Consider the following 69,536-nt stretch of genomic DNA (forward strand, 5'->3'; position numbering starts at 1 on the left):
TGATAGCCAATAAATAATGAAAACTCCAAATTGCTTTAGAGCAAAAAATAACATTCAATTATGCCAATATTTACATTTACAAACGATCCAAACAAAAAGGATGTGAATAACCTGAAAGAAGCGGAATTTGTTAAGTGCAATTTTATTAATATTATGCCTTGACTTACCATTTATACATATGCATTACAAATCAGATCTACAAAGGCACAAAACATTTAGTAACAGGCAGAATATTGTTAAAATTCCACTTAATTTTCTTTAGACATTTCAGGTTGTTCATATTTGTTCAGGTTATTCACATTTTATTGTTAAGGATAGTTTGTTAATATAAACGTTTTCATAATTTAATGTTTTTTGCACTAAATCAAAGAGAAAAAATTGGTGTTGTCATTATTTATAGGTTATTATGATATTATTTTTGGGTTTGATGCCCTAACTTGCACTTTGCAAATTCATCCTGTGGGCCGGATTGGAACCTTTGGCAGGCCAGTTTTGGCCTCTGGGCCGCATGTTTGACACCTGTGTCATAGGGGAATGTTTCAACCAATAACCCTTGCAGCTTCGTTTCAAGGGGTAGTGCCAAGTGCAAACGCCAAGGGGTGGGGGTAAGGGGTGAATTGGGATTGGGCCTAAGACTCTTTTTGTATTTGACTTTATTCTCATAAAATGACGGGTTTTATCTCAATATTTTACGACTTTATTCTCTTAGTGACAAATGTTTTTATTTTCTTACGTGGCCTTAATAAGCCGTTGTACAACAGTGATCAAGTCAAAGGATGTGAGACTATAAACCGGAACTACTATATGATAATTATCTTTTATAACTGCTTATTTGTGTGAACCTCTTACTACTGCTTTTGTGCTAACATGAATAATTCTCCATGTTAGAAGATTTATTAGCTTGATATACTTTCATTAGTGGTGCATAACAGTACGAGTGGCAAAATAGAAACTGCTTGGAACAAACAGGTTATATGTGACGCATGTTGGTAAAATCTGTGATGTTGACTTGGGCGTAAACACCTTCTACCCTTGTCTTTGGCTTATAAATAAAAATCATACTGACAATCAGCGAAGTCAGGCTGTGTAGTGAATTAGTATTGTTCTAAATGAAAGCTAAAAAATGTGTCTGTTTATTCAGTTTAACAATTGTGATCTTACCATAATGTTTGGTGATTTTAGAGACAATGGAGATCAGAAACACTTGAATAGCTGTCATTAGAAACAGCAATTAGAGCATTATAAAATGTTTGTGATCTCCAAGGGGTTCATATTAAATATTAGATTAAATTTAGTGTTTGAACGTGTTGATTGGAGGTGAAGGTTGGACTGAGATTTGATACTGGAAACTAATGTGGTCAAAGTAACTGAGAGGTGTAAGTATTATCTTACTTGCATACATGTACAGACTAAATACACAGTTATTTGTCACTGCATGTACAGTTATATATCTGCGTGTATGCATATGGTAATTATTTAATATTTCTATTTTTAAATAGAATAATATTAATTAACCAATTCCTTCCCTCTTATGTTGTGTTCATTTTCACTTATTTACTATATTAAGATCAAAAGCTTAAAACTTAAGAATAAGGCCACATCTGTCAATCACACCTCTTTTGAAAGGTAATTAACTCTAGTTTTATGAAATTATAAAAAGTAAAATATAACCTGACCTACATGTACTAAGCTCATTAGCTTTGATCGCTATACCCACTGCAAGTGAAAATATGATGCAAAGTTGTTATTTGAAAAGATTTTTGTGGTTAACAATTAAATCAAATATAGCTGTAATTTTTACAGGGAGAGTATGTTAACAAAACCAGATTTTTCTTTTGTTTTGAGAAAATAAAACTGTAAATTGAAAAAATAATGTGATGCCATTTAAATTGCAAGACCATAATGTTGAAATAACAGTCTATTCTCATACTTATTTTAAAATAAAAAAGGAAATGTAACATTTTAAACATGTAAATATCACTGAAATCCAATGTTAAATCTACATGTTTAAAATATTAAATCTACATCCTTAAAATGTTAAATCTACATGTTACTCTGTAAATATGTTTACAGTTTGATGTGTTTTTAACAGTATTGTTCTGGTAACCACAGCTGCCAGTTTTTTTCCGTAAAAAAAACAGGATTTTTTTTACAGTGCAGGTATCCTTTCACTAATTATGTTTTGGTGTTTGTGGAGATGTTAAATACACTTATAAACTCAATTGTTGAGAATCTAAGCTTTCTAACAAGGTATTAAGAAAAGTTTCACTACAGAAGCTTTAATATATTTAATACAAAATTGTGACTGGACTTCCAGTAATCTGGAGGAAATGGAAAAGAGTTTAGTGCACATTGTGAAAATGTTGATGTTATAGATTTCACTGTGCTACCCTCATCCTGACCCTCAACAATTTCTACACATGGAGAAGTTTCATGTCCGAACCTGTGATGTTTTAATCTTTTCTGGACTTTAAGGACATATGAACTGCAGTCCTCAAACATCATGGTGATCCATCTGCTATATTCTGGATGCCACTCACTATATAATGCAAAAATAAATAAATAAATAAATTAGGGCTGTCAAAATTAACGCATTAACATGGATCAGATTAATCATCATGATTAATCTGATTAAAATTTCAACATAATTAACCCATCTGCAGTACAGAATGACTCTGAATGTCTCTGGCAACACATTTGTGTCAGTTTGTCCAAGTAGAGTTAGCGCTGCACATGAACAAATGGGAAGTTGATCCAGTAGTGACAGGCAGCAGAACCAACCCATAAAGATGGAAGACACTAAACAGCATGTTGGCCCTCTGGATGGAAATATGAGGACAAAAAAAAAACAAGACAGAACAGTTGTTTACAGTTGTTTTATTGAAACTGTCGAAGGTGTTTAATAAACACATTAAATGAATATATATTCCTGTCTTTCTTGAGTCTGTTTGCTCATGCAAAATGAAACGCGATTAATATAGATTAGAAATGAATAATATTTAATCATGATTAATCAAAATTAATCTACTGTGATTAATCTGATTAAAATTTTTAATCGTTTGACATCACTAAAATAAATAAATGAATGAATAAATAAATCAATTAATAAATCCCTCTAAATCATACACACTCTAACTTGGAGACAGAATAGAAAAAAACTGGTTTCATTCATTCATTCATTCATTTTCTATATCTGCTGTATATCTCCTGTGGGGGTCTTGTGAGGGGGTCGAGCCTATCCCAGCTACCAATTGGTGAAGGCGGGGTATGCCCAATACGTGTCACCACTTCTGACATATACAAACAAACAACCATTCACTGTTACATTCACACCTATAGGACGTTCACACCTATAGGTGATATAGATTGATTACCAATGACTGATTACTAATTACCCAAATGAGCACATGTTTTTGGATGGAGAGAATCCACGCAGACATGGGTTGGCAAAAAAACAACAAGAAATACTATATAATGCACTCTAAAGATACACCAGACACACAGTATGTTATGAATTCCATCTGCAACTGGACGAGACATAAATATGAATGTAGTTGAAGTGTCTGACTGTTCATGGCTTCAGGCTTGTGTTTCTCTCAGTCCATAATGGAGTCTCTCCTCCTGAACACCTGGATAATTTACAGCTTTGACCCCATGAAGGATCATTCCAAAGAAAAAAGAAATCTTCCTTTCTGATGTGGATAAGAGAAAAATCTCATCACCAAAAAGCTTTCATACCTTCAGGTGTTTTTTCACTGTACAAATGCATATATTTTTTTATATTTTTCCCATTATTCAATGTTGTTTTTGTTTGCGTGTTGAGTAGGCACAGAGGACTTGAGCTTTTCTTCAGATTTATAATTACTCAATAAGAAGAAACGCAGCTTTATTGTTTAATGTAGAATCGGAGATGATAATACTAATGATCATAATGACACCTATTACACTACACCATTAAAACTATTCATTAAACACTCACTGTTTGGACAAACACTTTCACCAGTGCTTTATTCTCACTTGAAATACTTTCACTGTGTCCCCACATGGCTCTGCTCTGATTTATGAGTGATGACACATTCCCATAATAAATGGAAACTGACGGGTTTATTGGAAACTGACTCGAACCAGTTCTACCTGTATTTTATTAATTAGTAATGAAACTACAGATGAGCACAGATCAGGTGGGTGGTGAGTCAGGACAAAACCACAAGTTTTGTTAACATGCAAATGAGAAGGCATGATCGGAGAAGTTTCCCTCAGGGATCGACACACCTCATTCACATGTCCAATATTTAACAGTCTATTTATTTTATATATAGTGATTCACAGTAACTGGAATCAAAGATCACAGTGTTCCTCTGTGTTTATCTGCAGGTTATCTGTTGAAGGTGTGGACTCTTGAATGACATATTGGCTCAAGCATTTAACAGTTTGCTTTCACTGGCATACATGTTGTTGTTTTTTTAGAAAGATCTTTAAAAGAAAATATGTAGACCAGACTCCTTAACAAGCATGTATACTAGACGCAGCAACTTTTAAGGGACTCAAACTAAAATTGGGTTTTTATTTCAGGATAAAATCTTGCCTTTCTTTTGAGGCTAAGAAGAGATGTGTTGCTGCCACTTTTATGTCTGTGCTTGATTATGGGGACATTATTAATATGAATGCGTCGTCTCAGTGTTTAAATGCCCAAGATACTGGTTATCATGGTGCTCTGAGGTTTATTACTGGCCTCAGAGCTCAGACTCATCATTGTCTTTTATACACTCAAGTTGGATGAACATGCAGAGTGAAACACTGGTATTCTTCTATCTCTAAATATATTTTAGGTCTGCTTCCATCATATTTGCTGGTCTACATCTGTTGGAATGACTTAAATAATTACAGTCGCTGGTCCCAGGATCTGTTATCTCTACGAGTTCTAAAAGTCGGAACAGAACTGAGATAGAAAGCTTTTAAAAGTTCTGCCCCCACTGCCTGGAACAGCTTACAGAAGGTGATTAAACTGTAGGAACTGGCCTATTTAAATACATTCAAAGTCATTTTAAATGAATGGGAAAAGGATAAATCTGGATGTAGATTTTTTTTCTAATTGATTGAATCGAGTTCTGCTTTGAGATGCTTTTAAGGAACATTGTTATACTTTTAGTCCATTTTAAATTAATGATGGTGTTTTATATGTATGTTCTTAGTTTAGTTTTTTATGTACGGTTTTAGAAGTGACTTTTATTGTGTTTTATGTATATTTTAGTGTGGATGTATGGCTGTGATTTCTAGTTTGTGTAACTTTGGATGCTGCTGCTGTCTTGGCCAGGACACTCTTGAAGATGAGATTTTTAATCTCAATGAGCTTTTTTTCTGGTTAAATAAAGGTTATAATAATAATAAGAAGAAGAATAAAAATAATAATAATAATAAGAAGAAGAATGTGAGCATTTCTGAGTGTATGAAGTGCTGGGATCAGAAAACATTTTTCTTGCCTGATTTGACTCCAACTGGCATCTATTTTCTAAAGATGAACTGTAGAGTTTTTACACCTTTGATGTTTGACAAGCTATTTTATTGACCTAAATAGGTTACTATGACTCCTTATGACTAACAATAATTATAGTCATGGTAAGGGGTGTGCAACATGACGATATTACATTGTGAAGGATTAGAATGTAATGACGATCCGACAAAGCAGAGAGATCGTGGAATCATCTATAATATGATGTAGTCAGAGCCATAGAGTATTCGACGGCTCTGGATGTAGTTATATGTTGATGCACAGACGCATCATGTCAGTTCATGTGCACGTCCTATGGGTTTCATGTTGCATAGTGGGAGTCATGGCTGACAGCGAAACAGACGAGTTGCTTACTAAAAAGAACTCCACTTCCATCATATGGATGGTTTGGCTTTTCCCCAAACGACAAAACGCAAACAAGAGTAATTTGCTAAACTTGCACAGATATGGTTCACACCTGGCAATGTGATATCATGGCTAAAAATATATAGACTATAAATATATAGACTGCTTTTAATTGGCATGGTATCTGTGTGCATTAAAGCTTTCTGTGTGTATATTCACACCGTTATTAGTCCCCTGTCCAACCTGAATCGATGCATGCCCTAACAGTATGAGAGCCAAACTGCTAGATGACCAGCCACACCGCAGCCAGAGGTAACAGGTAGCGTTACACAAAAGCAAACAACTTTAACGCAAGCATTTAGTAAAGGCACTATATGAGAAAAGTTGCAAACCGTGGAAAGAGGTAACAGAAGCAGTGACTTTTTACCTGGCAAACAATATGCAAATTAGTCTCAAAGATCAATGTAAAAAATTATGATTAAATCAAGATCGCGATTTTATTTTTAACAAATCATGATGTGATATTTTTGCCATATCACCCACCCCTAGTGATGGTGATGCTGAGGACTTTACCTCTGAAACAATCAGTAAATTAAAAGAAATAAATTATTGCTCCAAGAATAAATGTCACTTCTGGAGCAAGAGGAAAAATTAGTTAACATTGTCTGTGGTTACAAAAACAAAGCCAACACAGCAGCAACAAAACCTGCTGATGCTTGGCAACGAAAGTTGATCCTAATTATACTCCAGTGGAAATAAACATGTTTACAGCCTGAAAAAAAGATGTTAGTCTCAGTTTCGCATTTCACAACAGCGGTAAATTCTAACCAAACATGTCACTGGTGTTCCCTTTAAGGGTCAGCGTTGGGGTTTGATCTGAGCCATGATTAAATGGATGTAGTTTAGATTGTCCTTCACTCACATATGGGATACAGATGAGCACTGTGAATAAAGATGTTCCCTTTAAAAGTATGACCAAGGGTGGAGTGGCTAATAGGGCGATTCGGGAGGATTTCCGATGGGCCGGCTCATGAAAAATAATTTTGACAGTTATCAGTCACTTCTCTAATCTTCTTGCATTCATCTGACAGCACAGCTCCTACATCGCAGTAGATTAGATGAGTTCTACCATCTGAGGGAATTCTTCCCACCCAAATATTTCAATTGGTTGGGCCCACGAGTCGTCTTTTCTGGAGTGGAAAAAATTAAATATGGCAACAGAATAGCGCCAGGTGTCAGTGGGTGGTGATGGAGGGCAGGAAGAGGCCAGGTGGAGCCAAAAAGGCCAGGTTCAAGAAAAGTGAAGCTACTGAATAGTTTAGCATTTGAAAATCTGCAGAAAAAAATGTTGCTCTGAGCGGGAATGAAACCCTGGTCTTCTGCGTCACAGTCTGAAGCACCACCTGTTGAACTAAATCTCCATTGGCTGAAGGTTGGCCTATTTTCTATCTGATTGTCATGGTACTTTTTGGGCTGTGCCGTTTACATCTAAGTTTCAGAGTTCATTAAGATTGTAGTGAACATTGTGTTGTGAAATATGACCGCAATGCATAGTATGTTCTATAAAAAAAGCAAGCAGTCCTGTTGAACAGGAATATGACAATTCAGAGAAGGATATTATATATGTATGCGTACATAGCCTCCCCTTTTCATTTTTTCTAGATCAGTTAAGAGTTAGCTCATTGCAAATGTCACTCCTTATTCTGTTGCATCTCTTTGTGTCCACATATGGTCACATGGCTCCAAAAAATTAAGATTACGATGGCCAAATGCCAGAACTGTGGCTTTGTTGTAGTCTATAAACCATGTCACAATGACCATGTTCATTGCTTTCATACTGTTGGTATGAAAAAGCAGCGGTTGTGTTTAGACAAAAAGTGTTTATATCAAACAGTGTCAAGTTCAGTTTGAGGCTCAATTTACCTCAGTTTACACTCAAAACACTTAGACTGATATTATTATTGTGTTTCATTCTAGATTGCTTATGTACATATATATTGGGCAATTTTAAGATGCTTACAGTGTATATTTTACTTTCAACTCTCTTCAGTTTCAGTTTATTATCTTTCTTTCCTCTTTTTCTGATGTTTGGGGTAATATTGAAAACACCAAAAGCCTGATGCAAAACACCTTCTAGAGCCAAACAGGCTGAAACACGCAGAGATTTTAGATGAACCTACATTAATGAAGGTGTTGCACACAATTACAAAATGTTTTTGTAATAAACTACATCAAGAATGACAATAGATGTAGAAAGGGTTTATTCAGTGTTTATATTAAGACTGAGCTCCACAGATAGGTCTGCAATGAAACACATGTTCAGTGGATTCAATGATGAACACAAAGCTGTTACTCTACTAAACATACACAGGATGGTATATTAGAAGTGGCGATTTACTTACTATACGTAATAAAAAACAAGTATAAAAAGATCTGGGCAGAATAATAACTGTAATGTGCTAAAATAAAACTGTGAAGTGCAAAACAAGCTGTAATATTCAGAATGAGAAGGTGCACAATGATGTTTAAGTGCAAACAGAGTTATGACCAGAGACCTCAGACAGAGGTGAGTTATTGTACAGGGTGTATCAGAAAAAAGTGGACTCGCAGAAAAACCAACATAAAACCAAAATGTGAAGACATTTTGAAAATCTGATCATATGTGTTTATTGACCACATAATTCTCCCTTGATTGACACCAGTGTCCTGGGTCAGTTTTCATGCTTACACCATACATACACCTGCAGGTGCTCTAATAATTTTGTCCACCATTATATATCTGCAAACACTCCAAAAGCAAAAAGGACCCCCTCCCACACACACACACACACACACCCCGATTACCACCAAAATTTAATCATTTGTTCCTTGTGCCAGTATCAACATTTCCTGAAATTTTCATCCAAATCCGTCCATAACTTTTTGAGTTATCTTGCACATGGACAGACAGACAGACAAACAGACAGACAAACCAGCGCCGGCAAAAACATAACCTCCTTGGCTGAGGTAACAAAACAGAATAAAACGTACACAAAACAACACAGCTAGTCAGATGTGTGGTAACAGTAGGTTTATTCCATTATGTGCATTTCAGACAATAAGCAAAACATTACAGTATGTTTACATATTTGCATTCTATACAATACACTGAAACAGTGATTTCCCATCACTGAATAAACTTTGACCTTGTAAAATGGTGTCCAGTGTTTTAGTCTTCGTAGTAATGGTGTAGTATGGTCTATACTGTGGATCTAAAATAGCCTCACATGCCATTTGTAATTACAAAAACATGAGGTGTGTTGTCTTTTATTAGGGATGAATGTGTTTTACTGTCTATTAAAGAACATAACAGGAGGATTAGTCAGTGCCTTGCATTAGTATTACTCACTTTTTGAGTCATGTCAGGGAAATGTTTAAAAGCATAATTTCATTTAAAGAAGCAAAATATCACTCCTTTAATATTACCATTTAGGGATATTCTAAATCACGTCAACACAAAGTTTTACTGAAACATACCAAATCTGGCAGGCATGACTAGGATGAACTTCTTTGTCCATTTGACTGAATTTGGTAGTTACATCAGTTACATTGATTGTAATTACACCTAAAAAAAAAATAATTAAATATATATATGTGTGTGTGTGTGTGTGCGTGTGTGTATGCCTCTTGTCTCCATTTATTCTGTCTTGCAGGAATACTTTTTTTTTTTTTCTCCTTTTCATTTTTTCATTCCCACTGATTGTGCTTTTGACCTTGTGAATAATCTTTAACCTGAGGACATCAACATACATGAAATAAAGCCCTATGGCTGTGTCCTCTGATATGCATTGGGTTGTAATTGGTTAATAATAGTTACAACTCATGTCTTAAAAGTCTTCTTTAAAATTAAGTGCAACCCAGTTTAGCTTTGTATACTTCAGTTTAATTTGTGTATTTATCTGTTAGGGACCATACACAAAAACATGAATGTCATAGGAAAAGACACACTTTATTCCAGATTTAGCTACAAGAAAAATTTGCCATCACTGGATAGGTAGGAGCAACAGGAAATACAAAGTCTCCTAAAACCACAAACAAACATGATGATATGATCATACCTAACAATAAAATCCCCACCCACACCAAAGTATACAAATACATATGAATCTGATGTGTTTTAGCCACACATTAAATACAGAAACTAGAACATGTTCCCTCACAAATGAAGTCTAATACATGCATTTTGGCCTTTTTCTGTTACAGTTGTAACCCTGATGCTAACCCTAACCCAAAAGCAACAATTGAGTTTTTGAAGAGAGTTAGATTCAGGGTTTATGAAAAGAGTGGATCTAAGATTAAAGTCAGTCTTATAAAAAGAAACTGTCATCTCTGTACTGTTACCGTTGTCTAAAGTGACCTATAGGGAGTAACAGTAACATAGTCTGGAAATGTTGCAAGCGTTGATCAATGGTAGATGCCGACCTCCACCAAATAAAAATGTCCATAACTACAGCATTAAAATGTGCTAAAGAAAGATAAAGTAACAAAATATTTCATAAAACACTTGCATTTAATATTGCAGCTTTGCCAAATTACACCCGTACAGTTAATTAATGCAGTGCAAGTTTTACTTCAAATGTTTAGCTTCTAGCAAACCGCATAAAGCCAAGCCCCTTAAAGCACAAATAAAATGCCATAGGTGTTTATATGATAGATCTATATCATATAGAATGTCCACAGTGCACCTAACTGTATGACTCTTTTACAGACCATGCATAAATGTGGGTTTGGAGCTCTAAAGTCAACTGAGCAAGCATTATACATGTCAATAAGTTGAAGCTATTGCAGAATGTTAATGAACCATTTAACAAGACTTTGGAGTATATTTCTACAGCAGAGCACTTTTACATAAACCACTGTGCAAATATATAAAACTGCAAAAGCATGGACACATCTAAGTAAATAAAAGCTTGGGAGCCCTTTCTTAAAAAAATCAAAAGAAATAATAAAAAAAAGCACTTCTAAGAATTAATGTCAGTGTTCCAGCATGTCTGTATTTATCTGAGTATGATTTGGAACACTGCGTGAGACCTGGTGATTTCAAGGGTTTAAAAGAGGGAAATTAAACTGAGGGAAGGATGTCACTCTGCTGACATCTAGTGTGATGTACATGACATCTGTGTGATGCTGACTTTGGCACTGCTCACAAAAATGTTACTCAGTACATTAGACACTTAATCTCCAGAGGTTATGGTTGATCATTGTGCCACATTTGTGCTAATGTACCCTGTAGATTTAGAGACATTCCTTGGCTGCACAGCCTTGCATTATACTTAAAAAAAAAAAAATTGGCCCAACAATATTTGTTTTTCTACCATGTATTAACTGTGATTCAAATGCAAGAATTTTCAAGAGTTCTATTTAGGAGGAAAGAATCAAAATTCAGTGATCAGAATGATTTTGTAACATCCAAACCATCCTGTCTTTAACACACCATAGTAAACATAAATGTATAACTATATTAATACTACATACATAGTGTATATATACAAACAAGCTAATTGAAGGCTTAGGCTGAATCCCAATTCACCCCTTGGCCCTCCCCCTTACCCCTACCCCTCTGTTTTGCGTGTACACGTGAAGGGGTAGTGTTTCCCGATTCTCAATTAAACGGAGGGGAAGGGCTAAGGTGGAGGGCCGTATAGCCCTCGAAATGGAGATTTTTCAGGACCACACTACAAATGGAGGGGTAGGAGAATTTCCCATAATTCTGTTCAAATCACTGGCAGGATGGAGGTAAACACAGCCAAAAAGTGCAGTAGTGTGAAGAAAGAAACACATAAATGTACGTATTTTCTTCGTAAACAGCTTAATCATTTGATCGGCCGTTTCATGCCGTTTCAATGTGTTATGGATCGCATTTCTGCGGTTTATAGTTGATAGCCGTAAAAGCATGACCAAAGCCCATGCAACAGAGACGGTTACAGCTACTGACAGCATACTGAATACTTTCGAAAACAAAGTTTTCCCATCTGTTAATAGCGGCATCGATGACTGCTGATGATGTAACAGGTTGCGAAGGGTTGTCCCATTTCATATGAGAATGTTTCAACCCTTAACCCTTGCAGCTCCTTTTCATGGGGTAGCACTAAGTGGTAGGGCCAAGGGGGAGGGGTAAGGGTTAGGGCTAAGGGGTGAATTGGGATTGGGCCTAAGACTCACTTTCTGAGGTGGTTTTGGCTGAAAGTTAGGTTTTTTAATATTCTAGATTGATTCACATTGAAGGAAACATTTACAAATGCCTGTTTTTGGTCAATATGAAACTGTATGTAGCCAAAACAGTACTTCCTTTTTGGTGTTTTTCTCCTATTCCTTTTTTTTTTAAGTACTGACTTCTTGACTTTTGACTGTTTATTTGGGATGGCAGTACTAAAATTACACAATGCAGCCCTGTGGCTGTTTCTAGATGAAATTTCAGGGGATCATTAAGACAGGGTAACATTACTGCAAGTCAATCTATTTAATACTGAAAATGAATGTTGGTATGGGTCAAGGTGTGCAGACAGTGGGGTTTGGATCCAGCCCCAGTTAGTGCCCCCCTTGATGCAGTTTGTTTTGGCAGATGTGCACTGAACATTCCCAGACTAAACCTTGTACAATGTCTTGGTCTTGGTTTCAGATGATCTCCAGACGAGTTATGGTGGCAACATGATCCAGCCTTAATCCAAATCATTTGCCAGCTTTTAACTAAATGGCTCCTCTACATACATGTATTGTTCCGATTATAACAGTTCGTGTTGTAGTAGCTGTAGTTACTTTAATTTGCTTGCTCCTGCTCCAGACACATCAGCCAGTAAGTAGAGAGAACGTTCTCAAAGGATTTTAGAGACATTTTGGCTTGCTTGTATTTTTTTTAACCATGTCTAGATACTGACATTGGGAAATACTCCAATGCTCTTAGCTTCTCCTAAAGTTCTATAAAAAGTACATCACTTTTAGAAAATACAAATAATTTTTAACCTTTTTGTGCAAACTTGTATTGTCAATATTGTCATTTCAGATTGAATTCTTAGAAATTAAGTTTGTATTGATTTGCTGTCTTCAACTTAGTTTTTTTGCTCCCCACTTTCCCTGTAAAAACATCTGGGCCTCCATTAGTTATCACATGGATGTTTTTGCCATTTGTCAGTGTTGTTGTATTGGCTTGTGTCAATTCAGTGCTTACACCTCCCTCTGATTTGATCCGTCGTACACTTTTCTTTTTCTTTCCTTTCTCTGTAGACACAAGCCCCCCCTCAGGTGCTGTGGTTGCCATGTCAATCACTGCTATGTTTTGACCATTTGGTAGCATTATTGCATTAGCCTGATACTCCCCAGTGCTTACCCCACTGTCTGACATGATCCGCTCCCTGACTCCTATCACCACTCTTTGGCTGTCAGAGCTTGGCCAGACTTCCAATGGTCCACTATCATTTTGCAGACTCCCAAACCTTGTTCTACCTAAAGCCCTTGCAGGGTTGTCCATGTGCAGGATGTGGTCAGTGTGGTGATAGTTGTCAGGAATCGGCTCCCTGACACCTATCACCACTCTTTGGTTGTCAGACTGTGGCCACACCTCTAATGGTTGGTTGATGTTTTGCAAACTTCCAGACCTTGTTCTACCTAAATTCCCTGAGGTGTTTGGTATTTGGAGGATGTGGTCAGTGTGCCCGAAGCCTCCGTTAACCAGTACCATTCCCGGCAGGTTGGAAGCGGGTGCTTCAGCGAGGAGCATAGTGTTCTGGAGCTGTGGTTGGACCATGTAGTGCATAGGCTGCATCATAGGGGTGGTGATGTAGTAGGAAGGCTGTTGTTGTAATAGAAGTGGTTGGCCAAGAGAGGGCATCATAGCTGTGGGTATAGGGCTGACAGGAGATGACTGGACCAAGCTGCTGCTGGTGTGAGCAAACTTCTCCTGTGTTCTGCTGGTGGCTGTTCCATTACAGACCGTTGTGCTGGTTCTGTTTGCGGCTGGTCCATCTACCACTGTAGCACTGGGTTTGCTCATGGTTGTAGGACTCCTTCTGTTGGTGCCTGCTCCATCATTCACCGTAGCAGTGGTGGATGTTTTTGTAATGCTAACACTCTGATGATGGACTGGGTTCTGGTGCTGGACAGTGGTTTGTTTCATCTCCACTGGGGGCCCAGGAATCTGCTTAACTTTATTTACCTCTGAGATGACGATTCTTTTAGTAGTTGGAGGTGCTGAAGGTCTCGTCGGAGAACAGATGTCTGCCAGAGTTCTAAATTTTGGCTCTAGGTCATCGAGAAACTGCAGGTCGTCTTGAGACTGCAGGTTGCTGCAACAGCCCACTGACCCTGCAGGCGAACCTTGGCCCTCATATGCGTACTCCAACACCCCGTCTGTAGCAGCCTCCTCCTCTGCTGTATAACTTGCTCTCTGCAAATCAGCATTGACAACGACAACTTAAGGCCTGTTATTTTTGTCACAACCAACTCCTCTCATAAAAGGTCAAAAGTAGTTACATCTGGCACATTTTAAAATAACATTGGATCTGCATTCAAGAAGCTGTTTGAAAATTAACTTGAATGATTCTTGAATAATTTTTTTAATCATTTGTATTTCGCTGGTCCATCTCCCAAAGGTATCCATGCTGACCTTGATCTAGTACTGGTCATACACTGATTTATACACTTTCAGGTGTAGGTTCATTACACAAAGCAATAATACACACCATCATTTTCCAATCAGTCTGTTGTTTCATCCCACATGGATAAACACAAACTGGAGTTTTCACAATTTTTCACTTTGGAAAGCATTTATAAATGAGTGTTTACGAGTGGAAAATAGGCCCAAAAAAGTCTCTCTGGCAGAAGACCATACAACTGGGTTTGTATATGTGTGTATATAGCCATAGCTGTGTAATAACCAGGTCCTTGTGTAATTCTGCAATTTGCTTTCTACTGTCATGGGTACAGGTAATAAAAAAAGCTCCTTAATTATCATTAAATATTAAATACGTGTAATTTTCCTTTTGATCAACCAGCTGACAAATTGTTTCAGCTGTACAGAAGTACCAGTTGTTTGACCTTCTGTTTTTTCTCTGTATCAGACTTTCCTCAGTGTTTCCTAGATGTAATTTGCTAACAATGGAAAATCACCAGGAATAAAAGCTGTAAGATTTGAAAACACTTGAAAAACTACTTAGTGTAATCAGACATTTGTTGTACATTTCACACCAGCAAACAATCAATAAATTATGGATATGTAGCAGACATTTGATCAGTGTCAGGTTATCGGGTTCTCACCTGTGAGTAGTACTCATGCAGAAACAAAGCCGGCAACGCTAAACCATCAAATCTTTCATACTGTAGTTCTTGTTCCTCTCTTGCAGAGTACAGCTCTCTGTGACTTGCCCTCAAGTCGTAATTGCTTTCCTTAAATCCATGGTTGCCTCTGACGGAGGAATGGTACATGTCGTACGTAGCGCCCATAGATGTCTCATAAGTGTTTATATTTGCTCGTACAGGAGACATCACAGCACGTGACATGAGAACAGGAGAGCTGAGCAGAGGAACCTCCTAAAATAAGAACAAAGGAAATTTTTTAGCAGTTTTCCAATCATACTAGTAATATAGGCTAGCTGTATGGATGGAAAGGTCAGTGATGTTGTTCATGAAATTAAACGAAAACCCTGAAGACATATGACTATTCCTCTTGCTTCACCATGAGGTTAACATTTCATTTAACTGAAATGTCTCAACATCTGTTTGCAAATTGATATTATTTTAGAATTTGGTAAGATATTACACTAAATTCACTGAGAACAGGTAATTGTCTTCATCACCGGCAAAAAATGTATTGTTCGGCATCACAAAAATATGACCGTTTTTATTTCGCTTTGTTACTTTGTACAACGAACTTATCTGATTTTGGTCTGTGTTGATGTATAATGGGTTCCAGAGCCAGTAGTGCATGAGCAGCCTGCTCTACAGGTTTATCAGAGGTTCTTACTAAAACTGATAGATCTGCAGACAACACCATTTAACAAAACTAAAAGGGGCTGTACAGGATTGAGAAAGAGGATTGTTTGAACAGGTTTTATCACCTTTGGCCCATCTCACTTTCCCTTAGTCTTGTTGACGTGTGTGCATAGCATGAAGCAGCTTTAGGCAATTTTCTGAAAGAAGTGATCAGCAGAGAATTACTGTAAGTGGTAGATTAAGTTTTTTTCATTTAAGGCCTAATCTTCCAGGATTGTAACTGTCAAGTTGTAATGCAGACAATTGTCAGCATTCACTGAGAAGTAGAAGCATAATGATGTAATTACCAAGTTCTGTTCTGTGAAGGCTGTTTGGTCCGTTACATCTAAATGAATACCCCATACTTAAACAGTCATCTGTATGTCTGTCTGTTCTATAGTAAGAGTTCAAAGTGTGAACCACACTACCACCTTCATGAGATACAGCAAGTTGTCATTTTTATATTGATGCTAACATTTGAGAGTTACGACTTATGATTTATGTTTTTATTCTTTCTTTTATTTTTTCTGCTGCTTCTAAATCCTGCTGCCGTAGACCTCATATATGATGTGCATACTGAACAGTGAATCTTCCATAGGCTGTTTAAAACCTCTTCAACAAAGCTTTGTGAAACCTGATCTACTGTGAGTTGTTCCCAAGCCAGCTGAGATATGTGATTTATCTATCTACCCTTGGGTTTGTCCTGCGGCTTGTGTTGACCACCTTTTGCTGTTCATGTCAAATGAATGTAAAGTGCTTTTCTGATTAAATTAAAAAAACTAGGAATAATCTAATTATGATAAATTGTGTATGGGTGTATGTATACAGTTTTTTTTTTTTTTAAATTAATTTGAATTTTAAAACTGTGTGCGACACAAGCTGTTGGAGGATCATCTGTTGATATTTGCTTATTGTGTACAAGTTTGAATTTGTTTAAATACAGTTTAAATTCCATGCATTTCTAGACATAACATCTGAGGACATAAAGCTAAATGTTTATTATGTAAGTTAATGGTTTTCAAATCCAGCTGTATACTGCACTAGACTAATGCCAAGATATCAAGCTGTGACAGATTGCTTTACCTTGTCCTCCCCTTGGCCCTCTGTATGATACACCATTAGGTGATTTTGAGCATCATAAGGAATATCGGAAAAATCTCCAATCACTGATCCACATCTGCAGCTGGCCAGTAAGAGACCTGCAACTGAAACACAGAGGAAAAACTCAGGTCAAAATCTTACATATGTTATATAAATATTAATATTATAAAAACAGATTCATAAGTCAAGAAACATGAATGAGTAAAAATAGAGTTAAACTACATGAATCTGTATTTTGACCTGAACATGATTCATTCAATCTTTGTTTAATCTAAGAGTATACACTGTTGTTTTCAGACACATTCCTCTTTTTATTCCTATTTATACACATTAGTAATCACCGTTGACCCGGTGCAAGGATTACATACCAAGCCCCACTTGCACTTTTTAATTAATCACATTGTCACAATTATTTCCTGAAAAGAGGTAAAAATATTGTAGCACAACTTTATGGGCATCAGTATTTTAAGGTAAAGCCTGAATATGCAATACTATATATAAGAGAAAACAGTGGTGATAACAAAATCATTAAATAATGAAAACTTCAAAAGTAATTGAAGGGATTACAGTCAGAAATCTGAATGATTAACAACAGTAGCAATAAAAGAAAAAAAAAAAAAAAGTGGTTCCAGGCACAACAATCCCCTCCCCTCACACATGTTGTAGCTTATTTTGACATGGATCCAGCTGATGTCATCTATGTATGTGCTGATGTCAGCATATCAGTTCCCTCTATATATGTGCCAAGTTTGAAGTAAATTGAAACAAAATTGATATATTTATAGATATGTGAAATTTCACCCATTATAAGTAAATGGGAGAAGAAAAAATATTTTAAAAATTCATAAAAAATTTGAACTTTGACCTACTTTTACCAAAATGTAATCACATCTATTCTGGGTCACTGGAAATCTATAAAGTCAATTTTGTATGAATTCAACCAATAGTTTCGCTGCTAGAGTATTAATAAACAAACAAACCGAAACAAAATCAATCCCCCCTGCCTCCCCTTTGGGGGGGGGAGGGGTAATAAGTGAACCAAAACAGCTCCTACTCACCAAGCATCACAACAAGACCGAGGATCACTGCAGCCACTCCCGTTCCCCCAAAGTTGGAATGTGAGTCCTTCAGAGAAGCTGCTTTAGCCAGGACCACCTCAGCCCCACAGGTCCCGTTGTTTTTACAGGAACACACATGAATTTCCAGGGACTGAGGGTCTGGGCAAGCAAAGCCCTGCTGGTCACTGATGATGAGGAAAACCTCGTAGAAACCAGGCCACAGTGGATGCACAGGCCTAAGAGTTGCACGGGTACCTAAAGCAAAACATACAAGATACTTTCTGTTGTTGAGTTTGTAAAAAATTCAATCACCTTTTCTTAATTGTGTAAATTTGTATCGTGAAAATAATTGTAATTAGTACTGACAGGCTGCACTTCATTGCATTAACCCATGAAGACCCAGTGCTACTTTTGTGACAGTTCCCAAATTAATTTTTCTCTCTATTTAATGTGTCTTGATTGATTTATCACCATTTATTATAATATTATTCTCTGTATTTTGCATTTTTCACTGTAAATCATGTCTTTTTCATGTCCTATATCTAATTTCCTATTTTTAATTTAGATATTCATGAAAATGCAGAGTAAATTAAAATATTATTATATAAAAACAAAGAAAACTTCAGAAAAACAGACTTTTTCAACAAATATATCAATAATTGAATGTAAAACCTAGTGACTCCATCCACTGTCAGTCACTATGGAGCCTCTGAACGTCCAAATGGGTCATATCTGATGACCATGAAAAGATGACAAACTGCATTTTACACCAGTTATTCACATGTATTGATGGGATTTGTGGATCAACAGGTATTAAATATTTTAGATCAATAGATACTTTTGGTTGCCAGTGGATGCTTGGGTCTTTAGGGGTTAATATAAATATCACTGTGGCATTAATCAGACTTTTAAACGGTAATTAGATAATGGTCAAATTAATGTATCCATACCATCTAAAGGCTCCACTTTCCACTCCCACCTACTCTTCTCAGCAACTACACTGAAAGAGAGGGGGGCACCGTTGGGGTCTCCATCGTCATCGTGTCCAGTGACGTTAATGGCTGCAGTGCCTTCGCAAATGTACTCCACAGTAGTGGTCAATTCAGGGCAGTTGTCATTTACGTCTCCCACCTGTAGCGCTATCGTTCCTGTGGCTGTTTTAGCCGGCATGTCTGAAGAAATCACAAAACAAGTTACAACAGGTACAGTTTTTACAGTATATCATTATCTGGACCCTTTAAAAAGAAAAGACAGCATTCTTTAAGTTTCTGAGGGTTCTGATTGTTTTAAGCAGTGTTCTTTAGGGATGACTTTGTATCTTGAATAAAGATATAAAGTCATCGAAATTAGAATAAAGATTCTTTATTCTAATTTTTTATGAAAGAAGTTGCCATTGGCTAACTTTTCTCATACAGAAACTCAACAAAAAATCTTTTACACATTAAAAACAGAACCTACCATTTGTCAAACTTAGTATTTTAGCAATGTAAGTTCCATTGACCACATATGGGGATTCTCTGTCCGGGGCCTTCTGAAGTCTAATCTCTGCTGTTTTAGGGTCGATCTGGAGCCAGTTGTCAGGATCATAGCCTTTAACGTATCTGTGAAAATAATTTCCAAGAACACCTTTTAGTTTGAAAATAAAAGACCACGTACTACTCTTGTTACCTTCACACTAAACTGTAATAGTATAATTTTTGTTGTGCATGTCTTACTATGTTGTACATTTTGGTCTTTTCAAGTCTTCTATGTAAATTTAATCCTATTTCAACCAGTTCCTTTTATAATGTTAAATACATCTCAACTAATTTGAAACATCAGCACTTGAGCAATATCTAAATGGATTACCACTCTACTAAAGAACTTCTGTAACTGTGATGTTTTAGTTCAGACCAGATGTATCACCAACCAATCAAGTGTCTGTATCTAGTCTACAACCATGTCTCTACCAACTCATGTGATATAACATGTAGTTAAGACTCTGAAGGAATTTAAGAAAAGTTAAAGTTGACACGTGCAACCATTATACACAGATGCCGTAAAAAAGGTGAGATGGTGATTCCACCTTTTTTCCACCATTGATTGATTTCCACAGCTAAGACAAAGGAGTAACAGAGGTGAGACAGGCTGGACTTTTACACAGCGGACCTGCGTTACGGAATCAAAGGGGCGGTAGCGCAACATATAGTGTGACATATAACTTGCGTGTCGGATATACCCCGAACATAGTGGTGTTGCTAACCTCTGCAGAGTTGGTCTGTCTTTTACCGCTCCACAAATGTTAGCATGGATAGAGTCCTTTGCCTGAAGTGGCATTGTGGATCTCGGCGTCTCCCCAGTTCGACATCTTTCTGGTCGTGTTGATATGTTTATTTACTGTACACTACCCGCACTCATTTTTAAACCCCCTCAGCTCAGCGGTTGCACACACAATACATCATCAAAACGTCACACCTTGGTTGAGGAATGAGAGCTGTTCCTGTTACATAGCGTTCCAGAATCATGATTCCACCTTTATCATGGCTCTGTTACCACCTCCAGAGGCGTTACAAAGCTGCGATAAAGGTGCGACTAAATGATCCCACCATTTCATTTACACAGACGTTGTTCTGGAATAAAGGTGAAATATTCCTGTAACAGAAGTGCTGTGTAAAAGGGGTCTATGATGGATTGAGAAACATCATGTCTTCACTTTAGACTATTTCTAACATGGGAGTGTGGTACCAGAAAACTGAATAATGTCACAATGACATTTGACTCATTGCTCATATAATATTATTTGTGTGAATTTTTTTGACCAGGACCAGAATGTGTTTTCACCGTGACTCTGACCTTTGACTCTTTTTCTGATCAGTTCATCCTTAAGTTCAAGAGAACAATTGGGCCTTCTCCTACAATTGGGTTTCTTGGGAGGATTTCATGTTCACAAGAAAGGGATGAACATAAAGATGGATAGGGTGTAAATGTTCTGGAAATTCTGGTTTCGCTGACAGTAGCATTTCCAAAGGGTGTTCATTTTAGGATTCATAAAATGATGAAATAGTGTGGATGCTATGTGTAAAGATTACACATACAGCAAGTTACAAACATACGAAGTTATGTATTAAAATGATAATGTGTTAGTTTGATGGAAATAGACTAAAAACATGATTTATGACATTGATGAAGACGATGAGAGCTTTTCTTACTGAACGTTCTCTGCAGGTTCTCCAGTGTCTGCGTCAATGGCTCCATAGACTGCAATCACCCCATTTTTTGGACTGTCTTTGGGGTTCTCCGAAACAGAGACAGGCTTCACTGCAGGTTTAAAAGTGGCGCCTTCGGGTTCATTAATGACTCCAATATTCACTGCGTAGACTTTGCCTGTAGGTTTCTTTTTTTTCTTGGGACGCTTTTTGTTTGGAATACCTCCAGCACCAGCACTGGCACCAGTAGCTATACCTGGACCTTTGGCGGGGGCTTTCACTGAAGGCCCAGGAGCACCGGGAACCCCAGGAGCACCAAGACCAACACTTGGGCCTGTACCACCACCTCCAGTAGGCCCAGCACCTGGACCTGCACCTCCCCCACCTCCACCACCTCCTCCTCCTCCACCTCCACCACCGCCTCCACCACCACCTCCTCCTCCTCCTCCTCCTCCTCCTCCACCACCGCCTCCTCCTCCACCTCCACCACCGCCTCCTCCACCTCCTCCACCTCCTCCATCACCTCCTCCTGCACCATCTCCTCCTCCATCACCTCCTCCTCCACCGTCGCCTTCTCCATCTCCATCTCCATCACCTTCCCCCGCAATCGGAGCTACATTGTTTACTATTACTCCCAGCTTTATATCAGGGTTTTGCTCAAAGTCAACGGGCTAAGAGAGAAAAAGGAAATAATGAGGAAAAAAATACTATCAGTGCCATATTTCTGGTTTATACACAGTCATAAACCATTTATAAATAAATGAATACAGTTACACATTGGCAACAAAATATGTGAAGTGCTTATGTGACTTACACACAACTTGACAATTAGTTATTAAACAATCAAATCTTACTGCTTTAATATATTACAAGCCAGACTTGCTGAACTTAGGCCAGGGTGGGAAAAATGAACAAACCACACACTGGCTGCAATTGAAGCCTTTTGCATGTAGTTGGTTGCAATCTGAAATTTCACCACCAGATGGCAGTATCACACAGTACATCTTCAAGTATGTCTTGAGTGCTACAACTTCATATTTGAAGCGTCACAATCTACAGCACTTTAAGTCCTGCACTTTAAAAACACACTTTATATCATATTTATTGTAAGTGGACTTCACTGTTCTGATTTTAGACTATATTTGTGTTGATATGAATTGTTTTATTGTTTGTAACTGGCCAAGGGACTACAGATGTATAAGCAATTTAGCAGTTATGCTAACTCAAACTTCTTCACACCAAGGACCACTTTATCATTAAAAAAAAAATTTCATGGTCCACCTAACCAGCTAGCTAACCAGTTTCTCACTCCCACCCTACAAAAAAAATCTTTTTCAACAGCCTATATTACAATATTATTATATTTTGTATGTTACAAATGAGGTCTGCAGTATATTACAGATGGTGCGAACAGGTTGATGGTAACAATATCTCTGTGACTTGTTGCTGACATTGATTGTGGTTTCTCCAGCTTTTCTCTTCAGTCACCGATCTATTGTCATATTTTAGAACTGTTCAAGTCACTCTTCATTTCTTTTCGTTTCATTTCACTCTTTGTTTCTGATTAGCTAGCTATTCTACTTCGTTTCCACCACAGTTCACAAGAGGTCTTTGTTATGATAATAGGCAGCCTAGGTAAACTAACTGTATAGAGACAGTGATGCAAAACATGGGTTTGCATAGACAAATTCAATAAAAGTCTACTCTTAGGCTTATTGAGGCTACATTTTATTCGCGTTTAATTTAGAAAACAATTATCTGTACTTGTAACTTTGCACTGGAAGTCAGATGAGAGGGATTTAAGAAACACTGATATAAATTTGACTTTTTATGACATCCTCTCCCAGACCACTAGGGGGAGCTCTCAGACCAACACACTTGACGTATCACTGCTCTAGACTTTGGAGTATTTGCATTGATATTATATATTCTGTGTGTTATGTGCAATGTCCCCCCAAAAATAAGTCCATAAAAAATTGCTACATAACCATGAAAACTCAATATTCCAGTAACTTTACTTAAAAACATCTTACACTGACCAAACTTAAACTTACACCCATCCTTAAGAACCTAAAACAGCCCATGTTCAAAGTTTCTGAGTTTTAAAGTATGTTTAGTCACTTAGAATCTGGTCCAGTCTTTCCAGATGCATTAGGACCTTTGCGCATTTAGTAAGTAGTACTGACTGATTCTAAAGATTAGAAATATTAATGCAGCTGTTCAAAAAGACCATTTACCTTTTTTAGCACCAGGACACCTTCGTTGGTTTTAGGGTCAGTGGATATGCCGAATATCTCATCGTCATTTCCAGAAATGATGTCGAAAACAGCAAGCCAGTTTTCTGTTCCTGCCTGATCAGTATCCTGGACTTTGACCCTCAGAACCTCCACATCAGCTGTGTTCTCCATGATACTAGCTGAGTACTACACCAACAGAACACAAGGCATTTTAAAGCAGCAGAATGAAATATGTAGATGTTGTTGGTAAATACAATAGCTGAAATCCAACCTCGTCTTTTTCCAGCTTTGGCGGGTTATCGTTGATGTCTGTGACTCTGACAACAATCGTACCAGTTCCGGTGTTGCCTTTCGGAGCCCCATCCATATCAACTCCTCTAATTGTCAAAGTGTAGGAGCTTTGTCTCTGTGGATGAGACATGAACCAACAAATTAACATCAGGGCAGACATTTAGTCAGAGTTGTGGCAGATTTATATGCGTATTTCCTGGTGTACCTCTCGGTCTAAGGTGTCATCTTTGACGTAGATAGATCCAGTGTGTCGGTCTATCCTGAAGTGGTTTTGTCCGTCAGCAGGTTCCTGCTTCATGATGCTGTAGGAGATCTTTGAGTATGAGGTGTTAGCTTTGTCTAAATCAGTCGCTGTAATCACACCAACCAGAGTGCCTAGGGGGGAAAGTAACATGGTCAGCAAATCTAGCAAAGGTAAAATTAAGATGGTTCTTTGTCCTTTTTGCTGATTGTCTCTTCGTATTTGCTGGTGGAACCAAGCATATTCATGACTACAGGGTTTCATGGATCATTACCCCGCCCTCCAAATGGGAGGCAAGGGGTATTGTTTTTGATTTGGTTTGCTACCTCGACTAAGTGAAACGGCGGAGGTTATGTTTTCATCGGGGTTTGTCTGTCTGTTAGCAAGATAACTCAAAAAGTTACAGACGGATTTTCACGAAATTTTCAGGAAATGTCGATACTGGCACAAGGAACAAATGATAAAATTTTGGTGGTGATTGGGGGGGGATTTTTTGTTTTTTCATCTGTCTGTTAGCAAGATAACTCAAAAAGTTATGGATGGATTTGGATGAAATTTTCAGGAAATGTTGATACAAGGAACAAATGATTACATTTTGGTGGTGATGTGGGGGGGGCTGATCTGTCTTGGTGGAGGTCTGCGCTTTCTGAGTGCTTTTCTAGTTTGTTTGTTAACACTCTAGCAGCAAAACTATTAGTTGAATCCATACCAAATTTGGTTTATAGATTGCCAATGACCCAGAATAGATTCATTACACTTTTTTCCCATTTACTTATAAGTAAACTTTCAAATGTCTATAGCAGCAAAATTCATACCAAATGTGTTTTTTAGATTGCCAGTCACCCAGAATAGATGTCATTACATTTTGAGAAAAGTAGATTAAAGTTTTCGTTTATGATTTTTTTTTTTTTTTTCATCTTTTTTTTCCCCCCATTTACTTATAATGGGCAAAATTCCACATGTCTGTAGCAGCAAAACTATTGGTTGAATTCATACCAAATTGACTTTATAGACTGCCAGCAACCCAGAACGGATCTCATTACATTTTGGGAACAGTAGGTCAAAGTTCAAATTTTTTATGAATTTTTAAAATCTTTCCATTAACTTATAATGGGTGAAATATGTGCGAGGGGCGGGGTTTGTTGCGCCTGGCACCACTTGTTCAACTTGAAATTGTGTGTTTAATACTTTTACATTTTTAAATGCTAATTGACCTTTTACCAACCACCGTAATCCCTACATGGATCACTATTGCCCTGGAGGGTGTTAAAATGCCTCAGTTTGTAAATCAGATTAAGATATGATAACATAAGAAGTTTTAGGATTACAAGGCAATAAGAAATGTTCATATGTAAAATATTAGTGGTGTGCATGTACATCTTTAAACCTCAGTGGAAAGATGCACATATGTATAATATACCTTATACCTATAAGATGCCAAATACTTTTTTCTCTGATTGTTTAAGCATTTATTCTTGCATTTTACATTGCAGGAATAAAATGATGAATTTAACTGTACTGATAGTCTAGTGTATATCCTATACAGTGTTATGTATTGTTGAATTATTGGCATGTGTTATAGAATATACAATTTAATACTATATTATGTGTCTTATGTAAAATGAAGAACTTTTATTTGTCTGGTGTTTAGTTGTTTTGTCTTGTGTATTTTATCGTACATGTCAGACAAAAAGACAATTTAAAAAAACAACTGTTAAGTCATCCTCTTTAAAAATATAGGCATTATTATTTGTATTTTTTTCCCCAAAAACTCCACAAATTAATCATAAAGCCTTACCCCAAACAAGCAAAACAGTATAATTCTCTCAAAACTCATCCAACTCTTGCAAAGAACTTTCATAAGATACAAAAAGACACACCGTGCATCAAATCCTCCTTTAATGACGTGTGGATTTTGCTCTGTGCAATAATGTTTTATCATATACTTAGTAAAAATGCACATCCAGATATCCAAACGAGTCAAGTATGGACATGTTTTCTGACCATGTGGAGCAGAACATGAATTCATTCTGATACATTTGGTAAAATTATTGATATTAAGATCTAACGTTTAATTTAAAGGGATTTAGCAGGACCAAATTGCATATTTATATTTTCATTGGTGTACTTGCTCCTTCAGATCAGAAAATCCTCTTATGTGTTACTGTGCATGGCCTCTAAGGTGAAGGTGTAATACTGTCAACTACTGCTGTATGTCTGAGTGTGGACTGGAGTTGAAAATACTGTATAATAGCCTCAGAAGCCTCAGAACTATTGGAGACATTTTGATATTGCTGGTGAAAGACATATTTTACCTCCTGGACTGCCTTCTACAATGTAAGCTGGTGATACAGTGGCAAAAACAGGTGAGTTGTCATTTTCATCCTCTACATCAAATCTGAGGTCGATCTTTGCTTCAGCGATGGTACCGTTACGAAACCTGGCCACTCCTGTCAGCTGGAGAATACAATACAAACGCAAACACATTTTATTAACTCTTTAGGCACCAAAGTTGCCATATTGCAACAAGCAACATAAATCTTGATATCAAAATAAAATATAAAAAAATACAGGGTGGGGAAGCAAAATTTACAATATTTTGAGGCAGGGATTGAAAGACAGTGTATGACCAATTAGTTTATTGAAAGTCATGAGAATTTATTTGCCACAAGAAAATTGACATAATAGAAAATGTTTTTATTCTATGCGTCCTCCTTCTTTCTCAGTAACTGCCTTCACACGCTTCCTGAAACTTGCGCAAGTGTTCCTCAAATATTCGGGTGACAACTTCTCCCATTCTTCTTTAATAGTATCTTCCAGACTTTCTGGTAATAGTTTTGCTCATAGTCATTCTCTTCTTTACATTCTAAACAGTCTTTATGGACACTCCAACTATTTTTGAAATCTCCTTTAGTGTGACGAGTGCATTCAGCAAATCACACACTCTTTGACGTTTGCTTTCCTGATTACTCATATGGGCAAAAGTTTCTGAAAAGGTATGGATAATAGTGTTAGGTATGATTATGACATCAATATATGTTTGGTTTCAAAACAATTGACGTAGTGCCTGCTGAGAAAAAACAACTAAATGTTCACTGTAAATTTTGCTTCCCCACCCTGTATATAAATAAATTCGGGTGTCTGAAAGATTTATTTATTTTAGTTGCTGATGACAGGCACTTGATTACATATTCTGCTAATTTTAGTCAAATGCAGCAGAAATTAAACCTTTAAGTGTTTAGTTAATATGTACAAAAGAAAGTGACTTTGATGTGATTCTTCAACTTTTAATTTCTTAAATATTTTAATAGATGTAGAATAATTCAATTCAAAGGTCATCTCCATCCAACTCTGCCTTCTCTTAGTCTTAAATTTGGTTTTGGCGCCTACTAGTGGTAAAGACAAAAAAAGCAATAGATAGATAGATAGATAGTAGGGGTGTTAGAAAATATTGATTCTGTAATATATCGTGATATTTCATTTCACAATACTATATCGATATTAAAAAGTACTGTATCGATATTTTTAGATATTTATTCAAATGTAAATATGCCGGAGGTTCATATTTGTTTTTCGTTTTTGTTTATATTTTATTTATTAATATTTAACACTCTTTTATTAAATAATGTTAGTTCCTTTGTTGGGATTGCACAAAAGTAATGTTCTGATGTTAGTTCTGAACTAATAGAATATGAACATTTGAACTGGATCTGAAACTGTAATGTCTGTAAAACAGAATTTAAGTTTGAACACACTAACATTTTGTGATATAGCATTAGATCCTGTTGTGATCAAATACAAATGTGTTTAGTATTTGTGCACATTTCTGATGTAATTCAATCGTGATATATCGTGATAAATTGTATTGTGATCCTAGTATTGCAATTTGTATCGTATCGCCAGATTCTTACCAATACACACCCCTAATAGACAGATAGATAGATAGATAGATAGATAGATAGATAGATAGATAGATTTCATATAGAATTCCAGAAATAAACTCACTTTAATATTTTGAACTGAGAATCGTCATTGGTTATTCTTCATTAGAAAGGGTTGTAGTGAAAAACAGAGTTCAGTCATACTCACAATGTATGTTTCTCTCTGCTCTCTATCCAGTATTCCACGGACACGCACCAAACCAGAATTCTCATCCACCATAAACAGGTTGATGGGGTCTTCACTGGCCCCGGGGCCCATCAGGCCGTAGTACAGTTTGTGGATCTTATCTGAATCTGAACGAATCTGGAGAGAGAATAAAATACTCATGTTTCCCCAGTGTCTGAGTCCACTCACATGCTCATCACTAGTTCTAGTACACAGGTGTCAAACATGCGGCCCGGGGGCCAAATCCAGCCCGCCAAAGGGTCCAGTCTGGCCCGCAGGATGAATTTGTGAAAAGCAAAAATTACACTGAAGATATTAACAAATAATAGTGTCAAAATCATTCAAATTCATGTACCACATACAGACACATACAGTCTGATTACAGTTACAGTTACACAGTTAGATTTCAAGTGGGTCAGACCAGTAAAATATTGTCATAATAACCTATAAATAATGACAACCCCAAATTTTCTCTTTGTTTTTTTGGTGTAAAAAAGTAAAATTACATGAAAATGTTTACATGACCAAACGATACTTTTACAAAAAATGTGAATAACCTGAACAAATGTGAACAAATGGAAATGTCTGAAGAAAAGTAAATGCAATTTCACCAATATTCTGCCCGTTACTAAATGTTTTGTGCGATTGTAATGCACATGTGTAAATGATAAACTGATAAACCAAGGCAGAATATTGTAAAAATTGCACTTGTTTTTCTTAAGACAATTCAAGTTGTTCATGTTATTCAGATTTTTAAGGAAACTTTGTAGATGTAAACCTGATCATAATATAATTTAACTTTTTTCAGTTATTATTTTACTGGTCCGGCCCACTTGAGATCAAATTGGGCTACTTTCTTGCTCCGTCTGCTGTCACAAAATTTTCTGCATATTTTTGTAAAACCTCTTCACATTCTTTGAGTCACTGTGGAAATATTTGAGGGTTAGACTTGCATATGAATCATGTGTAACCTGATGTGCTTTAGGTTGTGTTTTTTGACACATGTATAAACACAGGAACAAGAACATCAGTCATTCAGATGACTAATATATGAATTTTTTTGTATTTTCTGTTGAAAGTGTTGATATTTTAATGTACATTTCAGAGACTGTTCTACCTTAATCCATAAGGACCCGGTGTGACTTTTGTGGCATTTCACAAATGCATTTTTTCTGGTGACAATCATCTATTTTCCTATGTCTAACTGACTGATCATGTAGATGTTCATAAAAACTCCGTTAATCCTATCAATACATGTAAATAATTGGTGTAAAATGCAGTTTGTCATCTTTTCATGGTCATCAGATATGACCCATTTGGACGTTCAGAGGCGTCGTAGTTACCATAGAAACACTATCATCTTCTACAACATTGATTCACCAGTAAAACCCATGGAGTTGGATCAATAACAGTGGATGGACACACTTCAGTTAATGATAGATTTTACTAAAAAAGTCACTTTTTCTTCCGCTTTCTCTGTTTTTGATAGAAAAACCCTCAACTTTAATCTGAGCTTTTAATGAACATCTACATGATCAGTGAATTAAATATGGGAAAATACACGATTTTCACTTAAGAAAACAAAATACAATGCATAACATTAGAAAAAAATGTTAAATCACTTAAGAAAGGTTAAAAATAGAGAAAGATTCATTAGGGAACTGCCACAAAAGTAGCACTGAGTCTTTATGGGTTAATGTCTGTATTAACATATGTACATATTTATATTCATATATGGACATATTATATATCATTAACCTGATGTGTAAATGTATCACACAGTCATTATTTATATGGTTAATGTTTGCATTTAGTACTTGCTTCTAATACTAATGTTTCTGTGTTGTAGTTTAGTTTCACTTGTATTTTCACCTCTCCTTGAAGAAAGCGGTTAATACTTCCCGAAAACCAAGTTTGGCTGGTTGTTTAACAACATCAGGGGTGTCAAACATGCGGCCCAGGGGCCAAAACCGGCCCACCAAAAGGTCCAATCTGGCCCACGGGATGAATTTACGAAGCGCAAAAATGACACTGAAGATATTAACAATCAAGGGTGTGAAACTCATTTTAGTTCAGGTTCCACATAAAGACCAATATGATCTATAGTAAAATAATAACATTATAATAACCTATAAATAGTGACAACTCCATTTTTCCAGGTTCAACTGGACTTTTGAAGCAAAACTAGTCCAGTTGAACCTCAGAGAACTACCAACAAATGAGAAATTGGATGAGAAACTGTTCTTATTTTAGTTCCAAACTCAAAATTTTTAACAATATTATGCCTGTTACCAAATAATATAAGTAATTTAATGTTTTTTATTGCACTAAAACAAACAGAAAAGTTGTCATTATTTATAGATTATGATGCTATTACTTTACTGGTCCGGCCCACTTGAGATCCATTTGGGCTGAATTTGGCCCTTGGAAGAAATGAGTTTGACACACCTGAGTTAGAACATTATGCTACGACACAGGTGTCAAACATAAATCCGGTCGCCAAAGGGTCCAGTCCGGCCCGTAGGATGAATTACACTAAGATACTAACAATTAATGGTGTAAAAATCAATTTAATTTAATTCAGGTTCCACATACAGAACAGCTGATCTCAATTGGGTCTGACCAGTAAAATGTTATTGTAATAACCTGTAAATAATGAAAACTGCAGATTTTATCTTTGTTTTAGTGTAAAAAAAAAAAAAAGTAAAATTATGTGTAAATGTTTATTTTAACAAACTATCCTTTTACAAAAAATGTGAATAAACTGAACAAATATGAACAACCTGAAATGTCTTAAGAAAAGTAAATGTAATTTTACTAATATTCTGCCTGTTACTATATGTTTTGTGTATTTGTAATAGTGATGTAAGTTGTAACACACATGTGTAAATGATAAACTGATAAACTGAGGCAGAATATTTTTAAAATTTCACTTGTTTTTCTTAAGACCTTTCAGGTTGTTCATGTCATTCAATTTTTATGGACACGTAAATGTAAATATTATCATAATGTAATTTTACTTTTGTCAGTGTTATTATTTTACTGGTCTAGCTCACTTCAGATCATAGTGGGCTGAATGTGGCCCCTGAACTAAAATGAATTTGACACCCCTGAACTACATTAATATACAAACATAATAAAACATTGTAGCAAGAACAATCTAGACTTCATCTGCTTCACTGTTTTCTCATTTTTCCTCCTAATTTTTTTGTTACACACAGCAGTAGGAGGAAAATAAGTAGATCATACATGTTCTCAGTATGTTGATGAATCGTATTTGATGTTAAAGTGGAGGCATGTGAGGAAAACACCTAAATATGTGTGGATATGGGCTGTTTAACAAAAGGAGGAAAAAAGAAAAAGTTAAGAAAGGATTTATTCTTGTATACAAAGCATCATTAAAGAGATCATTAAAACCTAAGTCGGCTTGTTTGTTTCCAGATGCACCTTAATCCAGACGTCGAGCTGAACTCCAACCATTATGCATGTGATTCAGAGCATTATAATTTATATTACCTGCGTGTTTGATTTTTTTTTTTTTGTCACTGAAATAATAAAAGTCTGATAAGCCTAGTCATTTGTCATTTGTTCTGTCTTACTTTATTTTAATTGATTATTATTTATGTTTGATTGTGTTTTAATTATAATTGTGTGTTTTTAATCTGTCTCTTCCATTTTTGTAAAGCACTGTGAATTGCCCTGTGTGTGAACTGTGCTATACAAATAAATTTGCCTTGTAGATATTTTAAGGAGCACGGTTCAGAGACGGTCCCAGAGTACTTTATGGAAAATTACAAATAATGATGCATTATGCACGTGTTGTCATAATGAACGATTGGGTGTGTGTACAAGCAGATTTAAGTAATTCTGTTTTTAACCCTTTCATGCATGAATTATGAGAACCTCAGTTGAGATTTTTTTTCCTGAGTGCTTTTATTCCTCTTTAGACATGAAAAAAACAATGCAATTGAATTTTTTTTGTCAACCTATTTTTCATGGAGTTACAAAAATGTCCACTCAGCTGGACACCATGTGTTTAATTTTTGAGGCAAAAAAAACGTGTATTTAAAACCCATCATCAGAAAGTGAAAACCATGAAATAAAACCATTTTTCATGCAGCTAATCTGATGTTTTCTAACATTTTAACATACTCTAATACAAGTTATTACTCACTTCATGGAGATAATATGCAAAAAAAACCAAAACCTTTTTGATTACAAAAACTTTTAAATTACAGTCTAATAACAATTAGCTATTGATTTACATTAAAACATATTTCTGCAGATCAGGTTTATAAAGAACAGCAAAGTTACAGTAATGGTATGAATTGCAGTGTATGTGATGATGCTGTGTTGGATGATACAAAACTAAAACAACAAAACCCATGAATATATAATAGAACAGCTGTAGAATAACTGTCCACTGTAGTGACCAGTATGCTTGAAAGGGTTAAATTACATCAAACCATCTAAAATGATCAAATTAACACATGGTTTAATTATCTGAGTGTTTTCATGAAGTAAGTTGAATTGATTCATGATAATAATAAACATTTCACCTGTCTTACACATGGACTAGAGCACTGTTCACTGTTGATTTACATTTGCAAAAGTATTGATGAATGCAGAAAAAAAATTATCAGTCATTTTTATGCACAATTTAATAACTAATGTATGCTTATGAATACATGTGGGCAAGTATCTGGAGGTACCACCTTATTTTTTAATCAATGGGACATTTAAAATAAAACTGTAACTAGACATTTTTTTTTTTTGTGTTAATTTCAAAAAAAGATTAAGGAATTTGAATTAAATATTTTATAACGAATACCTTTCTAATGTTGATTTTCAAATGAAGAACCTGATATGAACCACGTCTATATACATCAGATGGAGCCGTTCCAGAGATACAAAAACAGAGGTGTGACATTTGAGTGTTGCTTCATATACAGGACGGTTCTACTGTCAAAAGGTAAATGTGAACCATCTGAAGTACATGTACTTTTAAATAATAGGAGACGGAAAGTTAACCTGCATGAATCAACAAGACAAAACAAAACTTAAGCAAATATGACTGAATAAACCTGACTAAAACTTTTTTTTTTTTTAGATGTAGGCAATATTATATTCATATAAACACTGGTTATTTTTTGTCTCAATAACAGATGATTGATGGTATGGTTGGTTATCTTTTTTTTTTTTTTCTTTCTTTTTTTTTACACAATTCCATTAGGCATAATGTAATTTTTGCTTTTAACAGAGGTGCTATGAAAAGACAAACAGATGAAAAAAAAAAAGAAAAAATAATAATACTCTTAGGGGATTATAATTCTTTATAGGTAGTTTTTTTTTTTTTTTAGTTTTTAATTTTGTGAACACTTTACAAATCATTCTTGTAACATATTAATAAAAGGGGAAACTATTGAGCCCACATTTAACACATTAACCACATTATGATTTCTGATCTTCATTTGTCTCCATTTTTAGAATTTATATTCAAGATTCAAGACTCATTTATTGTCATGTGAAGAGTAAAGAAACAGGTTTCCCTGTACAATGAAAATTTACTTTGCTATCCACACTGAATGCCACAAGAATTTAAGATAAGTATAAAAAATATTGGAATAGAATAATCTAACTAGGACTTACACAACTGAAACAGTGGCGTTTAAAAAAAGAATGGCATGCATGAGAAAAAGAGCATAAAAAAATCTAAAAATGTAAACTACTATTACCATGACAAAAAAATCTATATTTACATAAATGTGCAACATCTGGTAATTGTGCAAACTCTCAGAGGTAAATGTCATACAGCATGTGCAAAACTGCCTGAGGTAGGTGTAAAATTGTCAGGCAATGTCAACAACCACTGAGATTTATTAATGATTTACTGTAATTTATGATCAACGGTGAATACTCTGACACTTTAAAAATACATGTTGGCATCAACCTCTGAAATACCAGGATCTGAGATTTTACACAGTGGTTCAATGAGAAATAACCACAGCTGAAAAGTGAGGTCAACACTGAAGTGTGATACCAATGATGACAGCTAAATGCTGCAACAAGCCCGGCTTCTAGAATCCAGGTAATCTCTCTGTCTAAAAACGCTGAGCGAAACTGTTCCCATGAACGTATGGATAATTAGAGGCAGGGTTATATGAGGTACGTGTCTGTTTGACAGGGACAGACCACACAAAGATGTTCCACGCTGTTCTGGTTTCTGTTTTATCACATGCTGCTACCGTGTCTTCACGTGTAGCGGTCGAGTGAATCATACGCTGATCTACCTGTTTGACTCTATTATATAACCTGAGAGGCTATAACACTATAACCTGCAGCTATAAACCAAGCTCACCCTGATGGAAAGAAGCCATTGCAGTTGAATTGGGGCGTGGGCTTTTCTACTCATACTGATTAATGAACTGGATGTCTTATCTTTTGTTGACATGCCAGATGCCAACAGCCTGGTTAACCTGTGGAATTGAATGTACATTATTATGGCAGCGTTGCAAGTGTAACTGGCTTTTATTCTTCTGCCAAAATGTTGTGCATGTGAACTATTCAATAAGGAACTTTCACGTGTTTGCACATGTGAAGTTTGTCTCAGAACCAGTCACTGGTTGACGTTAGTAAACTCCATTTCGAAGATAATAACTCTAATGTCTCCGTGGATTTTGGCTGTTAGTGTTGATGTGGATTCTTTGTTACCAAGAGAGGCACTTACTGTCATTTATTTATGTCGCAATGCTGTTTTCTTATCTATTTTATTTATCTTATCTTATGCCACCGGAGTTCCACTTTAATTTCGTTGTATATTGTGCAATGATGTGCACTGTGCGCATTATGCTCATTATGTACAATAAGAATTAATTCATTCATTCAAGGAGTAAGTAATCAAACAGCTAAGACCCTTCCACTGGATAATTATGAAGATTAATTAATATGTTTCAACTAGGAACAAGTTCTTTAGCTCTAACTCTGAAACATCCATCAGTTTAATAAACATCGTAAAGATTGGACTGTGTTTCAATGGAGAAAGGTCATGTGGTCTGGTGAGTCCACACTGACCCTGTTCCAGTGTGATGGGTGCATCATAGTGAGAATAAAAGTGGATGAAGTGATTACCCATCATGCCTAGTGCCTAGAGAACAGTGTTAGGATCTGGGGTTGGTTCAGTTAGTCAGGTCTAGGTTCAGTAACATTATGTGTCCAAAAAATTAGGTACGCTGAACCTGAATATATTGAATGACCAGGTCTAGATATTTATGGATTTAACACAGACATATTCCAACATGACAACACCAGCATTCATCAGGATCAAATCAAGGGCAAGTTTATTTCTATGGCACATTTAAAACAACTCAAAGTGTACTAAGCGCTGTACAAATCTGCAAATACAAAATATGCTAAAACTAGTAAAATAAGAATGAATACAAGATGTACTAAAACTGATAAACACAGATACAGAGTAATAGGATAAATGACATCTAAAACACAACCAGAAGATAAAACTTGTATTAAAAGCCAGTGCAAATACACTGTAAGACCAGATAAGTTGAGTTTACTTAAAAAATTTGAGTAAACCGGTTCCCTTAAAAAATTTAAGTAATGAATAATGAAAACTTGAGTGTATTAAACTTAAATGCTTGATTTGAATGGAATTGCTGTTTGAAGTACAACACACTAAAGGCCAAGATAATTTAACTTAAAGACTGTTGCAATGTCAATTGCTTTGTATAATCATTAAACTTAATATCATCAGTTCATTGTACTCAATTCCACATTGATTTAAATTAAAATCTTTTGTAATATAAATTGCTTTATGAAATTATTCAACTTAATTTATTGTAGCGTGGATAGAAGATAATAGTGATGTGACGTTCATGAACGAATTGAATCTTTTGAACGGCTCTTTGAAATGAATGATGGGAACTGAGTCTTTGTAAAGAGCCGTTCATTTTTTTTTTTTTTTTTTTTTTTTTTTAAAGGAGGGAGTGTCTGCCTGTCAATTTACCAACATACTGTTCTTGTTCTGAGAATTGCACTACAGTTCAGGTATTTAAGTAACTGCAGTGACTAATCACTGTTGTGTTTTGTGCAATTTTTTCCACATGTTTACACACGTTTATTGTTCTTGTTTTGAAGAGAATAAAATGTTATTCCATAAGAAAATGTTTTATTTTCTTCTTCATTTTTAGGCTACAGACTAGTCCACATAATGTACCGTGATGTTTTTGGTCAAATTCCAGCATGTGCGTAATGTCACCTTTCATGTCATGTATTTAGCCCACACATTTGAACTAACTATTCTTTTTTACAGTAAGATAATATTTACTGCCGTGCCAATTAAACACCTTTAAAATGTAATGTCAATCATCACATGTAGCCTATTTAGTCATTAAAACATTGGTGTTTCAAAATAATGCAAAAAATATAAAAGAGCCAGTCTTCTGAACGGCTCTTTTCAGTGAAGGGCTCCTGATTGAACGGCTCCCTTCAAAGAGCCAAAAGTCCCATCACTAGAAGATAACTCAGTATAGTCAGGAAACGCTTTTAATTTGGCAAGGCATAAAGGTTTTTAATGAATAGGAGCCATCATGGATGAACAGTAAAACCATTGTTGGGCCTATGGCTCTCACTCATGGTACAGCTCTACAAAAATACAAAAACATACGCTAAAAGTCCAATAAACATTGCCATACACACATTAAGTCCAAATTAACACTAACATCCCAATCCCGCTGAACCCCTGCACAGAAAGATAACCCATTTTCAACAACATGCCCAATACCCACAATGCAATGCGGAGATAACAAGATGTGGTCATGACTAAAACTTAGTGATTTAAATCCATTCAATTTAAGATTTTTCGTACTTTTGACTATGTCTACAAATTAGTAGAATATACTTAACATTTTATAGTAATGTAATAAAACTTACGTCATTTAAGAGATTGTAATTAAATCATTTTAGTAAACACAAAGTCCAGGCTTACAGTGTAGGTGCATCTTTAAAAGAGATGAAAGTGTTCAGTGGACTGTGCACATGTGATTTGTTGGGGCAGAGTGTTCCAGAGCCTTGGACCTGCTACAGAAAAGGCTCTGTCACCTTTTGTCTTCAGACGGATTTTTGGTACGTCTAAAATTAGGCAATTTGAGGATCTTGTTTCTGTGGTCGTAATGTGCACAGTTAAAAGCTGGGAAAGGTAAGGGGTGGCCAAACCATTCAGGCACTTAAAAATGTACAGTGGAATCTTAATAAGTGACGGGACGCCAGTACAGGGGCGCATTTTGTTGAAAGGGTGGTTTTTCGGATCATGAGGCATCATTTTCGGACATGGATTGGCCAGACCTGAACCAAACTGAGAAACTCTGGGATGTGATAGAGAAGACTACACAGCAGTCTGAATCACCTTACTGAATCTGGATGGAATTAAACGCTCTGACTTTGCATAACATTACTGTAATGGCAGTGAATAAATGTTGGAATGAAAAGCTATAGGCGGTATGAGAGTGTGGGACTTTTTTCGACTGTATAATCAGCGCCACTTGGCATTTCACTAGTTTATTACCAGTAAATGTCCGCCATCTGTTTTTGCAACACCTGTGCTGATGTACACATTGTGCTTATGCTAGAGGGTAAAAAATCCAAATTGGCAAAGGGGTAGGAAAATGCATACACTCATATTCAACATTTAGGATCGAAGACGTCTAAATGGAGGGGTCTTGTCTGTACATGACCACCATACTTATGCAGAACAACTTTAATTTCTTTTGGCAATCTGAAGCTGTTTTCAACGTTTTTTTTTTTTTTTTTTTTATGACTTTAGGCTTCATGCTTGCCTTATGACTTTACATGGACGTTGCACGCGGATATGTCAATGCCTTGACTCACACCTGACACACACGCACTTCTTTGTTGGATTAATCACTTTCTGTTCTTTCCAAGGACATGAAATGATGCCATTCGGTTGAAGTGTCTACGAACAAGGTGCTGTGTCTCATCAGGTCTCTATTCATTGTTGCCAATTCACAATTTTCCTCACTAGATTTAGCAATTCATAAAACCCTTTAGGTATATCTTTTCAAAAATCAAAACAAAACAAAAAAAAAAAATAGACAGCCATAAATCTAGTCACCTTTTAGACTCATTTCATCTGCCTGAACAATTTTATAAACATCCATTATTTTCATGGAACCCACAGGTATCATGTTCTCCTTCCTCAATAACAGTATATGTGAATTTCATCTCACTTTAAAAAAAATTGCTTAATAGCTGTTGCGTTTGGAACGATGGGTTTGTATAAATCTTCCAGTTTGTATGAAATCTGGGGTTTGTAGACATTTGTGGAGGGATCATGTCTACGATGTCTAGATTTCGTCCGAACTGGAAGATTCATACAAACCCATTGTTCATAAGAAGCTTTGTGACCTAGGCATTAGCACTCTTTTTGCGAAAATGTCAACATCCGGTCTCAGAAAATGAAAAAAACAGCCGTTTTTGTTTCGTTTTTTTATTTCTGTCAGATAGTGAATTTCTTTTTTGTTATTAGAAAGAGAAAATCTATCCATTTCTAAACTTTGGTTTATCTGTTTTGACACTATAAAAATTGTGATTATACATAAAGTTTACTCTGAAAAATATATTTCGCATGATTTAATCTGCATAGTATCCACCATCATGTCAGAAAACACCCTGTGGCAACAGAATCATGTGCACACAGTTCATCCAAAGGCATTCTGGCACTTTGCCGTCGATGAGTTTTGTTCAACCTTCCATTAGTTGCCAAATGAACTGCACCCACACTTATCCAAAACTGGAAACCACACCAAAGAAAATATGCAATACAGCCTTGACTACATCGGAGCCATTATTCCTTCTGCAAAATGGAGGACATTAATTACTTTTTGGAACTTCTCAAGGGTAAAAAATTGCTATCACTTTATGAGACTAACAGATAGATCCGACAGAACCATATGCCGTGCTCTGAAACAGATCTGAACTCTCATATTGAATTATGATCAAGCAAGTCTTGCCTTGCAGTGCCTGAGTTTTATTTTGCCTCTCTTTATGATCTCCTGCACTGACTGGTTCAAGTGCATGATAGCTACAGTACATACAGGAACATTACCCTGTTGAGACCTGACTTTGACAAGCATTTTTTTTTTTTTTGTGATGGACAGGTCTAAGTATATGAGTTCATGCCTGACAAAAGAATACAGCTCCACATGCATCTGGGGGGGGGGGCATTCGTGATCTGATCCCAGTTCAAGCTCATCAATAGTGCAAGGTTTCATTTCCTATAGGCGTTTTTGATGCAGCAAAACCTGTCCATGTTTAACAGGGTTTATAGTGTTTCTTCACAAACACATCACAAATAAACTTTCAGAGGGGTCAATCAACGAGTGATTTAACTATAGAAAAATAATTTAATGCAGCGTGTCACTTTTAAACCATAAAGACCCAAACATCCACTAGCGACCAAAATCATTTACTGATATAAAAAGTTAAATAAAAGTTGATCCACTAATCCTATCAACACATGTAAATAATTGTTGTAAAATACAGTTTGTTATATTTTCATGGTCATCAGATATGACCCATTTGGACGTTCAGAGGCTCCGTACTGAACGTGGAAACACCGTCATCTTCTACAACATTGATTCACCAGTAAAACCCATGGAGTTGGATCAATGACAGTGGATGGACACACTTTTTTTTTTTATGTTCAGTTAATGATAGATTTTACTGAAAAAGTCCCTTTTTCTTTCATTTTCTCTGTTTTGATATAATAACATTAAATTTTAAATTAAATATAGGAAAATACCTGATTTTCACTTAAGAATGCTAAATACTGAGCATAATATTATAACAAATGGTGATAATTAACTTAAGAAAAGTTAAACATAGAGAAAAAGTCATTTATCACAGAAGTAGTACTGGGTCTTTACACTGCGGAAAAAGTGTCTAAAAACAAGAGAAAAACAATAAACCTGAGGAAAAGGTACTCAAAGCAAGGGAAATATCTGTCAATGCAGCAAGATCATTTCACTTGACAAAATTTCTTGAATTACGATTGTTAAATGTAGAAATAAGCATGTCTACAGATGTATGAACATTTAAAATAAGATATTAACTCTTTGAACACAATAAATTATCTAACACTTCTAAATCTGAGGTTTTTTTTCTTTTTTTTTTTTTTTTTTTTTTGTTCTTGGTAAGAGCCCAGTATTTGGCAGTGTATGGGTTAAGGGAGACAGTGTTCTTGTCTCTTCCTCAGTACATGAGGTAACATGAATCAGTACATCTTAAATGTCAACATGGCAACTTTGAACATTCCGCAGTTTTGCATTTATTGAATATCTTGCATAATTTCTGTCTTAGTTTTCTATTTCTTCACTTGGAGAGATAAATAGGTGGAGTGTATTATGCATTCATGCAGAACTATACTTGCAGGAGACTTCTTTAATGTCCACGCTGCTAAAAGAACATAGCCATATATACAGATACAGTACAGATCACATCTGCACGCGGTCTGAGAGCTAATCCTAGAGCAACCGCAACCAAAAGAACCAAACAAAAACTACAAATCTATATAATAAAAACATTAGGTGTGTAATATTCTTTGTCTTGTGGTGGTATAGACCATATGGTGTATGTGGGGGACTTACCCTAGCGACATGGCTTATATTGCGATAGTCAAGATTCTCTTTTAGCTTTCTTGTGGGAATAACCCAGTCCCTCTTCTGCCGTCTCAGCTGTGGGACACCGTCTACACCGGGCAGCTGCAGAGAGAAGATGTATGTGTCACTTTAGGGATAATGCAGACAGTGGGCTTATACCAGGGGTGTCAAACTCATTTTCTTCCGGGGGCCACATTCAGCCCTATTTAATCTGAAGTGGGCCGGACCAGTAAAATAATAGCATGATAGCCAATAAATAATGATAACTCCAAATTGTTTTAGTGCAAAAAATGACAATCAGTTATGCCAATATTTACGTTTACAAACTATCCAAACAAAAAGGATGTGAATAACCTGAAAAAAAAAAAAAGACATTTGTTAAGAAAAATAAGTTTTATCAGTTTCATCAGTATGGTGCCTCAACTTATCATTTATACACATGCATTACAGATCCGATCAACAAAGGCACAATTTTTTTAGTAACAAGCAGGATATTGTTAAAATTGCACTTAATTTTCTTTAGACATTTCAGGTTGCTCATATTTGTTCAGGTTATTCACATTTTATTGTTAGAGGATAGTTTGTAAATGTAAACATTTTCATAATTTAATGTTTTTTGCACTAAATCAAAGAGAAAAAATTGGTATTCTCATTATTTATTGGTTATTATGATATTATTTTTGAGTTTGATGCCCTAATTTGCACTTTGCAGAGTCATCCTGCGGGCCGGATTGGAACCTTTAGCGGGCCGGTTTTGGCCCCCAGGCTGAATGTTTGACACCTGTGGCTTATACAGTCGCGAAAAAAATTATTAGACCATCAAAAGTCATCAAAAACAATGGTTATGCAATCAAGTACTAACTCCTGTGTGTATCATGTGACTAAAACAGGCGGAAAAGAAAACATTGAATGTCTAAATGCACTGTTTTTGTCAGTACAGTGCCATAGATATTGATGTAAGAACTGAAGTGATTTTGGTTATTATCAAGAAAAATGGAAAATGGATAGATATCAGCTCTGAAATTAAACTATAATGAGCTATTTTGTTGTTATCATTATATTTGTCCAAACAAATATGTCTTTAGTTGTACCAGGCATTAAAATGAAGAAGAAATTTAAGAAAACAAGGGGTGGTCTAATAATTTTTTCCGCGACTATATGTATTGTTGTTGCTTTGAAAAGCACACGTAACAGTCTGTTCATCAGGCCTATATACATAATACATACATAATAAAAAGACTGTCTTTCAGATGGTTAGGGTTGTTCTATGACTGTTACCATTCTGAGTAAACCCAGAGCTCTGTCTTCCACCGTGTTTCACTCAAAAATATGTTAAATGTTTTTTGCACAATCAGACAGACAGATCACATCACCTTCTTGGCAGAAGCAACAAAAGATACAGTATGAATCTCATGCCATAGATCAGGAAAACAACTTCTGCCTGAGTAGGGTGTATTGTTGCAGCTTGAGAAACGGGTTTTCAGTTTAGAAAAGTCTTTACTGTGCAGCAGACAGCAGCACCGAGATGAGTATTGATGTGTAGGTGAATTATAGGAGTGCACAGACACCACGATAACACACTGATGCACAGGAGGAGAAACTCAGAGCTTTGTTCTCAATATTAAGATGGACTTGTAGTGTGTCTGAATTAATATTTTTGCAATAATAGACACCTGTGACTATCCACCGGTGGAAAGTTGGACGGTGACGGGGAATGTGAGAGCAAATGAATAATGGATCAATAATGTAAAGCGCTTTGGGTGCCTAGAAAAGCGCTATAGAAATCTAATCCATTATTATCATTATTATATTTTTATAACTATTTTTATGACACATCTCTGACATTATATTGAACACCAAAAATGTTAATATATACACTATTTCAACTCAATAAGATGTAAACCCATTAAGGCTCCCATATAAAATAGATAGACATTACAACTAATTTTAATCAATATTTATAACAAAATAAGCTGCATTGTTGGGGATGAGTATGGAGGACACAGTAACTGTTTACCCTCAAGACATTTTTACTTGTTTTATACGGGTTTGCCGATACATATATACTGAGTCATTACATCTTCATAAGACCATATATATATATGTATATATATATATATATATATATATATACCATCGTTTCAAAAAAATACCTCTTACTATGAAGTCTTGAAACAAGTGTATTCAGCTTCAAATGAGAATTTTACCATTCAGTCATCCTTAGATAATATTTTCTTATTTTAAGAAAACTTGATGACTGCAAATTTCTTACTGTACTGGCAGATAATTTTACTTGAAATAAGACATTTTAACCCAATAATGAGTTTAATTTTCTTGTTTTTGTACAGGCCTTTTGTTGCAGTGTAAAACCTAAGCTTTGTAGCATACTGATCATTTTCTGAAGAAATTGACAGAATTTTTTGGAAATACTTCACTAAAACATTTATTATTCAAAGTCATTTTAAATCAGTGGGAAAAGGACAAATGTGGGTGTAGATGTTTTTCTAACTGATTGAATTGGTTTTGGCTTTGAGATGCTTTTAAGGAACATTGTTATACTTTTAGTACCTTTTAAAATAATGGTGATGTTTTATATGTATTGTATGTTCTTATCAGTTTTAAGTTTGTTTTTAGTACTAACTTTCATTGTGTTTATGTATATTACTGTGGATGTATGGCTGTGATTTCCATTTTGTGGAACTTCTGCTGCTGCTGTCTTAGCCAGGACACTCTTGAAAAAGATATTTTTAATCTCAATGAGCTTTTTTCCTGGTTAAATAAAGGTTATAATAATTTTTCAGTGCCTGGAAAAGATAAAAACATGAAATAAAATATAAACTGTTATAAAAATGCATACAAAATTACAAATAAGTATATCTGCATCTGAATTTGTTATTGTCATTGCTGATGTCTTCCACAGTAACTGCTACAATTAGAATCAACGTTACTCCCCTCGCTTTGGTCGTCAGCATTTGTCCCATTTGTTCTCTTTAACTCTTTCAGTGCCAGACAGTTAAGGGGCTAATAAGCCTTAAAAGTGCCACAGAATTTGGCCGTTTTTCAGTATTTCGCGTCGTTTTTATAATATTTGAAGAATCCTGCAGGAAACCGCTCGGTAACATCCGACCGATTGCTGATTAGATCCAAAACGCACCGGACGCAGCCGATTCATTATTGATCGTAATTTGCATAATTTCTAATAATAATAATAATAATAATAATAATAATAATAATAATAATCTTTATTTATATAGCACTTTTCATACATTAAAAACTGTAGCACAAAGTGCTTTACATATCAGTTTAAAAATCAGTACCGCCCCCCACCCACGCCCACCCACTCACCCGCACACACACACACACACACACACACACACACACACACACACACACACACACACACACACACACACACACACATATACATGCAAACCCACAAGCTCACACATACTTAAGAAGACTGACTGAGCTCGGGTAGACCAGAACAAAAATGTACAAGTAAAAGTAAAACATCAATTTAGGAGGCGCTGTCTCAGGGAGCCATCCGCACCAGGAGGCAGCCGCCGACCCCGGCGACCAGGCACCAGCAACACAGCACCGCATCCCAACTAGGGGGAGAGGGCCAACTGGGACCCCCACCCACCAGAAAGGAGCGGACCCCAGTGAGAGAAGGCGCCACAGCCCCCGGAGTCCACAGCCGCCCCCCGGCATGGAGGGCTCCCTCTGATGAAACACCGGAGAATAAGAAACATTAAAAAGATATAAAAATATTATTCGGTCGCGTGACCTCAAATTCCCGTCTGATTGGTCTCAAAAGGGGGACACAGAAAGAACGTCATCGAAATGTGAGAAAGAAATGGGGGTGGATGGTTTGTTTGTACACAAATGTGGCGTGTTCTCCAAAGCCGATCTGATCGGCCCATGGCACTTTAAAGGTTGTTTTCGTAAAGCCGATTTAATCGGCCCATGGCACTGAAAGTGTTAAGGTAAAAACATACATATATTGCATCTGCTCCACAGTTTTAACATCCAATATTCCTCATCAAATTCACCTGGGTGTCAGATCACTTTGATTCAGTGGAATTCCACATTGATCATACATGTTAGTTTTACATGACATGGTTATTTATGTTCTGTGACTATAAAACCTGCTCACTGTGGGAGGACAAGGTCTCACTGTCCCCCTTATAGTCAGCAGATGAAATCTTTTTCTACCTAGATGGTTAGACAAGCAAGGATACTGGAAATATTCTCAGGAGAGCAGTAAATGTCTTGTCAGTGTTCATGTTTAGTCATTTTGTGTGTGTGTGTGTGTGTGTGTGTGTGTGTGTGTGTGTGTGTGTGTGTGTGTGTGTGTGTGAATTGCAGGACTGATGTACCGCCTGTCCTCATTTTCAGGTTTAGGTGTGTTCTCTGCATCATTACCAGCGTTTTATTAAATACTGCATTTGTTATTATTAATTTGGCATCGCTTTAAAGTGAGAAGCTCCATCATTGAAAAATGAAGCCAGCACTAAGATGCCAAAACCTGCAGTTGTGTGAGTGGCCGTTTCAGGCTGTGTGACTCATGTTAGACGTTAAAGACATCATTGCGTAATGTTGTGGCTGTTTGTGCTGAGGGGCTTGGACTGAATCGGCTGTCAGGCTGGATGTGACACTAAACAGACTATCAGAGGAAGCTGTTCAGTTATGAGAACTTAAATATAACACCAGGCATGTTTGCATAAATTAGCTTCATCAGTTGAAATGTTTGCATTTTTTATGACCTGTCAGCTAATCTGCTACGTAGGCTGACTAGCAACAATTTGTCTAGTTATACTTCGCTGTTACCAAACAACTATAAATCTGGGTGCTTCTATGAAACTGAGTTCATTTTGGTACCTGGCACTTTGTCAGCTTTTTAGACCCAATAATATAAGAGAAATTTAGACATATTTCCCCCTAGGATGTACCAATGACCTCAGATAAATGCAAAAAAAAAAAAAAAAAAAAGATACTCTTGGTCTGAGCCATCCCAAAATTTATGAATTGTCCCAAAATTGGGACATGAAAAGTTACCTAGGTGCCAGTGCATTTGATCTGAAAAACATGGCTGTAAATGGTCTTATATACCGCTATTAATACAGACACTGTGTTAAATTTGTTGACCCTAGTGGTTTTTCTAATCCTGACATGCAGGTTTTTCAGGAATCTGCAGTCTCATTCCAGGGTTTGTGTGTAACCCATTGTGTCCACTCATGTTACATGCGGAACCTGCCCAGTTAAACACAAATAAATCACGAGTGATTTTGCAACAGCGGTCGTTTTTCTCTGCCTTGCATATTTACTTCAATTCTCAAAATGTACCTGGGAGAGAATAAAAAGATATTCAAAAAAATTGTAGTGTAATTCTCATGTCCTTATGTTACATGTGGATTTTTGTATAAAAGTAATATAAAAATGTGTTTTATCTGAAAAATAGTTTCTCTTTTATCTCAGTAAATATTTATTTTTTAAAATAGACCCAAAGTGCTTCCAAACTTGCTTCATAACATTAGTCTACATCTGGTTTGAATTTTTAGTCCCCATGTCCTGTTTTTAGGGACCAGTTTCATAGAAGCACCCATCTATGAATACCCAGGTACATATGAGCATGTTCATAGTTAATAAATAGCAGACATTAGCCTACATGGTGGTGTTTAGAATAACAGCAGTCAGTGTTTTCATTGAGTTAGCGTTAGCTTGTTGCTAGCTCCACCATTACAGTCACTTCTGGCTCCTGAAAGCCAATATAGTGGTAAATGCCAAGGCTTCAAAAAGCTAGTCCATATACCAGTGAATGACCTCATAGTGGGTGCATCTACTTCAGAAGGACTACGCAAAAATGAAGTAAATATACTGCTGCTGTGAGTTTGACTGAGATTCTACACAATAGAAAAATAGAAACATGGGAACACATGTCTGTTTATTTCTGCCCAAACTTCTCTCTCTCGTCAGTGATTAGAAAAAAAAATCCCCCATGCACTTTTTACAGGACTTCACTTTTGTTTTTTCACCAGTAGCTGATAAAGATGTTTTTGCTTTTGGGGAGGTGTCACTATGTCCTGCATCTGTGACCTACATTTTCTGTGACAAAAACAAAAAGAGGATAATAAAATGGTTTTATGCTTGTGGGAAGAGAAGTGTTCACTTCTCTGAGATAGTATCATTGGAATTTTACAGTCAGTCAGAACTGGTGCAAATGCATGTTAGAAACCAGTTATTACACATGCAATAACAAGATTCATTTTTTTAAAAAATCACTTTCGGACAAACAGACGACTTCTATAATGTAGTGTGTTCTAACAAGTTGCAAGTTGTTGTTTTTTTTCATAAAAAATGGCACCCACACTTTTGTACTGGCACACCTAATTAAAATTTCTTCCTGCACCGCTGGTTGGTTCTGATTTTTTTTAGTTTTATGACTCGCAGTTCAACAGTAGGTTAGCGATTAATTCTGTCTCCTTGTTGAAACACCGTCTTTGTTTGGAAAGAAAAGCAGAGACAAGGGTTAACAATACAGAAGCTGAAATCAGTGGTAAAAACATGAGAACCCCCCCTGCAGCTGTCTCCTCTCTGTCCAAAGGTGAAATATTAATATAGAAGCCCTGACATTTGATACTAAAAACGATCATGTGCTTCTGAATTAAGGTTAGTGTCAACATGAAAGGTTGAGGTTGGAGTACATACCTACAAATTTGGCACAAATGTTCTCTGGGACACAAAGATGAAATCATAACATTGTAGTGGTCAAAGGGCAAGAATGTGAGTGGTAGAACAGGAAGGATAGTGGGTGCACTGATTTAACTTCCACTTCTTATTTCTATGTATCTTTAGTGCTGCATGAGTATGGTTAAATATCAAAAACACCTACATGGAGTTAAGTACAGGGTTCCTGCGGGGTCTTAAAAAGTCTTGAACTAAAGAAAGTATTTAAAAGGTATTAAATTTGATATGGTAGGTCTTAAGTTATATTACCGTACATTTTTTCACTGTATTGTGTTTAAATTTGTCTGGGATATGTCCAACCTTCAGAGAGAGTAGCATTGTTGGCTGTGCTGCTTTGTCCCGTTCAAGCAACAACTGAACATTTTAGGTAATCGGCTCGAAGTTTGGACATATTTTCAGTATGGACTACAACCGCTGCGGCTGACAAACAATTTTGGCGTACTCAGAGAAATGTTCGTCAGAATTCTTGACCTTATATGTGCAAATGTTGTGACATAACTAGTTATAAAACGTAACTAATTAAGAAGGAATTAAAACAGGTTGTAGAAATCCACTTGATTTTTGCCAAAATGAACATTGGCTAAAATTTACTTAGGGGGTCAAATGAGTGGCCATTTTTGCCAAAAAAAAAAAAGTTGTAAGAAATGCGTTGAACTGCATTGAAATAATGATAATACATTTGTACACAGAGTACTGATATTATTTGACAGTGGAAGCTGTATTTTCAGAAATATTGGATTTTGAATAGCACGTGTATGTGAAAACTTTTGCTGGTGGACGGATGTGACATTACCCATGATGATCTGGTCAGTACCAGTACTTTATTAGTAATAAACTTATAGACTTACTATTGCTAATTCTCCTCTTAGTCATAAATGTTAGTATTGTCGATCTAAAACAATAACAGCTGACACAAAAACACAAAATGTGGCAGTGGACGGATGTGACATGGTTGTTACAGATCCCATCATACTGATGCTCGGCAGCCATGTCACCGTTTCCACAAATGATCCCTGTGCAAAAACTAGTATCATAATTATTTATTGTATAGTTTATCATCAAACTAAAGAGTAAATAACAATATAGAATTATTTCTTTATAAAAATGCTTATTATGAGAAAACTGTTGGTTTAAAAAGTGACGTGTGACATTCTTAATGTATGTATTAGCGTAACATAAACAGGATAGATCAGCACCATACTCCAGATTGCAACCTGTAAAAATAAAACGTAATATATAGTATAGAATCTTGTAAGAAAAACTGGGGAATCTAAAAGAATAGAATATTTGTTTTTCAGGTAAATTCAGTTAAAATATAACTTGGCCATTTGTGACATGAAAATATAGCATTAATTGTGATGAAACTGGACATTTTTGACCTGAAAACAGTTCATATGACCATCAACATGTTGCAACAGAATTGAAATCCTGTAAATTTGCATAACTTGCATTTACCAACACAAAGTTCCTTTGGGGATTCATTTATATTAATTTCTTATGCACAAAGACATAAATAAGACCTCTAAGCAAATTTTAGCCGATATAAAGATAGCTTTGCAGCACCTGGAGGGTTCAAATTCAAACTTTATGAACTATTAGGGTCCAAATACACAAATAAATGAACCAAAGACTAATAAAAGTGGGTTTAGCAAAATACGTCTAAAATTTAACTTGTATAAAACCTGTAGGAATCCTGTAAATAACCCAGTTTTGTTCAGGTAATTGCATGGTTTGAATTCATTAAGTATTACACATCCAGAGCCCCGCCTTTGCCTTCATGACGAATAAGCTGCTTAGAAAAAGGATGGATGAAAATTCAGTAAGTAATTTAAAAAGAATGTAACTAGGTACCACTTTATTTGTTCAAGCATGTGAAACTGAGAATTAGGTCGATGTGGACGTGCCAGAAACTGCAGCCTATGACTAAACTCTGGGCTGTTTAAAGTGAAATTATTGGCATGTGAACATAAATGCTAGAAAACATGCCTATAGTTAACGAAGAAGAAGAACAGCTGATGATTGCTTTACTCTTTTTATTGCCTCTAAAATTATTCATTAGTAAGTTACTGAAAACCATCCAGACATTGCAGGTCTATGGGCATGTTCACACTGCAGACATAAATCTTATAAAATCTCAGTCATACGTCTCTCTTTTTTTTTTTTTTTTTCATGACAGTGTGAACAGCATGAATCCTATTTTTTCAGTTCTGATCCAGGTCACTTTCATGTATTGTCCTGAATCAAATACGCATTGGATTTTTTTTTCAACAGAATCTCAGTCTGAACAGTCAGATCAGAGTTTGTGAGACTTTTTATGTTACGTTAAAGCAGGGGTCTCAAACTCAAGTTACCTGGGGGCCGCTAAAGGTAGAGTCTGGGTCAGGCTGGGCCACATTAAGTATTCAACAAAAAAAGGGTTTCTTTACTTTACTTGCAGCTAGTAACATGCACTTTTTGACTCTTTGAATGGCTTTCCGGCCCCACCAATCATCTCACTCACCACATAGCTAGCTCCAACTGCTTCTTCATTCTCTTTGCTTCTTTTCTTGAATAAATCTTGTCGCCTCAGTAGACGTTTTTTAAGATTGGCGATACGGTTCTTTCTCTCGTCTCCCTTGCATTTTGTATACTCCTCAGCCTGTCTAGTTGAGTTGTACACCACAACTTTCTCTGTGCATTTGAGACACGTAGGGGTGCCCCTGTGCTCGACAAAAAAATATTTCGTCTCCTGAAATTGCCTGTGCTCATTGCCAACCTTTTTCATTCATACTTCGCCAGGTACTTTGCGGTTGGCTAGCTTGACAACCATTAACAACAAATGCCGCCGGAAGCTGTCACAAGACTATTTATGGTAGCCCATAAGTGATAAAAGTAAATAAAATAAAAGCGTCTGGATGTCTGGATGGTCCACTTGGTGTCACTCCAGAATATGTTTCAACTAAGTGACTAACGTTCATACTTCCCCAGGTACTATGTGGTTGGCTAGCTTGACAACCGTTGACTGCCGGAAGCTGTCACAAGACTATCTATGGTAGCCCATAAGTGATAAAAATAAATAAAATGAAAGCGTGGCAAGACTCGGAAAAAAGGTGCGTTTGAGAACTACGTGCGGGCCGCACTAACACTAAATTTTGATGTCAAGTAGGGGGTGACAAAATATCATCCCGCGGGCCTCAATTGGCCCCCGGTCCGCAAGTTTGAGACCCCTGCTTTAAAGGGACATTTGTCACAACTCAGTGCTGGAGTAACTCATTCAAATGCTATAAAGTTGTTAAAACACATACAGGACATGAATCCAAAAGCATCATGTAACCAATCGAAACCAAACCAATCGATGTCCAGGTTATCACTCATCATATGCAGAGATGCGCAGTGTGCTTTGGTGGATCGATGTTAGCATCAGTTCTGCTATCTCCATTAGCTTCCACCATAGGGGATCCATATAAACAATAAACAATGTATTAGAGTGAAACACTGGCACAATTTGACAGAGTTGATGTTCCATATTTCAGCTTAAAAGTAAGGTTTTGAATGCACAACTTTTACTTGTAATAGAGTATTTCCATCATGTGTATTAGTACTTTAACTGAATAGAATGGTCTGCTTCTTACTTCTCTACTTCTGTGCATGTTCAGTTTAACATTTTGACCCTTTCACGCTGGAATACGACATGAGCCACATTTTAGGAAATAATGCGAAGAAGCCAAAAACAAACACAAGGCAGTATGAGCGTCACGTATTTCTCTGGAACATTTCATTTCCAAGGTTTGCTATCAGCGGGTGAAGATCTAAATACCTCTGGAGGTAGTTTGATATCTGCTCAATCAGTGAGCCACTTAGCAAATGCAGGTGTTTTTGTGTGATTCATGGGAAATAGAAGCACTGTATCACAAAACTCTCAGCCAAATCAGATTAAGACATTCAATACAATGATTCACTCTTTTTTTGATTAGTTTTTTCTAAAATCACAAAATCCACTGGCATGAGCAGTAGTGATGATGTAGACCAGGGCTGTCAGACATACAGCCTGCAGGCCACAAAACCAGAAGAACATAAGGTCCAATCTGTTCCTTGGGATGAATTTGTGAAATGAGAAAACATTATACTGCAGATATAACACCTGAATGTACATACAAGTGTATTAAAAAATATTATTTGTGTTTTTGCTTTCACAAAGATGCTAAATTGAGTGGAGATTGTTAATTTGACTATAGCACATAAACTAGAGTTTTATGTATGTTGCATATTTGTGACAACAGGCAATAAAGGTACAAAAAATAAACACTTTCTGGTTTCAGGCATGGAAATGATTTTATTGATGCCACATTACTTTCAGTGTCCTGACTATGATACCAACTATTTTAAGTAGTATTATCCAAACAAACAGAACTCAAGCTTTTAATTTGGAACATGGGTGTCAAACTCATTTTAGTTTAGGGGTCACATACAGCCCTAATTGATCTCAAATGGGTCGACGCAGAAAAATAAGAACGCAACCTATAAATAATGACAGCTCCAAATTTATTTTAGTGTGTTTTAGTGTAAAAAAAAAAAAAAAAAGAAAAAGAAAAAAAAAAAAAAAAGGAAAATTACATAAAAATGTATACATTTACAAACTATCCATTCACAAAAAATGTGAATAATCTGAACAAATATGAACAACCTGATGTGTCTTTAAAAAAATAAGCAGAATTTTACCAATGTTATGCCTTTTACCAAAAGTTTTGTGTATTTGTAGATCCACTGTGATATGCAAGTTATAATACACATGTGTAAATGATAAACTGAGGCATAATGTTGTTACAATTGCACTTTTTGGTCTAAAGGTTGCGCATGGTTGTTCATGTTATTCATTTTTTTAAAGGTCAGTTTATAGATATACACATTTTCATCATGTAATTGTACTTTTTCTCACTTGAAAACATACAGAAAACTTTAGAGTTGACATTATTAGTAGGTTATTATGTGATTATTTTACTAGTCTGACCTGCTTGTGATCGTATGGAGTTTGACAGGTGCATGTGTGAAATAACCATAAAGGAAAAACTGAAAAAAAAAGTAACAGGGCTATTCAGAACATAAGGGTCATAAGCCTACGTCCTACACATACACATCAGAGATTTAAAGACAATACTATTATTATTGTGATCGCTCATCTACATAAAAAAAAGAAGAATAGAACAAAGAGAATGTAGCATATTAGAGAGTGGGTCAAGTTGTTTTCGTTCATGGACAAAATTCAGTGGTGAACTGGCAGTGATCACTGGTGGTTCACCCATCAGTCAGTCTGATTGTTACTGAATCAGTCTGAATGGGAGCAGAGCCAAACTGAACTTGCACCTGAATTTGCTCTCAGGCAGATGTGTTTGATTCTCAGGCACAGTCGTGGACCTGCTGTTGACATCTTCACTGATATTTTTATGTGCATTTACAATTAGTTGTAAAAAAATATATACATTACTGAGCCATGGAATTGGAGTGGATCTTGTTAATGAGACATACTGCAGACTCACATACTCAACAGTTAACTCTTCAAGAAACGTCACTGTCGGAAAAACTGTGATAATCAAAATGCAAATCATTACCATGTTTTCTGGGACCGCCCTGTTATGAAGGATTATTGGAGAGAGACACACAATGCCCTACAAGATATTTTTAAATGTGAAATACCCTTCGAGAGTAAAACTATGTTCTTTGAAAACATACCTCAGGAATGGCCAAAAAGAGATAAACATTTAATGAATATTTTGCTGGTGGCCTGTCAAAAGACTATTACCACGAAATGGCCCAACTTTAAAGGGAAATCACAATGGACATTTACAGGGTGGGGAAGCAAAATTTACAATATTTTGAGGCAGGGATTGAAAGACAGTGTATGACCAGTTAGTTTATTGAAAGTCATGAGAATTTATTTGCCACAAGAAAATTTACATAATAGAAAATGTTTTTATTCTATGTGTCCTCCTTCTTTCTCAATAACTGCCTTCACACGCTTCCTGAAACTTGCGCAAGTGTTCCTCAAATATTCGGGTGACAACTTCTCCCATTCTTCTTTAATAGTATCTTCCAGACTTTCTGGTAATAGTTTTGCTCATAGTCATTCTCTTCTTTACATTATAAACAGTCTTTATGGACACTCCAACTATTTTTGAAATCTCCTTTGGTGTGACGAGTGCATTCAGCAAATCACACACTCTTTGACGTTTGCTTTCCTGATTACTCATATGGGCAAAAGTTTCTGAAAAGGTATGGATAATAGTGTTAGGTATGATTATGAGATCAATATATGTTTGGTTTCAAAACAACTGACGTAGTGCCTGCTGAGAAAAAAACAACTAAATGTTCATTGTAAATTTTGCTTCCCCACCCTGTATAAAATGGAAAAGATAACAGCATTTGTTAATCACAAATTGGAGAAATTTTCTTCATACTGGGAAAACTGGGTCAACTATGTCACACCCTATAGGCCTGATTTTGTTTTCACAAATTAGTGATTGTGCTGAATGGAAAAGATCACTCCCTATTTGTTCATAGTTTTTTTCTCTCTCTCTCTTTTTTCTTTCCTTTATTTGGTTTGTTGACATAAAACAACAAGACTCGGAGAGCGCAGACCCCTGCCAAGACAGATCTGCCCCCCCAATCACCACCAAAATTTAATAATTTCTTCCTTGTGCCAGTATCAACATTTCCTGAAAATTTCATGAAAATCTCTCCATAACTTTTTGAGTTATCTTGCTAACAAACAAACAAACACGCACGCACGCAAACAAAACAAAGTGATCACAATACCTCCTGGCGGAGGTAATAATCACCAATGTAAGCTGTAATCACTTAAGAGCATTGTTACACTAAACTTCTAATAAAATGTAGTAGACAAGTGTGTCCTCAGCTTTGTTTCAGACATCTGAATACAGATAGTGTCTCCTCTAAACATGGAAAAAAAAAAAAATAAATAATAATTTTTGAAAAAATGTTGAAAACAAATTTCCTCTGTTGGAATAAAATCATGAGCTGCTTAGAGTCCGGGTGCAAATACAGCTTAAAGGTGCTGTTTTTCTACTTTAAAAAAATAAAATAAAATAAAATAAAAATTATCTGTTACATTGAGATGTAAATGTATTGTGTTGCTGAGATATTTACTGAGCTGTTAGTCGGACCTGATAACAGCCCTTTGTAGTAATTCATCAATAACTGTATGTGATTTATGTTATACAAAACCTTAAAGTCTATACGTCATTGACTGGTTTAGGACCAGAATATGTCCCTGATATATTTAATGACAATACAACAAGTGGGACTCTTGGATTGCATTGACTCAGGTCAGTTTTTTTAATCAATATTTAATCCAGATTCTAAACATCTGTGTTTATGTTTGTAATGACTCCTAAAACTCTATCTATCTATCTATCTATCTATCTATCTATCTATCTATCTATCTATCTATCTATCTATCTATCTATCTATCTATCTATCTATCTATCTATCTATCTATCTATCTATCTATCTATCTATCTATCTATCTATCTATCTATCTATCTATCTTATCTTATCTTATCTTATCTTATCTTATCTTATCTTATCTTATCTAATCTAATCTAATCTAATCTAATCTACAGCAAAACCTAAACAACATCAGTTCCAAAAATGTTCTAATCCATCCCTAACCTTCACATGAGTGTAACCATGAACCATTTCAATAGTATCAGTGGGAAGAGGATTTAGGAACATGAATTCCACATGAAGCTTGGAAGAAAACCCTCCACAGAATATGTTCCTCCTTACTTTGCTTGTGACACATTATTATCCAGTCCATGTTAATTAATTCATTTATATAATTTATATTAAGTGTCTTAAAACCTTAATACCTTACTACTTAAAATCTTTAAATAATATTTATTTATTTATTTATTTATTTATTTATATATGACTTTTAGTAAACACGTATTTGAAGCTTTACTATTTTACTTAATTTTCTAACATATTCATTGCAGGTTTTTTTTAATCCTTATTTCAATCATTGCATTTTTAAAAAAAAATTCTTTATTTATGTGACAACACCTTTGACTCTTGTCACGTTTACTTTTCTTCTGGATACATGTGTATATGAGTGTTAATTTTGTTGCTTGATTATGAATATTGTAATAATATGATGGAGCTCTTTTGGACATGAATCATGTTTACGCTCCCAGCCCTTTCTGTGATTTATTGCATTTTGCATAACTTTAAATGTCAATTAAAAAACATTGAGCAACAACTGCATTTTTTTTTTTTTTATCCCAAGTGCAATAATACACATTAGTTGTTAAACCTCCATCCTTTGACTTGTATTATTGAGATTTCAGTCATTTCAAGTATAAATTATTAGTGCTGTGGTTGTGTTTTGAAACTGACCAAGGCCTTTGTTTAATGAATAAGAGTCATTTCAGAGTCGATCACATGTCAACACCATGTCATGTTAGACTTTGGTGTCAGAATGATCCCCTGTCAAACTAAAGGCTGAAAAAACAAAACTCATTTCTTGATCTCTCAGTTTGTACATACTTTAAAATGTACGATGTTTACACACAATCATGAAATGCCACCCGACAGTCAGTTATACCACATGATCAGCTCTGTGCTATCCTCGGGGCATCCTGGCATGTCACCAGGGTAAACAAACATTACAATAGATTACATAATAGGGTTCGTGCATGTTCCCAGACAGTCCTTTCAGCTTGTCTTCAAATGTGCGGCCAAAGGTGTGATCCATAGGTGACATGCAAAATGTTTCTCTTGGGTCAGTTACAAAAAAAAAAAAATAAAAAAAAATAACGTCAGCAAGCATGGTTTGTTTTTTTGTTTTTTTTAAAGCAGGTTGGTTAGAGTTTGTTCTATGAATGGAGAGTATGTTTTATGACTCACTTTAATTACTCAGCTTATTACCCATGTGCCATGGTATGTTTGCCATGATTACCTGTTAAATGGATGTAAAAGCAAAATTTATAGCAAATAATTAAGAAAAAAAAAAAAAAAAGCCAAGTGTGGTAATTTTTAAAACTTTCCACTGAAAAAAATGACTGTTGAAGATGGAACGATAGAGTGAACCACCCGTGAAATGTCATAAAAAGTAAACAACTAAGGTCTGTACTAAGATTTACTTTTTTACTAACTTGATAACATTATTTGTACATATCTTCTGTATTTTTTATTTATTTTTTAAATTTTTAAATTTTATTTTTACAGTTCTATGTCTTCTAATCTATTCTTGTATTTTACTCTGTTATTTTGCTTTTTATTTATTTTTCTGTACAGCACTTTGGTCCACTGTGTTTGTTTTAAAGTGCTTTACAAATAAAGTTGGATTGGATATCCACAGACCATCATAAAAAAGCAGAAATTTCAGTTTTTATGCAAACTACAGCTACATTAATTTCCCACTATAGTCTATTAATTAACTGTTATAAAGCAAAACTGGAACTACTTTTTGGGTAAATATCCCCTTCACACGGTAAGGATTATTTTTCTACCAAATGAATAATATTTTTGAGGAGCTAAATGTGCTCCAAAACTGGTGAAACAGTTAATAGTGAACCTACACTGAGTCTGTGCAGGAATTTCACCCATATGTACCAAGTCCATTTATCACAACGAATATCTGGGACTAACCATTGTAGCTTATATCTTCCTTTTATGTTTCTATTTTGTACAATAATTCGCTGCAAATTTTGCATTTTTACAGAAACAAGAGAAATAGTACAGTATTGCCCATAAAGTTGGACTATTTTAGTTTTCACACACATTCTTCTTTTTATTCCTGTTTCTACACACATCAGTAATTATCTTAGACCTGGTGTGAGTCCCAATTAAACTTTGTCTATGAAGAATAAATCAAGTTATCACAATTATTTTATAAGAAGAGATAAAAATATTTTATTCCATCTTTATGGGCAACAGCGTAATTATAGCACACGCTGTATAATAAAAGTTATTGAAAGAAAATGTAAAAAAAAAAAAAAAAAAAAAATCATTCTTTGTCTATTGATTTGACTTGATTATTATGTTTATACATAATATATTCTATCTATAATACATCTAGAGCACAGGTGTCAAACATGTGGCCCGGGGGCCAAATCCGGCCCGCTAAAGGGTCTGGTCCGGCCCTTGGGATGAATTTGTGAAATGCAAAAATTACACTAAGATATTAACAAACCTTTTATTCAGGTTCCACAAATTCAGACTAATTCAATCTCAAGTGGGTCAGACCAGTAAAATACTAGCATAATAACCTACAAATTCTCACAACTCCAAATTTCTCTCTTTGTAAATGTAAATATTTTCATGTATTTACACTACAACAAAGTATAATTTTACAAAAAATGTGAATAACCTGAAATGTTTTAAGAGAAGTAAGTACAATTTTAACAATATTCTGTCTATTATTAAATGTTTTGTGTATTTGTAGACCCGCTGTGATCTGTAAGTTATAATGAACATGTGGAAATGATAAACTGAAGCATAATATGGTTAAAATTACACTCATTTTTTTTTCAGTTTGTTCATGTTATTCACATTGTTTGAAATGATAGTTTGTAGATGCAAACATTTTCATTGTTTAATTTTACTTTTTTCACAATAAAACATAGAGAAAATTCTGGAGTTGCATTTTTTATATATTATTATGTTATTATTTTACTGGTTCGGCCCACTGCAGATCAAGCTGAATGTGGCCCCTGAACGAAAATGAGTTTGACACCCCTGACCTAGAGGGTCAAAACATGGTATTCGAAATCTCTCTGACGGGACATTTTAGAGACAATTTGACAGATTAGTGTTGCTAAATGACCCACATTTTTACTTTTAAATTCATTTTTGCTTTAGTTGGACCATAAGGGATTATCCAAAACAAGGAGCTACTTTATATTGAAATAAAAGTTGGAATGGCAATCAATTAAAGTTCGCTCTCTGACGGGACATTACTGTGTTTTGACCCTAGAACAGACTAATGAATCAAAGAAACCAGCAACATAACTTACAATTTGTACAATTTAACAACCAAAACCCAGCTCAGAGCAACACACTTAAACCAGTTTTGGTCTTCACTCATATAAATTGGTGGCTTTTGACACATTTCGTAAGAGCAATAATGATGTTATTTGGAACAAAAGGATCAACAAAGTCATAAAAATGTGAAAGGACAGACTAAAACACGTGTCAAAAAATCACAGAAAGTATTCCACTCTATTTAACGGTGGCGTGCCTTACCTTTTTTTTTTTTTTTTTTTTTTTTTTTTTTTTTCCTACGTTAATGACATGTTTTGGACAGATTCACTGCCAGACATCTACAGACCTGTCATTGAAATATCACACATACCTGACTCCCTCTCATCTCATTTTAATTTACGCTTCTGTGGGTTCTTTCAGCTGCTAAAACCACATGAGAGAGAGATGGTCATGAGTAAAAACCATTGAGGTTCTGTACGATGACACCATAGATTCTCCACACATTCCTGCTCCTCATATATAATGCAGATACGTTGTTTAAAACTCACCGTAACACACAGGTGAAGAAGTAAAACCACCAGCAAACCCTCCATGTCCTTTGGCCCGTTCTGGAGCAGCTTCTCAGGGCTCTCTGGGGAAGTGTGGCGTTCTTCTACTAAGCAGAATGTGATGCCTTTATGTTCCCGGCTGCCAACATGCCCTGAGAACATACAGACGCTCCCCTTACATCACCTTTTCTTCTGCCTCCCGTCTGCTCCTCCCTCCTCACCTCTTATCTTTCACCCCACTCCACCGCCTTCACCTTCCTCCTCACAAACTCCTCCCACTGCACACATCATCAAAAACATACCAAGAAACAGTTTATCACATTACAAATGCCTCACAACGTTGGTAGTGCTGACGCTTCCTCTCTCTGGAACTGCACACTAGTATAATACACCCTGTTGTGTTACATTCTATAAATACCAAATGGTCAGAGGGAATAAAATAGAAATGGTATAAAACACATACCTCTACTTCTTGGTTCTGATTGGCTGAGTCACAAGTGAAAGTGTAGAAGAATTCCACTGAGATCCACACCTGTATGTGCCTTATGGTGCTTTTATGGTTGTTTATGACAATGGTTTTACTGTGTTTTCACTGTGATTGTACTGGATTTCAACAGATGATGAATTGATTATCTTATCTTATCTGTCTTATGTTATCTTATCTTATCTTACCTTACTTTGCCTTATCTGTCTTACCTTATCTTACCTTACCTATCTTGTCTTATCTCATCTTACCTATCTTACCTTACCTTACCTTACCTTATCTTGACTTATCTTATTTTACCTTATCTTATCTTATTGACTGTGGCTCAGTTGGTAGAGCAGGTTCCCCTATGACTGAAGGGTTGGTGGTTCGAATCCTGGCTCTGACTGTCAAAGTGTCCTTGGGCATTTCTCCCAGTAGGGCCTGGCAGCACCTTGCATGGTAGCAGCTGCCCTCTGGTGTATTAATGTGTGTGGGAAAGGGTGAATGTGAGGCTTTGTAAAGCACTTTGGGCACCATGAAGGTGCAGAAAATGCGCTATATAAGTGCAGTCCATTTACCTTATCTTACCTCACCTATCTTATTTTGTCTTATCTTACCTCACCTATCTTTTTTTACTTAAAATTTAGTTTTTTCAACAAACAAACAAAAAAAGGCCAATGCTTTGACTTACATATCAACATACATACCTGTATAAAGTGCATAGAAAAAAATACAAATAAAACTAGTAAAGCACTCAGACAGCACAGACCTCTGCCAAGGCAGACCAGACCTCCGCCAAGGCAGATCACCCCCCCCCCATGACCACCAAAATTTAATCATTTGTTTCTCGTGCCAGTATCAGCATTTCCTGAAAATTTCATTCAAATCTGTCCATACCTTTTTTTTTTTTTTTTTTTTTTTTTAAACGGGAGAGGGATTCACGTAGCTCCTTGAGGTGAGGGTGCAAAGGATAAAATCAACAAAATTATGGCCACTGGGACCATCTATCTAATGCTGCATTTCCACTACATGGAACTGGCTCAACTCGGCTCGGTTCGACTCGACTCGGGTACCAGGTCCTATTCCTGGAGACCGTTATTACAGGATACTACCAACTTCTCAGTACCTGGACGTCATAGCGATGCAGCACGTTACTTCCGTGTTGTCTGCTCAGAGAGTTGCTGATAAACTCGCTTGTTGTGTGTTGTCTCATCAAACTCATGCTGCATTTTTACATCTGAACCTCTTCGACAAACCATGGTGTAGTTTTGCAGACTGTCATCATGTGGATTAATGTACCGCTATATTTACTGTAAACTTCCGCATCTGTTTTTTGTAAAATGGCGGGCCACAGAGACAACTCTCTGACCAGTTAGTGGTCTGCAGTGTTTAACACATAATGTTTTAGTATCTGGCCCCCAGTCCTGGAACCTCAGCGGAGGTGATACCAAAAAACTAGTACCGGGTACCAGATTCCAGGTCTGTTTTCGTAATGGAAACGCAAAAAGACCGAGTCGAGTTGAACCGATACCACGGAGTGGAAACGCGGCATAACATGGGCCAAAGGGAACATAGACCATTCCTGTTGCTCCAGTTTTTCTCAAGTCTCTGGGGATTGTAGCAGTGGCGATTTCTCATAGACTGCAAGGGAAGCCCGGCTTCCCCTAAAATTATGAAAATTAAATGGTTAAATATGTACAGTTGTGTTGACATTTCATTGACTACAAATGTGTTAGAACACGTTCATCTCACAGACGAGTTTGTTCAGAATCAGCTTTATCACAAATCAACAGACTCGGTGTTTTTCACTTCTCATCCATTCCCGTTGCGCTGTTTTCTCATATGATCTCTGCTCAGGGCATTTGTCCGTAGAAGGTCAGCGTCCATGCACTTCAATGGGACTGAGTTGAACAGTTTTTTTCATTGCCTCAAAACTGGACGGTAATTGGATAAATGCCACGATGTTGTCCCGCCCCCGGATGCCCAGGGTCTCTGGGGGTGAATGGAGCTGTGGGCGGACCTTGCTGGGGTGGACGCCGGGCTTCCATGTGCTGATTGGAGGATCAGTCGAAAGGCTGAATCCCATTTGATTGACAGCTATTTTGAGATCTACTCCTTCACTTGACAGAGTTCAGTTTAATACCGTCGTGCATTCTGGTGTGAAATCGAGAGAGAAACCACTACGAAATTACTTGTTCATTTCTTGCACTGTAAATAAAACACACTCATTGTACTTCCTTGTTTCAATTTAACAGAATTTCAGCGTTTTCTTGTTTATTTGGTACGATAAGGTCACTGACCATTTTCTTACAAAGAAACGGAGGGATGAATTTATGTTTAAATAACTTGACCATTTTTTTTCCGTAAGCCGACAATGAGCTTCCCCTCTCTGAAAGATGAGCAGCCGCCACTGGATTGTAGGGATTTTATGAATAGTGTCCATTGTGTCCTTCCACAGTTGTTGTTCCTTATTATGCATTTCTGAAAGATTAGATGCAGCTCCCTCCATAGAAATCATCTCCAGAAATGTTTGAAGCTGAAGTTCCACTAGTGGATAAATCTTACCTTACCTATCTTATCTTATCGTATGTTGTGTTGCTGTTTAGCTGCACTGAGTGGAATAAATATAGTGGTTTATAGAGGTTTATAGATTAGAGGAAGAAGGAAAAAAAAAAACAGAAATTAATGAGTTGAGGTATGAAGCTAAACAGCATGTGTGGTCCATTTGTTGTTTTCAGATCTGTTTTGCTGAGAACTTGTCCAAAAACTGTATAAAACTGTACACAATGTTTTGCCCGGAAGAAATAAATAACGTAAGTGATGGGGAATAAATATGAATCATCCTAATCTTACTGGCACCAAAACTGCAACGATGAAACAGACATAGTAAACCACAATAATTACTTTTTTTCTCACAATTGCTCTCTCACTTATCGTGCCAAAGCCACACAAAAGCCAAATAACACTCAACACCTGGAGATAAATATCTCCCATTTACGTCAAGATGAAACTCAAAATCTACCAAGACAAGCACTCACACATGCACTGGCTTTGTATCTGTTTCAAAGCAGCAACAAAACACCAGTGTCATTTACATAAAGCTCTACTGGCTGTGGCATGTATTGTGTTTTTTTTTTTTTTACTCTTCTCATACTGGCTTCTGTGAAATATTTTTTCCTGTTCAGTTCCATCTAATCAAATTTCACTGAGTAAAAATGTGGCAAAGCTGGATCCTGCTTATGGTTTCGATCTGGTCACCTCATCTACATCACGTGTAATTTAATTCATCCATTTGTCTAAGAATTCACTTTCAGCACGTGTACAATCAGCAAAAACTGTAAAACACTCCAAACAATCTTATGTTTAATGCTGACATCCATATAAATGTTAATAATCAGTCCAGTCTTTAAAAATATTTTTCACTTTTTTGACTGAAAACCTACATTCTTGGTCCGATAAAGATTAGGCTGTTTGTTATCAGTGTGTGTCAGTGTGTGTTTATTTGATGAAACTTAGCCAGAAATGTGCAGTTAATGTTTTATAAAAGCAATAAGCCCTTTACAGTGACTTTAACCCTTTCATGCATAGTGGTCACTACAGTGGACAGATATTCTACAGCTGTTCTCTTATATATTCATGCGTTTTGTTGTTTTACTTGCATATCAGCCAACACAGTGGACGCTTATGCATCCTCCCAAACACTGCAGTTCATACCATTATTGTAACTTTGCTGCTCATGATAAACCTGAACTGCAGTAACATGTTTAGTGTAAATCAGTTGCTAATCGTTATTAGACTGTAATTAACAGTTTCCTGAAAGAAAAAGTTTTTTTTTTTTTTTTGCATATCCTCTTTAGACCCAGCAATGCATTTTGTCCTCTGTAGAAGACAAAAGTTTGATAGTTTTACTTAAAAAATGCTGTGCTTTACAAAGGACATGCCTTTAAAAAAAATCAATGAATAAATAAAAATTATTTTAAACATGTATCTGAAAAAACTGTTGCATTATGCAGTTTCCAATCAAGACTATTTTTAAATGTAAAAAAGCTAAAACTGTGAAATTCCTGGGTCTCAGGAGGATATTATCTCCATGAAATGAGTAATAACTAATATTAGAGTATGATAAAATGTGAGAAAACATTAGTGATTTAGCAATTAGCGGCATTAAAAAAGTTTTTATTTCGTAGTTTTCACACAGTATATCACTTTCTGACGAGTTTTAAATACGTGTCTTTGCTTCAAAACTTAAATGCATGGTGTCCAGCTGAGTGGACATTTTTGTGACTCCATGAGAAATAGGTTCATAAAAAAAAATTCATTTGCATTGTTTTTTTCATGCCTAAAGAGGAATAAAAACACTCAAGAAAAAAAATATTGACTAAGGTTCTCATAATTCATGCATGAAAGGGTTAGAAGAGCTAAGGAATGTTGTTAAGTTTGACGTGAACTGGAGTACCTAAATCCCCCTAACCTTGATGAGTCCATTACTCAAGAACAGAATCAGTTATGGTTATATTTCTATTTATCACAGCAGTAATTATCCAGTAGGAGGCTCCTACTTACATGCTTACTTATGTCCAGGAGCAGACTTTAGGAAACATCAGTTCCAGTGGGAGTCACAGTGGATAAGCTGAGTCTTATTTTGACTTTGTCTCAGGAAAGACAACAGCGATGCATATCCTTTGTGAAGGTGGAGGCCTGTCTGATGGAGCCCTTCATCCATCGGTGGTCCTTTTCCAACAGAACCAGCAGATCCAGAGGTAGGGACAAATCCACCTCCTTCCTCCTCAGGACTCACATCATGAGATCACTCTCCTACATTCAAAAAATGTTTATGTCAAAAAAGTGAAGTAAATGTAAAGGACAATTCTTTAAAATAAATAAATAAATAAATAAAAATGCGTTGCATCATGCTGTTTCCAATCAAGACAATTATTTAATGTAAAAAAGCCAAAACTTTGACTTTGCTGGGCCTCAGGAGGATATGACTGAGCTTTGAACTTTGACCTTGACCTTATGCTGCGTTCCAGGCCGTTTTTTGAGCCCGTAAGTCACGACTTCAAACCACGACTCACAACTTTGTAGCGTTCCAGGCAAGTCACGCCAAACTGCCTGAGCACAAGGAAGTGTGGTAGCTAGATGTAAACAAACCAGCATGTTGGACCGTACGTTATGTTCATTTATTATTATTTCTATTGCCAAAGGTGCTTGCTCCTTGGTTATTTGAGGGAAACAGAGGAGTAAAAATGACACATAAGGCCAGAGAAGCTGTAATATCTTTTACATTGTGTCATTTGTATATTTGGATACGTGTTTGGTATTCATTTATTCTTGCACTCAATGGACTGAAAACTAGCTAACGTTAGAGCATCTGCTGATTATAAAGAACATTTGGAGATAAATGTCAGAACAATACCTTGTTTTAAGAAGAAAAGCACTTGGAGAGCACAGACCCCCACCAAGACAGATCTGTGACCCCCAACCACACCCCCACCCCCCCTTCACCAAAATTTAATAATTTCTTCCTTGTGCCAGTATCAACATTTCATGAAAATTTCATGAAAATCCATCCATAACTTTTTGAGTTAAACACACAAAGCAAAGCGATGAGGATACCTCCTGACAGAGGTAATAATCTGCATAAACACCACATCCATGGGGGCTGCCATTGCTATGTGATGTCAGAACTCAGAACTGGGAGTACATCAATCTAGTAGTTCACGGGTGGGAAGTCACAGGTTTGACTGTCATTCCAGTGCATTTTCACCAGTAGAAGATTGGAAAAACATGAGTTACGGGTGACCTGGAACGCAGCATGAGTACCACTTACTGAACCTGTAATAAGAAACATGGAGGAATGTGGGGGAAAAGAACTAGAAAAAATATTGTCTTGTGCAGTAAAAATACATCTGTAAGTAGAAGGACATCCTGGTATTTCGAATGGATTGTATTTGATAATAGAAAGTTTGTATCATAGTAAACAGTATTGCTTTCCGGGTATTCATTAGTTACTCTACAGTCTACATTATTCAGTTTGATAAAGCAAGAAAAAGTTATTTACAATAAATGTCTCAATTTTTATTTCACTCCAGTCTTCAGAAAATCTTTGTGAATAAATGCACTGTACTCTAGTGTGACAGGGTACATATTCTGTTGGCCTCCAATAAATAGTATGTTATACAGTCAAAGTGCAACACATCCAAAACACAACTCAGGTGTACCAGCCAATGACAGCGCAGCGTCAAAGAATGCCAGCCAATGACAGCATAGCGTCACAAAACATCAGCCATTGAGAGCGCAGCATCACAGAACGCCAGCCAATGAGAGCGCAGCATCACAGAACGCCAGCCAATGAGAGCGCAGCGTCAAAGAACATCAACCAATCAGAGCATAGTGTCACAGAACGTCAGCCAATGAGAGCGCAGCATCACAGAACACCAGCCAATGAGAGCATAGCATCACAGAACACGAGCAAATTAGAGCGGAGCGTCACAGAACGTCAGCCAATGAGAGCGCAGCGTCACAGAACATCAACCAATCAGAGCGCAGCGTCACAGAATGTCAGCCAATGAGAGCGCAGCATCACAGAACACCAGCCAATCAGAGCGCAGGGTCACAGAACGCCAGCCAATGAGAGCATAGGGTCACACAACCTCAGAGCCTGATCCTTAGTGTTTCTCTTTCCTGTTGTGCTGTTACACAGTTATAACAAACATTTTTTGTTATAAATAACTTACATATACAAATGCAATGTAGAACAACATCACTTTCATCCAAATACACGCAGTACGTTATTAATCAGTCCTTCCAGGATTTCGCGGGATTTTTTTTTTGATTGTTGCTGCCTAAAATGCCTAATTTTTCGGCAGCTTTTCCAAAAAATTGCGGTGAGAGTTGCGATGATTTGAGGCTTCTTTTATTAAAGTCACAGGAACATGGGCATTTGCAAATTACCTCGAACAGTCTCTTTGGAGTTTTTAGCCTTAAAAAGCACCAGGAAACAGGGTGTGCTGCTCTACAGACCTGAAAAGGTGCACCTTATTGTGATTGCATGTGGCGTCCTCCACAATGTGGCACACAGGTATGCCATCCCACTGTCAGAGCAGCACACCCCCCCCACCAGACGAACCGGATGCTGGACCCATCGATGCCAATCCTGCCCAGGAGGCCATGCAACTTGTAATTTCAACCATATGAGGTAAGGACAAGGAATTCACTTGTTAAGACATTTATTCAGTGTGTTATTAATGTGTGTGAGCACATTGACTAGTCGGTCCATGCGCTCACTGATGCCGCCAGTTGTCCTGACGATCTCCTCTTGGGACTCCAGCACAGCATGGGTGAGGACATGGCTGGTGGGACGGGCATCCGCAGCTGGTTGTTGCGGCGGACCGGAGGATCGGCTGACGCTGGGGAGGCTGGAAGAACATCCCGGCTCTGTGACACTAGACTTGGCCTGCGTCTCACAGTCTTCTCCTGCCTCGATGTCCGTTCAGAAATAATAAATTGACCCACATGTGCTCCCACCACCCCTGAGAGAGCAGTGTCACCCACAATAGCGGCGACCCTCTGCTCAAACGGGGTGAGCTCATCCTTTCCTCTCTCCCCACCTGTTTTGGCCACGCTACGACGGTGGGCTACAGTCCTTCGCTTCACATCCACCTTGAGGTCCGACCACTTTTTCTTGACCTCCTGGACGGTGTGCTACTCTGACCCCACAGCATTCACCGCCTCACACACACTCTCCCACTCACTCCTCTTTCATTTTTTTGTGCATACGGACTTTTCTGGATTTGGTACGCCAGGTTTCAGTATGAAATCCTCGCAAGTCTTTGTACATGAGGCCCCTGGTGTTGGGCACGAATACACATACATATGTGAACAACATTCATGAGATTTTTAAAATTAAGGTTGAAGGTGAGACTATATTTAACATTTTAAAAACTCATTTCAGTTATTTTTTATATTGGTTTGTAGGTGTAGATGGTGGTGAGCAATGGTTGAGAATCGTACGGACAAATGTGAGGCCTGTGGGATGTAGCTTTATTTTTGTCTTCCCTTTCACATTTTGACCGAAATACACATTGTACATTTTTGTGTTTGTACTGTTCTACGAAATGTAAACCAGGAAACTGAAAGTAGCCACGAACCTGAGGAAGCTGCTGTCATTCTGCCTATAGAGACTTTGGTCAACCCCTCAACAGCAAAACAAGGTGTGTTTGGCCTGGATTTGGCTCCTCCGCTTTATGTTGTTCCGTTTAAGATCTTTGTGAGAATGCGCTTTAGCAGGGGGTTTCTATTTTCATTACAGTTATTTACACTTTTAACACTTCACCAAAGTTAAATAGCCAAATTATGTTGTTTACTGTATTAACTTGTACATTCTCCTCAACTAGCAGCACGTTATGTGACAGGCCCCCAAGGTTTACCCAAATAATTTATCTGGCTTTTAATTTAACACCAGCATTTATTTGTGTGAGTTGTTATTCAAGACCCAGCTTGTAACTCACTCTAAGTTTTACAGTGCAGTAATTACAATGCCATGTTCTTAAATCCTGCATGATATCTCATTATTTGGGGTCTGAGTAACAAATACCCTGGAACCAAAGACTTCTTGTGCTGTAACAGTAGACTTAAATAGCTCCGTACATCAAAAGCCTGACAAAGAGGTTGTAAATCTAACCCTCTACTAAACAATAAGCCAGATGGTGCAACAATAACAAATGTAAGTTATTTCCTGTAACTTCTGAAATGCAAATCTTAGAAGAAAAACAAGAAAAAAAAGGATTTTGTGGGTGTAACAGGTACCGGGCTACAGCACCCGCTAACAGCCATAAGTATTCTGAAATACAGGAAAGGAAGGATGAGACAGGCAAACGTGACTCGCTTCTGCAAAGTCCTCTACATGTATTTCAATAACATTCATTTATTGAACAGTGTGAGCATCGTCTGTTTTACATTTTAAACCACTTCAAATGTCACTGTATTTAATTGTCCCTTAGACATATTTTCATGTTCATAAAACAAATATAAAACCCACTTATCGGACTCAATCACAAACACATTTCGACTCTGTAGCACATTAACATCTCTACATTCATCTTTTAAAATAACCCTGTGGTCATAATACTGCACCTTTAATGCATAGACTCAATACCATTTGGTATCACTCAGACTTGCGCTTTCACAGTCGTCAGCAAATAAACACTTTGTAACCCTTTTAACTTGTACATAAACTCTTAGTACATATTTAACTCCATATATTAGATCTATTAATTAATGTATTTAAACTGATTCTGCTAGATTTTTATTACAATTCAGACATCACTTTAACCATCACACCTAACAAAGTTAATCAAGGAGCCGAATGAGAAATACTCTTGACTGAAATACTGGGAGACATGTGGCCCAAACTAATGTACTACAGTTAGCTAGATCAGGGGTCAGCAACCCTGGTCCTACAGAGCCACTATCCTGCATGTTTTAGATGTTTCCCTCTTCCAGCACATCTGATGGTCATTATCAGGCTTCTGCAGAGCTTGATGATAGGCTTATCATTTGAATCAGGTGTGTTGGAAGAGGGATACATCTAAAACATGCAGGACAGTGGCTCTCTAGGACCAGTGTTACTGACCCCTGAGCTAGATGTTAGCTAACAAGGTAATCGAGTACAGCGCTGCCATTACTATAACTCTCAGCAGGCGTCTGCCTAGGGATGGGAATCGTAAAGAATTTAACGATTCCGATTCCATTATCGATATTGCTTATTGATCCAATTCCTTATCGATTCTCAGTGGGTGAAGGAATAAAAGAGTACAAACGAGTGTGTTTGCATTAACTGTCTCATATTTCCATCTCTGCACAGAAAATATAACATATACAGTATGCACAAATAATAATAACAGATGACGCCGGGCCCGGTTTTTGGGGGGGGGCGTACAGTGAAAGTGAAACTAAAGACGCTTCACTAATTCCTCTATTGCCGCATTTCTACTACGTGGAACCGGTTCGACTCAGCTCGGCTTGTGTCCTG

The 69,536-nt window shown here is 36.5% G+C and overlaps 1 protein-coding gene across 1 annotated transcript; it reads right to left on the reverse strand.

Annotated features, from left to right (window-relative positions):
- Nucleotides 1–12,151: 12,151 nt before the first annotated feature.
- Nucleotides 12,152–59,220, reverse strand: LOC115418324 (desmoglein-2-like). The gene is made up of 15 exons (XM_030132748.1): nucleotides 59,038–59,220; nucleotides 40,751–40,864; nucleotides 28,059–28,214; nucleotides 26,285–26,426; nucleotides 23,934–24,103; nucleotides 23,709–23,843; nucleotides 23,438–23,623; nucleotides 21,767–21,871; nucleotides 21,204–21,601; nucleotides 19,474–19,616; nucleotides 18,966–19,187; nucleotides 18,016–18,270; nucleotides 16,940–17,061; nucleotides 15,143–15,415; nucleotides 12,152–14,273 (listed from the first exon to the last, which is right to left on the reverse strand). The coding sequence occupies exons 1-15, from the start codon at nucleotides 59,197–59,199 to the stop codon at nucleotides 12,903–12,905; spliced, it is 3,954 nt and encodes a 1,317-aa protein (XP_029988608.1). The 5' UTR covers nucleotides 59,200–59,220; the 3' UTR covers nucleotides 12,152–12,902.
- Nucleotides 59,221–69,536: the final 10,316 nt, after the last annotated feature.

Source organism: Sphaeramia orbicularis, chromosome 4 (assembly GCF_902148855.1).
Source record: "Sphaeramia orbicularis chromosome 4, fSphaOr1.1, whole genome shotgun sequence".
NCBI lineage: Eukaryota > Metazoa > Chordata > Actinopteri > Kurtiformes > Apogonidae > Sphaeramia > Sphaeramia orbicularis.

Coding starts and splice junctions, on each gene's coding strand:
- LOC115418324 (XM_030132748.1), bottom strand. CDS start 59,199: ATGTTCTCAGGGCATGTTGGCAGCCGGGAACATAAAGGCATCACATTC. Junction 24,104..26,284: donor TGTAGAAGGCAGTCCAGGAG/GTAAAATATGTC, acceptor TTTCCCCCCTAG/GCACTCTGGTTGGTGTGATT. Junction 21,872..23,437: donor GTGTCCTGGTGCTAAAAAAG/GTAAATGGTCTT, acceptor TTTCTCTCTTAG/CCCGTTGACTTTGAGCAAAA.